Genomic DNA, 72,089 nt, shown 5'->3' on the forward strand with positions numbered 1-72,089 from the left:
TTCATTATTAGAAGGCCTGCCTGAGCAGCTCTGGGTGAAGACGTTGATATTGGCCCCTCAATTCGACTTTCTCCAAAGATAGGATGCCAGGAAAACAGAGTAAGTCACAGTCAATGCCCACTTCATGCCAAACACTTGGTCTCATCTCAACCTCCAGCTCTTTAGACAATAAAGGACAAAGTCTAAGACTTTTAGTCATGGACGCCAGACAAAATCAAATACAGTGCTTCATGGTGGCTCATTAACCAAAAGGGGACACCTTGATGGAGATTCCTTGTACTCTCAAGATGACATGTTGAATAGTGGTACATGTTGTATGACTAATTGAGGATAATTTTTAAGCAGTTCCTCTTCTGGGCCTTTAACTAAATGATTACAAACCAGGATACAGTAAAAGCCACCAGCACAGCCATGTTTATGGCAGCACTATTCACTATGGCCAAGGTAAGGAATCAGTCCAGATGCCCCTCAGTGGACAAATGGATCCAGAAAATGTGGTATATATACACACAACGGAATTTTATCCAACCATTAGAAAGAACGATATTGTACCATTTGTAAAGAAATGGAAAGACTTGGGGGAAAATTATCTTAGGTAAATTAGGCCCTGAGAGAAAAAGGATTCATGCTTGCCCTTTTATGTGAACGCTAGATTTAGCTTACAAACTCATAAGAGCAGGCATTGAGTGGTATGCAATTACATACAAACCTATTAACTGAAATATAATAGATTTGAGGGAGACCTCAAAAGGAAAACTTAGAAGTTCAGCAAAATAAAACACCAGAAAGCAGGTACTCAAAATGGGTGGGGTGGAATCAGGGAAGAAGGATAGATAGAAGAACGAAGAGGAGAAGATGGGGTGAATGCAGTCAAGAGTCGAATGGAACAATGGACAAAGGCCTCATATCTAAAATATATCAACAGCTCAAAAAATGGAATGACTCCAAAACTAATCTCCAAAGAAACAACCTTTCCATTAAAAAAATGGGCCAAAGACTTAAAGAGAGTCTTCTCTGAAGAAGAAATAAAAATGGCCTATAGACACATGAAGAAATGCTCAACACCTCTGGTCATAAAAGAAATGCAAATCAAAACAACTTTAAGATTCTACCTCACTCCACTTAGAATGGCCAGGATCAAGAAATCTAATAACAACAAATGCTGGAGGGGAGGTAGCCAGGAGGGATCACTACTACACTGTTGGTGGGAGTGCAAACTCCTTCAACCACTATGGAAAGCAGTATGGCAGTTCTTCAAAAGACATAGAGCTCTCCTATGACCCAGCAATTCCACTACTTGGCATTTATCCAACTGTCCAGAAACAAGGACATACTAAACCCACTAGCACAACAATGTTCATTGCAGCACTATTTACCATAGCAAAGATATGGAACCAACCCAGATGCCCCTCAGTTGATGAGTGGATCAACAAGATGTGGTATTTATACACAATGGAATTCTATGCTGCTGTCAGAAAGAACGACATCGCCCCATTTGTAAGGAAATGGAAAGACTTAGAAAAAAATCTTATTAAGTGAAGTAAGCCAGACTCAAAGGAACAATGGTTTCCCTCATTTGTCATAATCAGTAGAAACCTTGGGCTCTCCTAGCAGAGATTTACAATAGAAAAAAAAAATCTAGATACATAAGGTCATATAGTATGACACTAAATGTAAGGACCTCCAGGATATAGAAACAAAAGCCATATGAGTGATTGTTGTCCATAATGTACTATGTTATCTCTCATCTCTTTTGTCCCTTGGTTATCTCATATCGTTACAATATTTCACCTTGTTATCTGATATATTTCATATATGCTTAATTGGTTATTTGAAATTGGATAGGGAAGGGGGGAAATCAAGATGAGCGGTGGGGGGGAAGGGGGAGGGAAATGGGGACTGTGACATGAGAAAGGGTATCAATGTTTATGAAGTAATGCACCATCTATCTGGTGAATATAATGTAACCCTTCTATTAATTACAATTAAAATATATGGAAAAAAAGATTCTAATGGATATCCTACAAAATGAAGAGGGTAAGGATAGGAAAGGGGTGACACTGATCAAAATAATAGTGTATATTCATAAATTGCTGAGTTAAATGGCAACCTTTTTGTACAACTATCTAAAGATGAAACAACAACTAAATCTGGGTGTTTGTTGTCCTTCGGTGATATATTCCTATCAGAGGAAAAGCAGGCTTTGAAGCCCCATGTACCTGGCTTTAGATAATCAAGTGAGAAGTATGGCGTTCCATCCGATTTGGGGCCAAGTGTATCGCTCCTTAAACTCTGGCCATGGGGAATTTGTCCTCTGGAATGGATGAAGAGGAGTCCAGGGAGACTGTCTAGGGAAAGGCCAGCACCCTGTCCTGACTCTGCTCCAAGATGCATCTGGCAGTGAGGCCTGGCTAAGCAGGAGCTGAGGTGAGGGTGGAGGTGGGGAAGAGCCAAGATTCTCCCTGGAGCCTCTCAATCTGAAGCAGCTCTTTATCTCGAAAGAGTGTCAGCTGTTCACCTTGCTACACACCAAGTGTTTCAGACCTTCTGTTCCCATTAAACCCTGACTTAGAAAAAGATAATTAAATCGCTCCAAGATTAAGACGTCTATCTACAAAGCACTATCACTGTTGCCTTTGAGCTCAAAGCTAATTCAGGGCTGGTTTAGTTTCAAGCCATAGAATATTATTAAGCTTTCCATTCAATCAATAAAGAGTGTGTGGACCCAAGTTTGGAGTGCTTTTCATAAAGTCATAATGGGTCCCTTGATAACCTACAAAATGTTCTGAAATTGGCTTGGGAATTCTGCCATGTTGAGATGAACTAAGAGTTTCAGCCAAGATTCTCCGGCCATTGCAAATTGAATATTCAATGCTGACTGGGTTTCAGGGGATAACATAAGCAAAAATAGAATTCTCTCTCTGAGTGTATGAATCCCAGATCCCAGAAGTACCATGGCAGGTGAACTCTCCCAGGACACATGAGACTTCATACACTGGTGTTCATTGTTTACCTTCTACGCTATGTCCACCATTTAGGGTACAGCTGGAGAGGCAGAATCAGAGGAAAAACCCTAAGGTGAGTAAGCAAGACCCCATGCAAGCATCACAGCCCACTACAATTCCTGAAAGAAATGACTCCAGGCTTCTGTGTTCTGACACAGAATGTTCTCCAAGTTTATATCGCTAATGAAAAGAACAAGGTGAAGAACAAGAGAAGCACCATGCTATAATTTGGTTTACAAACAGTAAGAGATAAACAGAGATCGCCTACCTCTGAAGGACACCCAGCAAATTATTATATTATTCTATTTTATTGACAGTACTGAGATTTGGCATCAAGGCCTGGCACTTACTACCCAGATGCTCTACCACAAGATTCACTGTGCCAGCCTCAACATCCCCACTTTTTTTTATTATTACTATTATTGGTCTAGATTCTGCATTGGAGTAGAGATGCATAATATTTGTCTCTCTGAATCTGGCTTATCTCACCACGATGATTGGCAGCAACACCAATTTTCCAGTAAATGACAAATCCATTCTTCTTTATGAATGAATAATTCTCCGCTGTCTATGTACGCACAACCTCTTCTTTATCAACCGTCTGTGACTGGGCTCCCTAGTTTTGATTAGCCACCATATTCACAAATAGTGCTGCTTTCAACATGGTTGTGAAAGTATCTCATAGATACATAGGCAAGCCAGGCAGTGACTCACGCCTGTAATCCTAGCTACTCAGCTACTCAGGAGGCTGAGATCTGAGGATCAAGGTTCAAAGACAGCCCAGGCACAAAAGGGCCTGAGACTCTTATCTCCAGTTAACCTCTAGAAAATGGGAAGTGGGGCTGTGGCTCAAGGGTAGGACAGTAGCCTTGTGCTGAAGAGCTCAGGGACAGCACCCAGGCCCAGGGGAAGGGCAGTAGACTTCAGCTAAAGGACAGTGCCCAGGCTGAGTTCAAGCCCCATGACCCACAAAAAAAAGGAAAGGAAAAGATACATAGACAGATGTACATCCAAGAGTGGTATAGCAGAATCATATGGTAGATCTGTTTAGTGGTTGCACTATACATTTTCTCCCACCGACTGAGTTCCTTTTCCCTTTATTTTCTCTTTGACATTATGAAAAGAAGAAAGAAGAAGAAGAAGAAGAAGAAGAAGAAGAAGAAGAAGAAGAAGAAGAAGAAGAAGAAGAAGAAGAAGAAGAAGAAGAAGAAGAAGAAGAAGAAGAAGAAGAAGAAGAAGAAGAAGAAGAAGTAATCTTCCTTAAAATCTACTCATGGCTTTCCATTGACCCCTGCATAAATTCAAAATTTAAAAAGAATAGTAAGAGGCCTTGTATACCATCTCTGAGCCCTGTCTGTCCACCTTTCCCAACCATCCCTCCTCATCTTTATTGGACTAATGATTCTTCCTATTTAGGCTACTTCTTTCTACTGGAGAAGTTGCTCATGCTTTAGTGTGAGATTTTCTTCCCTTTGTTTTTTTTTCCTACAGTTCACTTCTGCCCTGTATTTAGATAACCCTCATGAAACACTCTGGCCATACGTAATCTTCCTATTTCAGCTTTGCACAAACCAATGGACTAAGTTTCTATAGCTCGTATGAATATTCAATTGGGAGACATATTTATGATTCTTTGTCTGACAGCTACCTGAGGACTTTTTGCTCCTTTAGGAGATGTTTTATCTGGTTTGCTTACTCCTGAATCTCTACTGCCTGGGACTGTTTTCCACACAGAAAGCACTCGATAAATGTTTGCTGAATAAATGGATTTTGGTTAATGAACATAAACAGCTTGAATTCAATGCTAAATTTCCCTCTGGCTTGCTTAAAACCCAAACAAAAGGAGAAAACGAATACATTATTTAACTCTCACTATCCATAGACAAAATTAAAAAAAATAAGTTATTTATTCATGAGGCAGCTCATTTCTGGTGTTGAAATAAGACAATGCCCACTACCCTATGTGCTGATGCAAAGGAGATTTTAATGCAACACTCTGAAAGCCATTCTCACAACAAATGAAATGGCACACATAAACTAGTTGTTTTTATCATTCTCCTAAAAAAATATTTATTATGCACTTATTATATTTCAAGAATGATGTTACACTCTAGAGAGCAAAACCAATGTTGAATAAGATTTTACCTTGCACAGACCGAAACAAAAAAAAAAGGCAAGAATGAGAGTGTAGCAGAGACATGAATGACAAAGATGACATGGACTAACTTGGGACTTATAGTTTGGGATGATATATCTCTAGAGAGTAAGTGTGTGTGTGTGTGTGTGTGTGTGTAAAAATGTGTTCAAGGTAGAAGGAGAAACCTGAAAATCTTCCCTAGATACTCAGGAAGGAGTCTGAGATGTATACGATCACAATTCAAATCACCAACTCTAGGCCAAACAAACTATATATATTATATATATATATATATCCAAAACAAATTTTTTTAAAAAATCCCTTAAATTACTGCAGAGTAAAGTTCCCTTTATGTGTATGCACTATCTGAAAATCTCCTCTGAGACACAAATCTCTCAGCGCCTTTTCAAAACCAAGAATTCATGTGAAATCATGTAAGCGTTCCTTGCCGTTATTAGTAACAACACATTCCAGTGCAGTTCTGCTTTCTTAACCAGGCCTAGGATAACTTGGACTTGTGCGTTTAAATATTAAACAGAGACAAAGAAACAAACAGGATAGATGTGCAGATAGATTAATAAAGGATAGAAATAGAGGCAACAGACAGATATGATAACAATAGATTAGATAGATGGACGGATGGATGGATGGATGGACAGATTGATAGAGATGTTAGGTAGAAATAGACAAAAACATGTGTGCCCTTACACTAGTGAAAACCCCACAGCAGAAGCATTTCTTTGGCAATCATCACAGGAATGGTGTATAGAACCTCCACTTTTACACCACTCCCACCCCTGCCCCCACCCCTATGCCTTTTACATGAGTAAATGAAGCTTAGGAATGCTAGTAACTTGTCCTCAGCTCTGAATGAAAGAGCCAGTGAAGAAGAGGTGGATAATGGTGATAGCGGTGGTGCTAGTAATAAATCACAACCATCACCTTTTCAAGCATGCTCTGTGTGTTAGATACTATATTTGGTATTTTGTGTGTATTATGTCACTTAGGCATAACACATCTTATCATTATCCCTTGTAAGGCCGGTCATCTTAACTACTCAGGAGGCTGAGATCTGAGGATCATGATTTGAAGCCAGCATGGGCCGGAAAAAGCCATCAGATCCTTACCACCAGCTAACCACAGAAAGCCTGAAGTAGAGTTGTGACTAAAGTTCACACTTACTGCCACTCGAACACACACAATAAGGTACCTAGGAACCAGCAAGACCCAAGCATCACACAGCAACACCCAAGCTATAAAGGTGTAATTGTTGCCCTCATAATTAAACCCTGATCTGTCTGGTATCATTCACCATCTTCCCTCCCATGCACTGAGTTCTGTCTCTACTTCGATAGTCCGTTGAAATTTTAATTAAGTATATTGTGCAAAGGCCAGTACCTTTTGCCTAGGCAGAGCTCAGAAGCCTGTTGGAAAGTGGGTGGAGCTCTGTGGTTTTGTCCGCCTGCCCTCCCTAGATGGCCTATGGCATAACAGGCATACAGCTTCAAAAGGCTCTGCTCAGAAATCCCTCTCCTGGGTATTTTTTTTTTGAGATTTGAGTAAAGAGCCTCTTTTAAGATGTAAATACCATCTGAAAAAATGTTAAGTCTATTAGAAAGTCACACCTCCGGTGTAACAGTTAGATAATCCAATTTCTACTTAGGAACATAGTGAATGGGTTTGGGAACAGGGTGGTATAATGAGTCATTTTCTCCCTTTCCATTCAGCTGAGACTCTGCAAAAGAAGAGCATTTTCTTTTAACTAGAAACTCTTCATTGTAAGACAAGTTTAAATTCACAGAAGAAGAAGAAGAAAAAAAAAGTCCTGGAAAGAAGACAGGGTCTCCATACAGCCTGGGCATGGGTCTTCTTATTTTTACTATCTTGCACTAGCACTCATCACAACTAATAAGCCCATAGTGACATGTTACTGAATTTTAGCTACCTCTGGGTTCACTGGACGTCCTTTCTCCATGCTGAGATTCCCATGTAGGGCCTGGAAAGTATATTTCGCCGTCAGGTCTCCACATCGCTGTTTCTCTGACTTGTTTGAGATCACCTTGACAGTTTGAATAGTGCTACTGGTCAAATAGGTTTTGGAAGGTTCCAAGCCTCCATGCATTTATTCTCCTGATGACACTGAGTCTTTTAGAGGAAAAGCACACTAAGGTACAGCGCTGTACTGTGCTATGTAGGGTCCATGTAGTCCACATGAAATTATGGCTGGTAGGGCTGGGTGTCGCTTAATGGCAAAGTATTCACCCAGCAAGGACAAGGTCCTGGGTTCAAGCACCAGACCCCCCCCCACAAAAAAAAGAAAAGAAATTATGGCTGGTGGTGGTAAACTTGGCTTTTCAGGTTTCCTCACACACTGAAGGCAGTCAGAACTAGCTATCTCCCTCCTTGAATAAAGAATGTCCAAGTAAATTATTTAAGATTTCTTCTTTATGGAAGATTTTTATTTAAATGATTTACCTAAACAGTATGCACTTGTAGATATTTTATCTTATACACTGGGCTACCATCCAACTCTACTTGATGTTTAGGTTGAACAATTCTTCTAGCCTCAGCCATCAGAAGTTTGTCCAGTCGACTTCTATATGCTTTTGACCTGCCTAGCCCCCCCCAACCCCCCTCAGAGTGGGGACTGGTCTTTGCTGCTTCTCTATTTTCTGGCATTTTAAGACTCCAGATTTTACCTAAAACCAGGATGCTGACTCTCCAGGAGGGCTTGTTATTACACTGTTATTTCTTCAGGGTCCTCTCAACTGACAGAGAACACACACACACACACACACACACACACACGCACACTTGTCTGTGAACACTTCTAACTGCAACCTTCATCATCTAGCAAACAATTGCCTGAGTACATTTTCAGTGATAGAAATGTCCATAGCCCAGTTCAGGTCGGTTGAATTAGAATCCATGTAACTTGGAAGTAGAGGTGTGGCCCAAGTGATAGAGATGATTTGGGGATGGACACTGGTCAGTAGGGGGGAAAAAAAGTCCAGATAACTAGAGGGCTTGGATTTTTTCAGCCACTGGGCCTCCAGGGAAGTGAAGGAGTCTGGAGGTTGAATTCAATCGACTGGCCATTGATTTGATTGGTGGGTCAATGGTGATTGTAATGAAACCTTCATAAACAGGGACCTCACTGATTGGAAGACATATCAATGGGTGGCAAGTTGGCCTGCCCCACGAGGACAGGCACTCCCACACTTGGGGCACTCCCCAACCTTTGTACCCTACTCTCCTCTGATTGTGTGTGTCCTATATAGTAAGGACATGACATTAAATTAACCACAGGACTTGGCTAAGTTCTGCCAAGTCCTTCTAACAGACCACTACACGTGAAGAGAGTGCAGGAATCCCCCCAAAAAGTCCTTCTAACAGACTACCACATAGGAAGAGAGTGCAGGAATCCCCCCAAAGGATCATCAACTAGACACAAGTGCCAGGGTGCTAGGGGATCCTATTACTGAGTAGAATCTGAGGTCAGGGAAGAACTGGGGTGGGGCAAGGTTCCTTATTAACTTTTAGACCAGCTGCTAACTTCAAGTACTTAACATCAGCACTGAAAGGCTGGAAGGATACAGGTGAAGGTTGTAGAGACAAAAAAAAGAGCATCTGACTTGTGTGTAAAATTACCAGCACAGGCCGGGAGTTTGGCCTAGTGGTTAAAGTGCTTGCCTAGCATGCATGAAGACCCGGGTTCGATTCCTTGGTACCACATACATAGAAAAAAGCCGGAAGTGGTGCTGAGGCTCAAGTGGTAGAGCTCCAGCCTTGAGAAAGTCCAAGGACAGTGCTCAGGCCCTGAGCTCAAGCCCATGACTGGCAAAAAAAACCAAAAACAAACAAAAAAAAATTACCAGCACAATCCTTCAGAGACCAAACTTGAGTGGTTTCCATGTAAATATTTGGATTCATATTCAGAGTGGGATGTATGCCAACAGGGGAAAAAAAACTTCAGTTATTTCTATTAATCTTTATGTTAATAACGGTGTTGTTATTTTTAGTTTTAAATTGTCCCTTCACACATATAAATAGATATCACACACATACAAGGCTTGTGTCACGTTGTACCTAAGTGAAAACACAAGCAAATAGAAAATCAAAACACATTTTTTTAAGGAGTAACTTTTATCTGAACCAAGAATATATCGGCCTGGATCCAGGACTTATGTTCTTTTTACTAAAACGGTGTGTGTTTCCAACATTGACTATTAGTGTCCCAGCCCATTCATAATGAATTGTTTCTATATGCAATTCCCTATGAAAAGTAAGTATGGCTACCTGGGAAGTGCTGGATTTTAGGGCTCATTAGGAGATGAGCAAGAGAAACTACAGGCACTTTTTTGTATCTTGAAAGCAGGGAGCTTTAAAAAAAATCAGAGGTTATAAGCTAGGGATTTAGTTTGCCTACCACATGAAAGCCTTCCTCAATGCAGGATGTTTACCTAACATGTGTGAGACCTGAGATCCTCTCATCTCAGCCTTCTGAGTAGCTAGGGTTACAGGTATGAGCCACCGGCACCCAGCATCAAATGTTTTTGTTTTTTGTTTTGCCAGACCTAGGGCTTGAATTCAGGGCCTGAGCATTGTCCTTGGGCATTCCTCAAGGCTAGAGCTCTACCACTTGAGCACAGCACAGCTGTTTTCCATATATATGATACTGAGGAATCGAACCTGGGTCTTCATGAATGCTAGGCAAGCACTCTACCATGCTACTAGCCCCTCAAATGGTTTTTAATAGGAGAACACCTATGAATAAATAACTTGAAATGTGCATCCTTTGGTAATCACTATTTTCAACCACAAGAAGACAAGTAATGCCTCTGGCTGTATGTAAAGGACACATATAGTTTGAAATAAAGGGCACAGAGTATGATGTTGGGAAGAAATATGATTATCATCAGTCAAATCCAGAATATGGGGCATCTGTAAGACAAATAAGCATGTAGAGAAAAGGATATTCGCTATTGTAACTGATGGTCCTAAACCATTACTATAGTTACAATGTAAGGAATTTGAATCTTGCTCTGAAAAAAAAGCCATAACTATATTTCTAAGGCAAATATAGAATGTTGAACACTCACTAAGCAACAGATGAGACATAAGAAATTATTGTCAAATGTCGATGTGGCCTTTAAATGTCTTTATCTGTTATTGATGCATACTAATGTACTTGTGAGTAAAATGCTAGAATATCTTATTTGCTTTAAATTATTATAGAAATAAAAGCTTGGGAGAAGATCTGGACCCAGACCTGTAAATGTTAATGACTGTGGAAGCCACGGGATTAGTGCCTGGAAGTTTATTATATAATTGTCCTACTTTTTGTACACGTTGGAAATTTTCCTATGAAATACTTTAAAAATTAAAAAGCAGGGCCGGGAGTTTGGCCTAGTGGTTAAAGTGCTTGCCTAGCATGCATGAAGACCCGGGTTCGATTCCTCAGTACCACATACATAGAAAAAAGCCGGAAATGGTGCTGAGGCTCAAGTGGTAGAGCTCTAGCCTTGAGAAAATCCAAGGACAGTGCTCAGGCCCTGAGCTCAAACCCAGGGCTGGCAAAAAAAAAGCCAGGTACCAGTGGTTCATATCTGTCATCCTAGCTACTCAGGAAGATAAAATCTGAGGATCACAGTTCAAAGCCAGCCCAGACAGAAATGGCCCAGACAGAAACGTCCTCAAGACTCTCATCTTCAATTAATTACAGAAAAAGCCACAAGTGGTGCTGTAGCTCAAGTGGTAGAGTGCCAGCCTTGAATGAAAGGAGCTAAGGGACAACACCTAGGTCCAGGACTAGCAAAGTAGCTATTCAGAGGCAGAATGAATGAACTCCCACTGAGCTGTGTCCTGTGTTGGGTCTGATGCTAGGATGAGACATACAAAGATACACAATGCATTCATGTCCACTCGATCGTATTACATGTGTTTCAGTTCATAAGTCTGAGAGGCCTCTTAGGAGATTCCCATGTTGGGGACCATCCGTGACAGAACCTGCAGGGAGGACTTCTGCAAATTGTTCATTCTGTCATCTCGTTTAACCACTGTCCTGCCCATCATCCAAGAATCTGAGCCGTTTCTCCTACCATCCTGGTAGGACACCTAGTCTGAAATCCCAAAGGAAGACAAGGCCCTGGAGCTCAACCATGGGCCCCAATCCAGCACCCCACTCCCCACCCCCAGGCCAGGCATCACCACTTCCCAGCCCATCGCCTACAGGAGGAGCAGTTCCTTCAAAGGACATCTGGAGGTCATGTGGCTGCAGTGCCCACTGCGGCTATTGAATTCTGAAGTGGAATGAAAAAGCCATCAACATTGCTTCTCGGTTCATCAGACTGGAAAGCGACGCCCTGCCATTAGAGACTAAAGTCAAAGACTCACGAGGCGCTGAGTTACGCAGTGTGCACGACCATACATACTTGGCAATCTCTCATTTAGGGCTCACTGAAACAGCATTAACTTTCATTTTTCAGGTTATAAGGGGGGGTAGGGAGAGAGAGGGAGAGGGAGAGAGAGAGAGAGAGAAAGACAGAGACAGAGACAGAGACAGACAGACAGAGAGAGAGAGAGACAGAGGAGATGTAACTTACCCAAGATCAAACACCATTTAGGATTTTTTTATTCATTAATTGAGTTTAAAACAATGTAGGAGTTACACAAAGCACACACCTGCCGGCTAGTTGAAACTGCTGACTACTAGTGTGAGGCCTTTCTTCTATGCCATGCTAGTGCACCAGTTGCCTCAGATTAAAGCCTTTCTCTCAGATCACTACAATTGCACGTTCTAGAGCCTTGGGCTCTAGAATAAGGAACCCAGGCATCTCGGTTCTGTCTTTCATACGGTGTGGAGTAGCCAACTTAATGGTGGAAACGTACATTCCTTGGGCAAGTACTGTATGCATCAATGCACACACTCATGTCATGTATGTAAGTGTAGACAGAGATGGATGAATAGATCATGACAGGTGCATGGATGGTGTATGCGTTGTGTATGTTTGTACCTAGCTATTTGTAAATACATGTAACAAGTTGAGAAAAGCATCACCAAGCCAATACAGCTTTTTTTCTACCTTAGGAAGGGGGAAAAAAAGTCAAACACTACCAGAAGTTAGAAGACATATACTAATGTTTCTTTTAAATAAGCTTCCAAAAATACAAACAAAACAGATGGCATAATTTAAATATGTATGTATATATATATATATATATCATGTGTAACATCCGTGTACCAATAGCAGTTAATAATCATTAAGCACAAATTCTGTACCCAGGGATTCTTCTCCATGTTTAATTAAGTTTAATTCTCTGCTCGCTACACCCCTGCAGGCACATTCTCCTAACACCACCTTTGAACAGCAGACAGGAAAGGGGCATAGTTTTTAGGCAGCTGCCCTCATCTCACAAAGCACAAATAAATGTCCCACCACCTCTGACCCCCACTCCTCTTCCCCAAACAAGCACTGAGGCCATTTTCTTTTCTGTTTTCTAACAGCATTCTGTGCATAACCAAGCGTGGTTTTAAATGAGAAAAAAATTATATAGAAAGGTATACAGCATAATAAACCCAACACCTACATATCCACCCTCTGCAATTAAAAGTTAATGTTTATTTACATCCGTTAGGGTGTATTTAACATCTAGAATAACACTCAGTAACACTGGAATTTTCCTCGTTGCCTCTCCCAAGTTCACTCAGGCTTTATAGACAGCTTGCTCTTTATCAGCTGAGCAATCTTCTTATTCATGTGTTTGCTGGAGAGATTACTAAAGCCATGTGTAAATCCCATAAACAACATGCAACAACATATAGAACTGTGGTATAGTTTCATCTATTCCCTGCAGCATTTGTTTATCCTTGACATTATTTTCAAAGACCCATTTGGGCTGGCACATACCCATTCATCCATTATCATAGCTCTATGACACAGAATCATGTTCATGTAAATTTTTGTCAATATAAACTCATTTATTGGTCAGAGTATGGATTAATATATACTAGTATGTAATGTATTGATATATAATGTACTAATATATAGCTAGCATGTTTAATATATTTGTAATATACACTCTTATTATAGTATATTATATTATTAGAAAATATGTTTATAGATTATATTTATTTTTTTTCCCAATCTTGGGGCTTAAACTCAGGGCCTGAGCACTGTCCTTGGGCTTTACTCAAGGCTAGTTTTCTACCACTTCCAGCTTTCCTGTGTATGTGATATGGAAGAATAGAGCCCAGGTCTTTGTGCATTCTAGGCAAGTACTTTACCACTGAGTCAAACTCCCAGCCCCTATATTTATAAATGTATTATATTATATACTTACAACACATTATAAAAACATTTAGAATATGGTATAATTATATTATTAAATATAATATATAGTAGTATAGTATATATAGTATATAAATAGTATAGTGTATATTACTGGATTGTATATGCTGTAATATATACACTAAATATATTATATATAAATGCATGTACTGTGTATAGATTATACTTCTGTAGACAGATTTATAGATTTATATCTGTAGATTAGTAAATACATTAATTGATTAACATATTAATACATAAATCTAGACCCTAATAGATTAATTTGGTTGATTACTACATTTTAAAATTGAAGTTCATATAACATAAAATATACCATTACATCAACTTTGTAGGATATGTTTTTCAAAAGAACTAATTTCAAAGTAAATTGAGGATTCCCTAACTTAAATATGCCAAAACCAGTAAGGGAGACAGCACTCTCCAGACATGCCTGTCCTTTCAAGTTATATTTCCCAAACCACCTAAACTCAAACGGCTCACAGCCACCTCCATTCAGTTTAGGCTTCATTCTGCTGGAGTTGCTAACTGCCCATCTACATTAGCAAACTCAAAGTGGATCCAGCAATCTAGATTGGCTTCTCTGGACAAAGAGCAATCTATCTTCATTTGTCCTTGAACAAAATGCCATACGGTGAAAAGTAACAAACATCTCTCTCTTACATTCAGAGGAGCTGAAAGTCTGGCACCCAGGTTATCCAGCTTGGCTGCCCTCTGGTGAGAGCTCTTTCTGTATGGAGTCCTTGGTGCTTTCTCGTTATCTCTTTCTTCACAGGTAGAGGAAAGGGGAAGTCTAATCTCCCTTTCTCTTTTTACAGGTCACTGATCTGTCAGGAGGGTCCCCACCCTTGTAATTTCATTATCCTGTCATGACTCCAGCAAAGTCTGATCTCTCAACACCACCACACAGTGGGTTAGTGTTTCGATATATTAATAGGTGGTGCAGGGGAGGGAAAGCATTGGGTCTCCCCGAGGCCGAGCCGAGCCTGGGTGTAAATACACGGCCCATTTGTGCAGTGGGTGCAAAATACGGCGATGAGCTAAATGTCCCCACCCAGTGTCCAGATTCTGGCCCTGGTCTCAGGTGCGGGTACAGAGCAGTCAAGCCATGGCTGCCTGCCTCCTGCTCCAGAAGTGAGGCAAACATTTGCTGCTGGAATGGAAAGGCCTGCTTCTCTGTTTTGTCTGTGAAAACTGCCTCTCATAAATAAGAGATCAAACCAGGAACGCATATCAAAGCAGATGCAGCCAGAGCCGGGCTAGCCAGGAAGGAAGACAGAGAATTATAACATGAGTCTACAGCCCTTGAGCTGAGCATGACAAGGAAGGAAGAAGCAAAATCACCCCAGAACCTGAGGAATGTGCTACCCAGAGACTGTTCCACTACTAACAGGAATGGATCACCCAACTAATTCATCTGTCTAACCACCCAACGTGGAAAACTGCACCTCTTAGGACACAGAGACCCTGGGAATGGATCAGTTGTATAACCAAACCACCTGGCTACCTTCCCACTCAGCCATGTCAGCAATTTAAGTGTTCAGATCAGTAGAGACTGGAGTTGGAATCCCATTTCCATCATTTACACATTAAAATCACTTCTGGGTTAGGAACTTGAGCCCCACCAATCTACTTTCCAGACCTGTAAAACTGGGATAACGGATTGGGTGCTGATGGGCTCGTGCCAGTCCTCCTAGCTACTCAGGAGGCTGAGATCTGAGGATCACAGTTCAAAGCCAGCCCAGAAAGGAATATCCCTGAGATTCACCAATTAACTACTGCCCCCTCTAAAAGACCAAAAGGAGCGCTGTGGCTCAGTTGACATTGATGCTAGCCTTGAGCAAAAAAAGCTCAGGGACAGCACCCAGGCCCTGAGCTCGAGTGGTGGCATGCACTCACAGGCATACCGGTTTCCTCTGAGTCACGAGACACCTGAGTAGTGAGGTTGACCACACTTGAGGGCCCATGGCTTCAGAGATACCTGCCAACATTTCCTATCCCAGGCCTCACAGAGCTGCAGTGAGAAGGAAAAGCTACATGCTGGGAAATGACCCCCTGGCCTACAGGATATGGTGGGCTCCCTTGGCTTTGCCCTAAGACAGAAAAGGCTCACAAGGCCTTCTTCACCCAAAGCCCTCAGGTCCCATCTGGATCTTAGGAGAACTGATAGAAATCCTGAGCATTCATTCCTGTGGAAGAGCTCTTTCTCTCCTGCATCTAAGCGCAAGACAGCTCTAAGCTGACCTTGGAGTCCCTGGAGTCTAGGACAGCTTCAAAACAGTACATAGAAGAAAGCATGTCCGTTAGGGACCCGCTATTCTGGGTTGGAAAACTGGCTCCATCAGTTGGCCACTTGTTCATGTTACTGAACCCCCAGATTCTCATCAGTAATGAAAATGATGATCCATTGTTTTAAAGCAGACTGTCCGAAACATCTAAGTGAGAAATGGGAAAAGTGAATTTCCTGCACTCAACTGGGGAGAATGCTATGCATGATGAACCTACCAACAGTCGTTGTGATAAAACTGTGGATGAACATTTGCTAACTGTGTTGACTGCTGTTGGCGTCCCCTGCACCCCTGACTATCAACCCATTTTATCTTCTAAAGAACCCTGAGAGAAACCGATAGCTCTCATCCCAGCCACTCAGGAGGCTGTGGTCTGAGGATCATGGTTCAAAGCCAGCCCAGGTAGGAAAGTCTGTGAGACTCTTATCTCCAATTAGCCATAATAAGAAAAAAAAGCCAGAAGAGGAGATGTGGCTCAAGTGCTAGCCTTGAGTAAAAAAGCTCAAGGACAGCACCCAAACCGTGAGTTCAAGCCCAGGACACACACACACACACACACACACACACACACACACACACACACAGAGGAGGGGGGGAGAGGATGGAGAAGGGGGAGGGAGGGGGAGGGAGGGAGAAGGAGGGAGAGGGAGGGAGAGGGAGGGAGAGGGAGGGAGAGGGAGGGGGGAGGGAGAGAGGGAGAGAGGGAGAGAGGGAGAGAGAGAAGCACAGCAGAGGCAGTGTGATGGTTAGTCTTGAATGGCATCCTGATTGGCTTGGGGGAAACCTAGGAAGTTAGGAAAGGCCACCTTGGGGTGTGTCTGAGTCCTTTCCTGAGAGCAATAACTGAAGGGAAGACCCAATGAAGGGGTAGAAATCTCTCTGAAAGTGAGCAGAATCCTCCCAGGGCCTAATCAGGGTAAGAGGAAAAAGGGAAAGGAAGCCACCTCAAGCAAACTTTCTCCTTCTCCCTCCCTTCTCTTCCTCATCCTCTCAATCCCTCCCCTCTCCTCTTTGGCCACCAGGACATAACTTGCTTTGATCTTTCCTGCACCATTCCTACCAGAATGACCTTAAGCACAGAGCAAATGCCTTTTCTCTTAGGTAGTTTTCTCTGTTGTTTGTCCCAGCAATGAGAACTTAATCAACAGGGAACATGCTTGGGTATCTCTGCTTTGTAGGAAACTGAGGCACAGGGAAGCGGCAAGCCTGTGGTCAAGGGCAAGGGCAAGGTCACAAGATGATAGGAGCCCGCATCAGAATTCAAGAAAGCCATCTAGCCTGGAGCCATGCTTCTTAGTCCCTCTGTTGTTCTTCTTTCACCTGCTCTTCAGCCAGAGGTGGCCTTAGACGTGGCAAAGCCCCACATTAACTCGGGCACGCTGCCACTTTTGTCTTTGCATCACTTGGTTCAAATATTCTGCCCCTGGCAGAACATTTCCCTACCTCACAGGCATCTTGGCAACAATTATAAACTTCTTATTAAATTCTTATTAACTCATTAGAGAATTTAAAAAAAAAGCACTGCTCAAATTAACCACATCAACCATTAGTCTTCTCTCAGTTTGTGAATCCCATTTGCTCTCAGGAATAACAAGGAATGAGATCAGATGATAAATGATAGTATTTATGGGCTGTTTGGGTTGCAATTTCTCCCAGTGTGAGGGTTTAAAATCATTGGTCCTGAGCTGATCAGATTAAATCATGTTAGGTATGGCTCAAGCCTTCACATGGCTTCTTCTGAGCATTATTTGTTCTAAGTAAATATTATTTGATAATATGCAGATTCCCAATCCTACAAATAAATTTCCCCAAAGCAGTGTCTTCCATACTTACCGTGACTCTTGGGTTGCAAGAAACATAACTAGAACTGATTTGAACCAAAAGTAAGGAAGGGAAAGATTGATTGTGCTGTGTAAGAGCAGGAAGATGGCTGGGGGCTCAGATATGTAATCTGAGCTACAGAGAGGCTGAGACCTGAGGATCTTGGTTTGAAGCCAGCCCAAGCAGGAAAAGTCTATGAGACTCATCTCCAATTAACTATTCAAAAAGCCACAAGTGGAGCTGTGATTTAAGTGGTAGAATGCCAGCCTTGAGTGAAAAATCTCAGGGACAGTGCCCAGGCCTTGAGTTCAAGCCCTTGTGCCAGCACAGAAGAAAGACAGAAAGAGAGAGGAGAAAGGTGGAAGGGAAGGAAGAGAGGGAGAGGGAGGAAGGGAAGAGAAAACAAAGTGAGGCAAAGAGAGGGAGAAAGAAATCAAGAGAAAAATAGAGGAAGAGAGAGAAATAAAAGGAGACAGAGAGAAAGGCAACAGACAAGAAAATGGCTTAGTAGTTTCTTTAAAAGCATACATTTGCCATGTAACCAGCTTTCCCATGCCCTTGTACTTTTAAGAGAAAGACTATGAAAGTCTATGTCCACAAAAAGATATATAGCCAAATGTACAAGACACTATTACTCATCATTTTCAGTCAGAAATTGAAAGTTGGGGGGGGAGAAACCACCCAACAACAGACAAATGGATCAATCATGAACTACTGGACTATTGATGTGAGGATCAACAGAAACATATCTTCAAATTATTATGCTGAATTAAACAAGCCAGACCAAAACACAGAATACATATTGTAGAGTTCCCTGGACACAAAATACTAGAAAATAAAAATTACTTGTGACGGAAACAGATCGGTGGTTGCCTGGGGTTTAGAGGGCAATGAAGAGAAAGGCCTCAAAGGGGCTCCAGTACACGCTGGGATGCTGTGGATCTATTCACGGTATTGGTGGTGACTCAAGGAACATCCTCTAATGACACACGTGAAAACGTACACAAGCTATTACATCAACCGCATCTCCTTAAAGCTGAAGAACGAAAGAAAATAGTGGGTCACACCACCAACAGCCTTCATTTCAAACAGCAGATAGGATACACGGAAAGACTGTAAACCCCACCCCGCTCATCTCTTTCTCAATTCTCCATGACGGCCTGGGCACCTCTGCAAGGTAACCTTGTCCCAACTACTGCACATGTGAGGACCTTGGGTGCTGGCAACACTAGGAGCTCAACAATCAAGAAGGCCCCCACTCTGCTTTGGTCTGTCTGCACAAGACCACAGATAGACTCTACATGCCTGTGTTTCCCTTCAGGCCACTACTTAGAAATGGGAGGAGGGAGGAGGAAAGGGAGGAGGAGGGAGGAGGAAGAAGGAGGGAAGAGGAAGAAGGAGGAAGAAGGAGGGAGGAGGAGGAAGGAGGGAGGGGGAGGGGAGGGAGGGGGAGAGGAGGAAAGAGGGAGGGGGAGGAAGGAGGGAGGGGGAGGAAAGAGGGAGGGGGAGGGGGGAGGAGGAGGGAGGGGAGGGGGAGGAAGGGGGAGGGGGAGGAGGAGGGAGGGGGAGGAGGAGGGGAGAGGAGGAGGAGGACAAGGACCATGACAACAACAACAAAGAAGGAAGGAGAGATAGGTAGAGGGAGAAGAAAGAGAAGGAAGATGAGTTGGATGGTGGGAGAGAAAGAATTGGCCCTATTTGAGATGTGTATTCACCCCTGTCGTTGGGAGGTAGGTCTAGTTCCAGAAGAAATAGATACCCAAACACAGTCTCAAAAGGGATTCATCGTAAGCCAAAACTATATTGCAATTTTTTTTTATCTCTTCTACTGAGAACGATGAAAGGACTGACGCTGATCAAGATGCATGTGCTCATAAACTGACATGTGGAAGTGAAACTCCTTTGTACAACGAGTGAAAGATTATAATAAAGTTACAATAAAAATATAACGGCTACAAATATGTATTTAAATCACGCAATTTTTTTAGTGTAGGCAAATCAACTGTTGACTGAAATATTAGGTGGTAAATGGCTGACATTAAGTGTGAGCTCTGACACGGCCAATGCTACTAAACAGTAAATTCTATCTGACGCCGAGTGACTCCAGGTTGTGCCTTTTGCCTCAATCCAAGTGTTTTCTATGAGTTGGGCATGATCTTGCACACCTGTAAGCCCAGAACTTGAGAGGCTGAGGCAGAGAACCTCAAATTCACTCAAAAGACACAAAAGGACAGCAAGCAAACATTATTTTCTGTACCACACTCTGTTCTCAATTTCTCAAATTCTTGATCTAAATTTAAAACATTTGCCTAGGTCTTGAGTTGAGCTCTCAACACCAAAAAAAATGAAAACAAGAAGAAAACCCTGATAATCATTCCATATTTTTAAAAAATCTATCTTTGTGGCCTTCAAGTCCCTGAGGTCAGCCTTGTACAGAAAACAGCAGAGGAATGGGTAGCAAAAGACTGAAGGTTACCCCAAAACTACTTCCCAGGATGCTCTTTACAGGCAGGGGATGGCATTGCTTTTCAGTTGCCAAAGCACATTTCCAACATACCAGACACTGGTGAGTCACCTCATAGTTCCTGTGGTTTAGGCCCAGCTTACCTGGTCTGCAGCTTGTGGACCCCGTGTCCAGACAGCCGCGTGACTGGAGAAGAGTCTGCTGCTGCAGAGACATCATCCCCTTGATGGCTGGCTGATGGAGTTCACTTTGAGGCTGCATGACGAAGGGAAAGGCCAGAGACGTGAGGTACCCCCAACCCTTCAGCCACTCTTCTTCCATCTAGAAATGCAAGGGCGTTGTCATGTAAAAGGGCAGGGCTTACAGACTGCCTTGCAGCTGTGAAAAAAAAAATCAACATGAGGGCGAAAGGCTTTGAAACCCAGCCATCAAACAGCAACTTCCCTGTTCCTGGAGATCTGTAGGAGAGCTCTTTCTTGGGGTGCACCTGTAGAACCTTCGAGTCTAATCTAAAATACCCTGTCAAGAAGAAGCTGAGGAGCAAGCACAGCCCAGGTAGAAGAGAAGAAGCATGCCGCCATCAGCGGGCTTCGCAGTGGATCAGAACTCTTTAACCCTTGCACCTGGACTGGGACCAGGTGGGGTTGATTCTACCAAGACTCTGCTTGTAAACAACCCACACCTCTAGTTCCCCTGCCCTGGCCAATCAGATGAAAAAGCCATCACTCCTGGCCAATGGACAGACAGGTCTTTTGGTATGCTCTTGTCTCCAACCTTCAATAAAGCCATTGTTTTTCCTTTCAAAGAGCATGTGGGGCCTGTGACCTTCACATGGTCACGAATTCCATCCTTGCACCCTTCCGTTACTTGAAGCTTCTCTCCCTCCCTCTCTCTTCTTCCTCTCTCTCGCCCCCGTCCTGTTCCCCCTCCATTTTTCTATTTCATTCTCTCTCTACTGAAGTTATCCTGTGTCGTCTCTCCCCTCTGTAGTAAATCTCTCTCTACTTCCTACTATACTCTTTTAAGGACCCCTTGGTTGGCTACATAGGAGCTAGTTTTTGTTTGGAGAGTAAGCTTAAGGAATTATCTAATATTCTCCTGTGTGTGTTGTGTTGTGTGTTGAGACTTGAACTCAGGCTTGGGCACTGTCCCTAAGCTTTTTCCTTTTTTTATTTTTTTTGCTCAAGGCTAATGCTCTACCACTTGAGCCACAGATCTACTTTTGGCTTTTTTTTCAGTAGTTAATTGGAAATAAGAGTGTCAGGTACGGGGCCGGGAGTTTGGCCTACCGGTAGAGTGCTTGCCTAGCATGCATGAAGACCCAGGTTCGATTCCTCAGTAATACATACATAGAAAAAAGCTGGAAGTGGTGCTGTAACTCAAGTGGTAGAGCACTAGCCTTGAGAAAAAGACTAAGGATGGGCCAGGAGTTTGGCCTAGTGGTTAAAGTGCTTGCCTAGCATGCATGAAGACCCGGGTTCAGTTCCTCGGTACCACATATAGAAAAAAGCCGAAGTGGTGCTGAGGCTCAAGTGGTAGAGCTCTAGCCTTGAGAAAGTCCAAGGACAGTGCTCAGGCCCTGAGCTCAAACCCAGGACTGGCAAAAAAAAGAGAAAAAGACTAAGGACTGTGCTCAGGCCCTGAGTTCAAGCCCCATGACTGGCAAAAAAAAAAGTCTCAGGTACTTCCTGCCCAGGATGGTTTTGAACCATAAGCTACCTGCTGAATTACAGAATGCATACCTGTCCAACGGGCCCGTTAGACTACCTTCTTTCTACATCAGAAAGAAATGTCCCACAAACATCCTTGGAATGGAAGTGATGGTTTCTGGGTCCATCTTGAGTCTTGGTACAGGACACCAGTAAAGAGAGGAAAATAGGAAAAGACTCTTGTTCCACATCACTGAACCTAAATAGAGTTCATGCTGTAGGGACATTAAAATTCTTGTCCTTTTCTTTTCCCCCTCAAGCCTTTTATGACTTCTGATTTCCCATCTGAGCGAGATGATGAAGAAGAAGCCTCCTATAAAGACAAGAGCGGGCAGAGACAAAGCAAGCCCTGAAACTTCTGGGATACACATAAATGCCGGGTGCCTAAGGATGTTTAAATTTCAGACAACCAACGATTCTTTTTTTTTTCTTTGAGGGCAAGTAGGATCTAAATATTGCATGAAACAGACTTCTTTTGGCAAAATGATTCACAGTCTATCTACAGTTCAGATCTAACCGGGTATCTTGCACCTTACCTGACATCTCTGCTCTTTTCCTCCATTCGCACCCAGCTGCCAGGTGTGCCAGGGTCTAGACAGCATCTCAGCTGATGCTGACTCGACTGCAGAGACCATGCCCCGAACCACAGGCCAGACCACGGTGGTTCCGTTGACACTGCGTCCTGACACGCAATCACCTTGGGTTGTCCATTTCTCAGTGTGTGAAGAGCAGGCATCGAGGGGAACCATCAACCAGCAATCCACCTCATAGACATTGTAGCCCTCCTCTTCCTGGGGACCCTGGAGAAAGCAGTGATCTGAATGAGTTCTGAGCAGACTCCCACAGGGGACAGGGACCTGCTTGGATGGTAGAAGGCAACCCTAGGGTCCTTATGAGAATACTAATGTCCTCAGACCCCTGCCAAATGCAATCACATGGTGGAGGGTGGGGGACAGGGGCTGGGTGTCTGGCTGGCCTCAACACCTGTGCGGAAATAGCAGCAATTCTTCAGGACCTGGAATCCAACTGGAGAGTATGATGAGAGATTGCCTTCAGCAATATAGTGGATTCTAAGACACTGGACCAGCAGCGACATCTCCGGCTACTTGATTCCCCAAGCATGGCCTTGCTTCCTCTGTTCCTCACCTTTAGATTTCTTTTCTGCCTAATGCCATCAGCCACCTTTTCTGTCGTCTCTTGTGCCACAGAAACTCCGGCTGCTACACTTCTGCAGGGAAAGAATGAATTAAATTATATTACATTGGAGTTTTAGAGAACTTTTGTTTTGTCACAAGTCTAGCTTTGTTGGTTTTTTTTTGTTTGTGTGTGTGTGTGTTGTTGTTGTTTTTAAAATGAAGTCTAGAGAAACATTACCAACCCACATAAGTTTCTTGTTCTCCAGAGCTGACGACACAGATAATGAAGCCTAATGTTGATAATGATTGTTCTAGACAAAAGATAGCAGGGAGGATGGAGGGAGGGAGGAAGAGAGAGAGAGAGAGAAAGAGAGAGAGAATCATAATATTTTTAAAAAGTATGTCATGGGTTGCATTCATTTGGACACAAATAAGAAACCAGGCAGATACCAGGAGACCAGACTGAGTATTTTAAGTTTGTCATGCTTGAATAATGGATTATTGTGTGCAGGCTGATGATGGAATAATTCCACCAATCCCAACACTCTCCCCACCACCACCAGAAAAAAAAAATCATGCACTTTTCCCCTGCTGCCAAATACACAAAGAAAGCAGGACACCAGAATGAAATCTGTGCCGTAGGGAAGGAGTCCATTTCCTTCTCCTCTTGGGACTTCTCAGCAGGTAAATATTGATTACATTTTCCCAGTACCTCGAGCCATTATTTCTGATATGGCCACCTGCTCCCAGATATGAATTCCACATACCCACCCTCTGCCCCTCCCCCAAGGTCTCCATAAGGATAGCACATCAACTGAGGAGAAAATTCTTTTTTTCTCCTGAAGAAGCTTGGCAAGAAAGACCTCTAATTAGGAGCATTTAATCCCTGTCTCTAATACTTGTTTCCTCAGAAAATGACAACACGTGTCCACCCCGCAGATCGTTCTTCACCTCACACCACACCTGACGTTTGAGAAGACAGGGACACCAGGCGAGGCCCAGAAGGTAGGACCAGGCTGGAAGACAACAGTGTCAGAGGCCTGGAACTTTTTGGTTCTCAGATGAATTATTGATGTCGCCTCAGGGATTTGTGGAGCGGTAGCGGTGGCAGGGGTGAGGAGACGGCTGGTGGTTTGTCCTGGAATTGGCACAAGGGCTGGTAATTAAGCCTGCTGACACTTCCAGGGTACCAATACTACTGCCAGCTGGCTGTCAAGTGCCCACCGTCTGATCCTGCCATCCACAGGAATACATTGTGGGCAAGATTTATGCACGGCCGTCTGTGGACGTCTGTCTCCTGACACTAGCTCTGTGGTCATGAGGGGGTGGGAGTGTTGGCTGTGTATGGCCTCAGCGAACCCTCCAGCTGCTGAGTCTAAGTGCTAGCCCAGCTTCCAAGAGCATGTAGTAAAATTCCACTGCAGAAGGCAGGCCATGGAAGGAATGGTTCTGCTCTAGGTTGGGTTCCACTCAGCACCATAGAGCCAGCACCCTAGAATTACTCCACACCTGCAAGGCTGCATTTATCCACTAGCTCCATCTGCTGCTGGGTGACTTCCAGGGACGTTCACTCTGGACGCTGCCAGCTCGTCCTTCACCCTGAGCATCTGCCTGCAGGACAGAAGAGCCCTCAAGAAGACAGCCGCCTAGTGGTAGAGTGCTTGCCTAGCATGCATGAAGCCCTGGGTTTGATTCCACATACATAGAAAAGGCCAGAAATGGTGCTATGACTCAAGTGGTAGAGCATTAGCCTTGAGAAAGCTCAAGGACAATGCCCAGGCCCAGGACTGGCCAAAAAAAAAGAAAACTAAAAAAGGAACCAATAGCCAACACTAGGTGACTGTGATTAGTTAAGCATGCTCTATGCATCCATCCAATGAAATACAACTCAGTCAAGAAGACTGAGTATATATGTGCAAGCATTGAAGAAAAGTTATTGATTTGAAAAAATAGATCACAAAGTTGTATATTCCATACTATGATTATGTCCAGTGGGGTTTCAAATATATTGAGGGGGATGCTATTCCTGTGTCATTTCATTTTCTCACCTCTAATTTTATAAAAGGTTCAATTCTGGGGTTTAAGAAACTCAATAACACAATGAATTCTCTTTTCAGTACCATGAATTACCTTTTCACTTGGATTGCAAGAAAGACACTCATATAACTGAGATTGACCTCAGGAGAGCAGAGAGAAAGGGAGAATTGATGACTGGTTTTTCCTCCCCTGCCCTTGCCTATTTGTTTACTTTGTTATTTGTTTCTTTATTTAGAACCAGGGTTTAAACTCAGGGCCTTGGACTCACTTCACTTGCTTGTTTGACTGACACTCCAACTCAAGCTAAGCCTCCAGCCTGACTTCTTCCTGAATATTTTGAAGATGGAGTCTCACGGGCTTTTTAGTCTGGATTGGGCTCATAACACAATCCTCTGAGTTCAGCCTCCTGAGTAAGCGCGAGCTGCCAGTAGCCAACTGGTTCTTTCTTTGCACTGTTTCTCCCCTCTGACCTTGGCTTTTTTTGTTTGGATGGACCCCTCCATCTTGCCACCCTCCACCACGCTCACCCCCAATTCTGTGTAATTTCCAATTTCATTCAGAAAGGAAAGCCAGGATGTCAAACTTCAAACTAAGAGGTGCTCTATGTTTCACACTCATTGATAATCTTTCCCAGTGTACAGTTCATTTGAGGCACCCCAATTCCTTTCCTCTGGTCTGCTGTCAGCTCTGTCCTGAAGAGTTAACGCTCTTTTTGAAATAGAGTCCAAGATAGTTGGGCCCAAAAGAAGATAAGCATATGTTTGTGCAAGCTGGAAAATTGTCCTATATGGAACAGAGTCAAAATAAATCAATAAAAGCAGTTTCGGGCAGGCACGACAGAGAAAAAAACTGTTAATTACTAGTATTACCATTGATAGCTATTCATTTGAGACTTTTGTTCAGTAAAGGCAATTGTTTGCTCCTGTTATATAACCAAAATCAAGAGAATTTACAAAGAACGAGAGAGGGGGAAAAAATCTTCTCAGCTGAAACTCAGACAAAAGGCTTGAAGGGAAAATGAGACAAGCGATATTTTCTGGGGATTTACTGAGACAAATCAGCTCAGAAAAGACACAAACCTGTTCGTTTCATCCCAACACCATCCATTCTCGTCTGGTTTTATTCCTTGCATATAAATTTCAAGTTTGAAAGGACCCAGATATAGAACCTTTTAAGATACTTCTCCACATTGAAAAGATTTCCTCCTTCTCAAAAGGGATTTTTGTTCTTAGCCGAATCCTTTGAAAAAAATTATATATATATATACATATATATAATTACACATACACATACACAGCCAAATCCTGAAGATCTCTGTAGTCCCAAAGACCTGAGTTCAATATCTATTTCTACTCCAACAAGGCTCCATGACAGTTGACAGTTTGCAAAGGGTTGTCTGAACATCTCTGCTCCTGTGTAAAGTGAAGATAATACCCACCCACAGAACCATGCCCATCTAATCCTGCTTGAGGCCCTCCAGCTCTCAGCGTCCAGTCAGAGACAGGAAGTGACTTGAGCATGTCAAACAGAACTATAATGTAGGGGAACTGTTACATAAATAATAAAAGACCTAAGCCCCGAACAGAACCATGAGGCAACTCCGTGTTGGTGAAATAGCTCTGCAAGTCTAGTTAGAGGTTGTAAAGATTCCATGGGAAAGCATAGCAATTCTTTTTTTTTTGCATTTTTTTATTGTAATTAGTAAAAGGGTTACATGATATTTGCCAGATAGAAGGTGCATTAATTCACGTACATTGATACCCTTTCACATGTCTTGGTACCCATTTCCCTACCCCCCACCTGTCTTGGTTTTCCCCCCTTCCCTATCAAATAACCAAATACAAATAAATTCAATATATCAGATAACAAAGTGAGATACTATAACAATATGAGATAACCAAGGGACAGCAAAGGAGATGAGAGACAACATAGTACATTAAGGACAACAATTATTCGTTATATGGCTTTTGTTTCAATATCCTGGAGGTCCTTTCAATTAGCTTCATACTATATGGCCTTATGTATCAAGGTTTTGCTCTATTGCAAATCTCAAAGCATAGTAATTCTAAATAAAGACTGGGGATGTCACTCCAGTAGAGTGTTTGCATAACAACTGCAGGGTCCTGAGTTCAAGCCCCAAACTCAATTTTGAGTTCAATTTTGCTGGTTCTGGGGCTTGAACTCAGGGCCTGGGCTCTGTCCCTGAGCCTCTTTGTGCTCAAGGATAGTGCTCTACCACTTGAGCCACAGCACCACTCCCTCGAGGGATATTCTTATATAGTTTCAGCACCCAGAAGAGCCATAGAGCTTTTCCTTCTAGAAACCAGAAAGACAGTGGGGTCATATTGGCCATCTTTGATCACATGACCTCCCTGGACCAATCCCATAGATGCAGAGAAATGGACTGGATTGGTATATCTATCTGCCTGTGGATCAGATTGATCTCTATCCAAACCACCTGGACTAAAATAATAGTAATAATAACAACAGCAGCAACTATCACCATCATCAAAGTAGTATTAACCGAAAGGGAAGGAAAGAGATCCTAAGAGGTAAACTAAGAGGTGTCAACCTTCACCAAGACAAAAAACAAGTAACTCTTTTTGATCATAATTTACTTGAATATTTAATATTTTACTACTTTTCAGAGAATAGTATCTCTAGTGCACAAATGAGAATAGCAAAGTTGCAAGAGTTTAAGGAAGTTACCCAAGGTCCCAGAGTTGGAAAATGGTTGTGCTTAGGCTTGAACCCACCACATGTCTCTACTATTAAAACTCATGTCTCTTCTTCTACACCATGCTGGTATCTTACTGAGTAGCAAGCATGGAGCATGAAATAATCCAAAGTGATTGCTTGGGGGCCAGTGAATGTCTTAATCTTCACTGTTAAATACTAAAATCTGCATGTGCACGTGTGCTCATTTCCTGGGGTCATAAATTGAATATTCACTCCCTTCCATTTCCCATTAAAACATAGCATGAATTAAAGGGTTTCATTTTCATCACTCAAATAGAGACCTTAAGCCCCATGCTGGAGGCTTACCCCTGTAATCCTAGCTACTCAGGAAGCTGAGATATGAGGATCATGGTTCAAAGCCAGCCTGAGATATGAGGATCATGGTCTGGAAAGTCCATGAAGCTCTTATCTCCAATTAACCAACAAAAACCTGGAAGTGGAGCTGTGACTCAAGTGGTAGAATGCTAGCCTTCAACAATTTAAAAAAAAAAAAGCAGCTCAGGAACAGTGCCCAGGCCCTGAGTTCAAGGCCCAGTACTGGCACAAATAATAATAAAATAATAATAATAATAATAATAATAATAATAATAATAATAGTTTATCCTTTACCGATTGATGGATCTCACACATACTTAGAACTCCAACTACCTGGTCCTCACCCCAATGAAGTTACAGGGTTTGCTCTAAGAGTGTAAAACTTGAGTCATGGCATCTCTGGTCATAAAAGAAATGCAAATCAAAACAACTTTAAGATTCCACCTCACTCCATTTAGAATGGCTAGGATCAAGAAATCTAATAATAACAGATGCTGGAGGGGAGGTGGACAGGAGGGATCACTACTACACTGTTGGTGGGAGTGCAAACTTGTTCAACCTCTATGGAAAGCAGTATGGCAGTTCCTCAAAAGACTAAATATAGAGCTCCCCTATGACCCAGCAATTCCACTACTTGGCATTTACCAATCGTCCAGAAACAAGGACCTACTAAATCCACTAGCACAACAATGTTCATTGCAGCACTATTCACCATAGCAAAGATATGGAACCAACCCAGATGTCCCTCAGTTGATGAGTGGATCAACAAGATGTGGTATTTATACACAATGGAATTCTATGGTGCTCTCAGAAAGAATGACATCACCCATTTGTAAGGAAATGGAAAGACTTAGAAAAAAATCATATTAAGTGAAGGAAGCCAGACTCAAAGGAACATAGGCTCAATGGTTTCCCTCATTTACAATAATCAGTAGAAACCTTGGGCTCTCCTAGGAGAGGTTCACAATAGAGCAAAACCTAGATACATAAGGCCATACAGTATGATGCTAAATGAAAGGATCTCTAGGATATAGAAACAGAAGCCATATAATGAGTGATTGTTGTCCTTTTGCTGTCCCTTTATCTCATATTGTTACAATATTTCACCTTGTTATCTGATATATTTTATATACGCTTAATTGAAATAGGAGAGGGAAGGGGGAAAATCAAGATGTATGGGGAGAGGGGGAGGGAAATGGGAACCATGACATGAGAAAGGGTATCAACATTTATGAAGTAATGTACCTTCTATCTGATGAATATAATGTAACCCTTCTATTAATTACAATAAAAATATATGAAAAAAATTGAGTCATGGCCAGGCTTCCTCCAGGTCCTTCAGAAGTGAAACTCCAGTTGTTCAGGTCTATCACCTTTCTTGAGTACATTTCCCCTCAGTCATTTACTGTGATCCGATACCCCAAGGACCCTTGTTCAGAAATGGCAGGGCGCTGTCACTGCCAACTGCAGGGAGAGCTCCTTCCTATAGCTGTTACAGGCCCCCTTGTCTCCTTCCTGCATCTGCACTTGGGACCACAAGAGGCAACGTGCACAATGGCAATCTCTTAATAGGATTATATCTTTTTCTGCACATCCCATCTCTAGGGATTATTGTCATTTGTCTCCTGCAAATGACAATCCAGCTTCTCCGGGCTCCCTGGTTGCTGGGGGAGAAATGTTACCGCACAGCTTGTGTCGGATGATGTTTTATAATCATAGCAGAAATCCAATATTAATAGAACTGTCTGGGTAAAAAGGTGCGTGCGCTGTTTGTGGAGCCACACGGGTATCCCTGATGTCTGGAAACACCCCTCCCCCGCGATTTCTTTACTCTGGCATTTCTCCTGTAGACATAAAATTTTAAATCAAGTTGGACCACAGGCACATATGGGACTATTATGAGGACATCCTGCTTACTCTCCCACAGTCCGACAGACACTTTGCACTGCCAACCCTTCATAATGCTCAATGGTGTTTACCATTTTTCCTAAGATACCCTTCTTTTTAATCCCTGCTTGTCCAAACACATCCTCCTCCGATTGCCTTCTGAGAGCACCTCACTCCGCAATGGTGTTTGACTTCCTGGTGGCAATGAGTCTCCAACTCCTTTGTGACCATTGCCTGTATTTTTCGCCTGAACCTCTTTTAACCGCTCACAATTATGGGGGCAGGGGGAGTCAAGGTCCTGGCCCTTGATCTAAACTTCATCCTAACTTAGAAAAGAATGGGGGCTGAGAAGGATGAAAATGTTCCCCTCTCTCTATTAGTCCCCTCAAGCACCCCTCACCCCCAACCACCCAGCTGGGGGGACTATGACACTCCTCCCAAAAGAGTGGCCCACACAGCCACGGTTATAGCAAGAGCTCTTGAGAGTAGTAGTGGGGCTGGCCCACAGATCTCACACTAAGAGAATGGGGTTTGTTGTTCTGTTTCCCTGAAAAGAAAGAGAGGGTCAGAGAGGTTACTGGTTTGCCCAAGGTCACTGAAAGGGAAAACCACCATTAGAAATCCTAGCTTGTCTAAACCCAGCAGCATCTCAGGGATATGATTCGTACAGAGCCTCTGATGGTGGGTGGAGGGGTCCGTTACAAAAATCTCTTTTCCAATTTGACACAAGATGTCCAAGAGAAAGCCTTCCTTCACAGAGTTAAAAAAAAAATCAGTGATGTGAGCCCATCCTGGAGTCCCAGCTGGGCTTGAGATCTCAGCACTGCCCTTCTTACTCCATGTCTCCTGACCCCAGTGAACAATTTGGAACCAAGTTACAATTTCCTTTTCATTCTCATTAAGCAGAATACTCCTCTTTAACAACCCTCCCTAAACCACCCCCCATCTACAACCCTCCCTGAGCTTTGCTTGACTATAAAGCGCTCTATTTCTCTGTGATCTTTATGTCCTTAGAAATTACAACATGCTGGCATAGGTATTTAATTATTGAAAGGAGATGTGCCTTGTAAAATATTGTACCTGCAGGTTTGCTCATGCAAAGTAAGGATGGATCCCACTTGGCCAGACAAAACCTTTGCTATGCTAGAGCTTTGTTCTGGAATAAATCTTGGTTTGTGAAATATGCATCCTATAAGAGCACTTCTGGGTTCTGCCTAGAACTGGCCAAACTAAAACACCTTTCCCTTTTTTAAATGAAACTAAACCTTGCTTTTACATAATACTGAGCTGACCCCCTCCTAGGCTGGGAATTTAAAGAACACTTTTAGGGGTAGGGAAAAAAAAAAACAGATGTCAGATGATCCATCACAGAGTTTCTTTTCCAAGGCTGGAAAGAGCTCCACCACCACACTAAGGATAAAAGACAACAGATAAACGTCAAAGTTTGAACTCTGCTCAAAGACATACAAAAGCTTAGGTTGCAGGGAAAGCTCTCTGTGCTGTCCAATATGATAGACATGCTGGTACCATCCAATATTATTGGTTTTGACTTCTAATCCATGGATTTGACTTCAGATGTGTCTGGAATATCCAAAGCAGTGGAATTTCAATTTTACATCATAATGTAATCCATTTAGATTTAGTTGCATGGAGCATCATGTAATCCAGGCTTATCCTATTGGACAGTGAATGCAATTACTGATCAATATTCCTAAAGAACATAGAAGTAAACATGCTCAAAAATATTTGCCAGTGGAATCTGGTAATTTAGAAGAAGGATGAAAGAGCATGATTGAATCAGATTTGTCCTGGGGAATTCAAGGTTGGTTTAGCAGAAGAAGGAAGGGAAGGGAAGGGGAAGGGAGGGGAGGGAAGGGGAGGGGGAGAGAGAGGAGAGGGGAGGGGGAGGGAAGGGGAGGGGAGGGGAAGGAAGAGGAGAAAGAAAGAAAAAATAAAAAAAGAAAGAGGGAAGGAGGGAGGGAGGGGAAAGGAAAGGAAAGGAAATCAATGTCAGCGATTTAGTGGCACAAATTCATGGAATCCCAGTACTCACAAAGAGGAAGCAGGAGGATCACAAATTCAAGGTCAGACTGGGATATAGACCGAGAACCTGGCTCAAAGAAAAAAAATCAGGTATGGTAGCGCATACATGTAACCCCAGCTGTGTAGGAGGATTCAAATTAAAACCCTATCTGAAAAATAATCAACCCCAAAAGAGGGCTGGGGGCATTGCTTAAGCAGAAGAGTGCTTGCTGAGTAGACATGAGGCCCTGAGTTCAAATTCCAGCAAAAAAGGAGAGAGAATACTTACCTGACTTGAAAAGTAACCTCGTATGTGGTAAGAGTTCTATTAATACTAATTAGAATCAGCTCTATTAACCTTAGCTCATGAATATATTGCTATACTATGTCATTAATGTTATTAATATATCATTCATAGTATATTAATAGGAATACACTCATACTAACTTATTCCTGTTAAATACTGTTTAGGATTTCACTGTTCCCTTTTCTTAGGCTGTGAGTGTTACACCTCCCTGAGATTTTTTTTTTGTGTAACAAGAGGCTCCCCTGACACTGAGCCTCATGTGTTCTGAGAGTCCGGGGATCCCCAGATCTGGGCCCCCCGCCATGCCCCACATGGGCTGGCTTCTCCAACACATGCAGCTGCTCTGTTGGCTGACCCAATCCAGGCCAGTGACTCTGCTTCTCTCCTGCTTGCCTCAGCAGTTTTGCTTCCCAGCCGTCCACACTCCCAATGGCTCCAATACGTCCAAAGATGAGCACTTCCAAACCCTGAATTATTTACATCTGAGAGGCTCCATGGGTCCTTTCTCCCTCCAATTCTGCCAGCCCCTCCCCCCTTCCAATGAATCATAGCAAATTTGAATCTTGGCCATACACACACAAAGTGAAGTTTTGTTTTTTACTTAGAAGGTTCCTCTGGTACACCCAGGAGAAAAAGGGCAGAAAAAGATGGAGGTGGACAGTGGCTTGCAAAGGAAAAGGGAAAGAAAAGCAAACAACAACAATAACAATAAAGCAACTCTTGCTGAATCAGTAACTAGCAGTAATAGATTTTTTTTTAAATTCACTTCCAGGCTCAGTTGGGGAAAACAAGATACATTTCCTTGCAATAATTTAAAGAGTGGAATGTTTCATTCCCAGAGAAACTACAGCTGTTTTGACCTATTCCTGGCTTTAGGTTGGACTATTATTTGCGTTCTCTGAATTATTATTGTTGTTATTTCTTTTCCTTTTTTAACATGGTAGCATTTAGGAATGGAGCCAAGTTATAGCCTGATTAAAGTCTTTCACTCTGAATTAAAGGTTTTGAATCCAGCCTTAGGCTTCAGCCTCAGATTTTTGTTGCTGTAGCTGCTGTTTTCCATCCACACCTCCCCATCTCCAGGGGAGAAGAATAGAACTAGAAATCAGTCCGCTGCAGGCACACCCCTCTGAGGTTACACCAATTGGTTCCAAGGAGGGTGCCACTGCTGTTTTGGATGTTATAAGGCCACTGTGGCTGCAACCAGGCCAGTAAGGGGACAAAGGACATCTCCCTGAGGGAAAGGCCAAGGGAAGAGAAGGACCCTTCCCAAGCATTCTCATGTTCTAGAAAAGTCACTCTCCTTGCAATTCCTTTTTTCATCTCAAGAGTTCTGATAACTCACACCTGTAATCTCAGCTACTCAGAAGTCTAAGATCTAAGGATGGCGGTTCAAAGCCAGTCCTGGCAGAAAAGTCCCTGAGACTCTTACCTCCAATAAACTATCAAAAAGCCAGAAGTTAGGGGTGTGGCAAGTGGTAGAGCACCAGCCATGCAGCTGGGGATAGCAGGCAGGAATATGAGTGTGAGGCCTTGAGTTCAAGCACCGGTAGTGACAAGTTCATTCATCAATTCACTTCAGTCACCTGTAACATGAGATCATAAGAGCACCTAGGTCAAAGTGTTGGGTCTGAGATATTTACAGATGCACTGATCAGTAATCAATCAATGCTGGCTGGTGTGTACTGCTCCTCTTTAAGGTGCTTTCTCTACCTGATCATCTAGCATGTCATCTTCCCATGTCTGCCAAGATCGCACTTGCCGATAATGGAAAAAGCACAAACCATACACGTGTGTGCGTACAGGCTTGCACACACACACACACACACACACACACACACACACACACACACACACACCACTTGTCTGTCGAAATAGGCTCTTTTCTGCCCAGGAGGGCCTTAGACTGCCATCTTCCCAATCATTGCCTGCTGAGCAGCAGAAATTATAGATGTCAGCCACCAAGGCCTGGCTGATAGAAAGATCTCTCTAGAAGACAGCTCAGTGGGCCCTTGGACCATAATCCTCCTCTGTCTATGCTTCAACATGGAGCTGGGATTTCAGGTGTGCACTACTGTTGGTTTGTTGGTTGAAATGGGGATAGGGGGAAACTCGAGCCCTGTGCAATGTCAGAGCCCACGTCCCATGTCTGTTACTTGCCTGTTGAAGGGAGGGAGGGAAAGCGGGCAATCTATCCCTACTGGGTGAAGGCTGAGAGAAGAGAAGGGGGGAGGTAAGATGGTAAGGGCTGGGAGTTTGGCCTAGTGGTAGAGTGCTTGCCTGGCATGCACAAAGACCTGGGTTCGATTCCTCAGTACCACATACACAGAAACGGTGCTGTGGCTCAAGAGGTAGAGCACTAGCCTTGAGAAAGCCCAAGGACAGCGCTCAGGCCCTGAGTTCAAGCCTCATGCCTCCGGACTGGCAAAAAAAAATTTTTTTTTTAAAAAAAGGTAATCAATGCCCTTTTTGGCCACAGGCTGCTGGGTACCAGGCCATGGAGAAAAAGACAGAAGAATGTGAAAGAGCAGAAGGAGAAATGAAGCAGTCATGGACCCCGCTGCCAGGAAAGCCTGCACTGTTCTGGCTGCTGCCAGTGCCAACAGGAATGGCAGGCAGCCTGGAGCTCTTGACAGAGGATGGGGAGGAAAGCCAGGAGCGAGAGTGAGCCAGAAGGAGATGCTGGAGGGGCTTCCCCAACTGAGCAGGTGCCTGGGGAAGGAAGACCCTACCCAAGAACAGCCTTGGGAGCCACAAACAACCCCCCTCCCCAACCTGTGCCCTGGACCTCCTACTCTCCCAGATCTCAAAGCAGCTAGCCCCAGCTCTCCTTCAGCCAGGCCAGCTGCCCGGCAGGCAAGCAGATGGTGACATCTTCACTAGAGCCAAAATCACCTTTCCAGGAAAATGTCTCAACCTTCTCTGGAGGACACAGAAAGGAGCGTGCACCATGGAGAATTTCAAACTTTCTCAAGAAGCTACAGCTTCTTAAAAGTATTTGAGTGAAACAAAAATGTATTTTGACTATAGATTGTTCAGTGCCTCCGATTTAAAAAGAAAAGAAAGGTTGTTGAAAGTTGCCTATAATCTCAACCACCTGGGAGGCAGAGGTAGGAAGATGACAGTTCAAGGCTGAACTGGGAGAAAATACAAGACCTATCTGAAAACCAAACTAAAAGCCAAGGGACTGGGAACAGGGCTCAAGTAATAGAGCACCTACCTAGAAAGCACAAGGCCCTGAATTTAATCCCAGTACAAAAAAATAAATAATAATAATAATAATAATAATAATAATAATAATAATAATAAAACAGGTGCTGGTGGCTCATACCTGCATTCCTAGCTACTCAAGAAGCTGAGATCTGAGGATCAAGGTTCAAAGCCAGTAGGGGCAGAAAAGTCTATGAAACTCTTATCTCCAATTAACCACCTAAAAACCAGAAGTGGCACTGTGGCTCAGAATGGCAGTGTGCTAGCCTGAAAAGAAAAAGAGCTCAAGGACAGTGCCCAGGACCAGACTTCAAGTCCCATGACCAACAGAAAATTAACTAACTAACTAACAGTCAGGTAGTTTCCAGAACTTTAGCTCCTTACTCCCCAACCCTGTCATCCCTTGTGAGCAGCTAGTCATGGACTAAAAATCACTGAATTAAACTATTCTATCTGTCTCTGTCTCATCCCCTCCCTCTCAAATCTCAACATCTGGCTCCCAGATGTATGCTTACCACTGCACTTACTGCTTGCATAACAGACAGGTTCCATTATCAATGCTAATCTGTTTACCTAATTCTAGAACTCTGAGGGGCTGTGCTGGGAAATATTGCACGCTCCATTCCACATCAAGTAGGGACATGTTCGGTGAGTGATTAGCAATGTCTGCATGGAAACAGGAAGCTGGATGCATGGGTCCAGTACTCACACAGAGGGCCGCATCTTCATCACTCTGCTTCTGGACAATGTTTGACTCTAAAAAGCTCCCTTCTGACTGGAGAAAACATTTATGCTGACTATGAGACACAAATGAATGATTGAAGGCCTCCAGAGGAAAGGATTTTGAAGCAAACAAGGAATTTCTCTAGCATCTCTATCCTCAAAACTCATATGACTCCCCTGTTAGACTTCATGTCTGCATGTACTGTTGTCAAAACTACTTTTTCCTACTTCACAAGAATGAGAAGATGGGTCCCCTGGACCTCGTCACTCCTAAACTGGCCCCATCATGTCCACTGCAGATAAGCATCAACTTGCAAATCCTAGCCTGATAGAACTATCCTAAGATGTGTAGACCTCACTGGTCAGGGACTCAAATCTCAGCTGACCAAGTGGATGGCTTTGGGGGGGAAAATTATTTGCCCTTGCCAGCCTCAGTTTCCTCCTATGCATGAGAAAAAGGAAAGAATTCGGAGCTCATGTAAGAATTAAGGAAATTACAGGTGTTCTGCTCCTAAAATCTACAGGATATTTAAGATACACTGCTTTCTTTTCCCCTCTTTTCATACCCTCAAGGCTATTTCAAGCTTTCTCCACAGGCAGTGAGTAAGGCATCAGAAATGTCTCTGTGCTGAATTAATGTAGCTGAGAGATGAGAAACCCCTCCCTGTGCCCCCAACTTGAGCCCTCCTCCTCTCTGTTTAGATTCAACTCAAAATAGCTGAACTTAGATGGAACCAGTTGGGGTCTGTCTTTGTATCTGGAGGCTTAAAAAAAAAGATTCAAACCTTAAGCCCAACAGCTGCAGGTTAGTCAAGGACCTGATTCTGCCTGGTTAATTAACTTTAACCTCCAACCCAAGTCACTGTACATTTGTGCAGCTGACTCCTTTGATGCTAAAAGAATAAGCTTTTATCCAATGATTTATAATTTTTTAAAAGAAACTGTTTTAAGTAGCATAGGTGTATAGTTGTGTTTTTTTAATTAAATAGAACCAAAGCATTTCAAATGAAGAACTGTTCCTCAAAATACTAGTCTTACAAATCTTGCCAGAAATGCATTTATTAAAAGTAGGCTTCTCAATGTAGTTTAGGTACATTTAATAAATGTAAGTGTACATATAAAAGCAGATAACGGGGCTGGGAGTGTGGCCTAGTAGTAGAGTGCTTATCTAGCATGTACAACGCTCTGGGTTCAATCCCTTGGTACCACATGCACAGAGAAAACAGAAAGTGGTGGTGCTGTGACTCAAGGGGTAGAGTGCTAGCCTTGAGAAAGCCCAAGGACAATGCCCAGGCCCTGAGTTGAAGCCCCAGGACTGGCAAAACAAAACAAAACAAAACAAACAAAAAACAGATAAAAAAGAGATACGTAGATAGAGACTCATACTCAGACAAATGTGTGTTTGGCGGAGTGGTTACTGGGTCTTGAACTCAGAGCCTAGGCTCTGTCCTGCAACTTCTTCCTCTCCAGACTGAGGCTCTGTCCCTCAGCTTCCTCCTCTCCAGCTGAGCCTAGGCTCTACTTCTGGAGTTTTGGTGGATCTGAGCCTTACAGGCATGAGATGTCAGTCTCATACAAGCATGTTACATATGGATCTCTTTATAATAGATCCTAAAATTTACTTCATTCTGGTATACCTACATCTATGCTTTCAATGGCTCCATTGTTAAAAGAAATTACCATTATTCCAATATTTAGGCGGGCCATCATTTCCCCCTCATTTTCCACTAACAGACAAATAGGAGATATTTTATATTTCCCATGATGATGTTGGAGCAACAGGCCTGCACATGAGTCTCTGTGTAAAGATTTCTTTTTTTTTACACTTCATATTTAGAGTGTATAATGGTTTCTAAAAGCCTACGCACTCAGAATTCAGTTAGCATTTAAGAACGTAAAACATACTTGCATAGGCAGCTCCGGGAGCTCCCACTGCAAAGGGTACATGTTGCCTGATTCCAAAAGAACTACTTACTTCCACAGCCATATACAATGTAATCCCAGCACTTGGGAGGTGGGGGAAGGAAGACCACTGGACAGTAAGAGACTTGTGGAGAAGAGCTAGGAGGCCCCAGCTGCACAAACCAAAGCCAGACAAGATTTTCCAACAGCCATCAAGCCCCCAGACACAGGATCAAGGCTAGCTACCAGGTCAAGGGCTTGCTACCAACCCTATCTATTGTTGGCTACATGTGAACCCATCCAACAATGGGGATTCCTATCTCAAGACTGCACCTCTTAGGACACAGAGACCCTGGGAATGGATCAGTTGTATAACCAAACCACCTGGCTACCTTCCCACTCAGCCATGTCAGCAATTTAAGTGTTCAGATCAGTAGAGACCGGAGTTGGAATCCCATTTCCATCATTTACACATTAAAATCACTTCTGGGTTAGGAACTTGAGCCCCACCAATCTACTTTCCAGACCTGTAAAACTGGGATAACGGATTGGGTGCTGATGGGCTCGTGCCAGTCCTCCTAGCTACTCAGGAGGCTGAGATCTGAGGATCACAGTTCAAAGCCAGCCCAGAAAGGAATATCCCTGAGATTCACCAATTAACTACTGCCCCCTCTAAAAGACCAAAAGGAGCGCTGTGGCTCAGTTGACATTGATGCTAGCCTTGAGCAAAAAAAGCTCAGGGACAGCACCCAGGCCCTGAGCTCGAGTGGTGGCATGCACTCACAGGCATACACACAAATGGGAAAACTGAACAGCTCTCCTTGGATCAATGGAAAAACACTGTATTTGAGGTGTCAGGCATGTTGCAAAAGCAAAATAGCTCTCTCAGTCATCAGTGAGGTTCGTACAATGTTAACCGCCCCCCCCCCACCGTTACAAGCAAGGAAATTGAGTCCTGGAGAAGTTAAGGAACAGGTGTCATCATGGCAACCTGGACCAGCAGATACGATTATGTGACTCGTGGCTGTTCCGAAGCATTTGGGAGGCTCTCTACAAACCCTTCCTCCTCACCCTGCAGTACCCTCAACCCACACTGTGGAACTTTGGGTTTCGACAGCCAAGATCTTTTTTCAAGAGTAAATATTTTAACTAGAACAAATAGCACATCAAAGCATATCAGCCATGAAATCCAATTAGCTGAGCAGCTTGGGTTTTTTGTGTGTTGCTTTTTTTCCCCCCCACTAAAGTTCCCTGAAGATGAAATCACCAGGGAGTCATTCACCCTGCAGACAGAGCCGGTGGGAGTTTGTAGTGTTTTTAACAGGAGCTTTCCTTGACGCTAGGATGAAGAGAAGCTAGAGAACCCGCATATTTGCCCCAGCCAAGAGGGGGAAGACACCCCTATGTTCATTCAAACAGCACTATCAGAGATAAAATAATCATCATCAATCATAATAGACTTTGTTTAGCCATATCCCTTCATTTCTTAATGATGGGGAAACAGAGTCCCGATGTTTGAAGTGGATTTACTCAGGATCACAGGGCCAGAGGGAGGGCAGAATTGGGCCTAGAATGAGCATTTCCTAATTGTCATTGTACCTTCTTTTCTACTCATCTCTTCAATGATTGGAGAGAGGGGTACAGAAGCGGAAGCCACTGAGAACGCTGGGAAACCCAAGTGTGGTCAGTCCAGCATGGTGACGACAGTCGATGACATCGGCTTACATACTTGAAACCTTCCAAGAGAGAAGGACTGAAGTGCTGCCACCAAAAGATAGTGATATATTCGTAAGGTGATGCACAAGTGAACTAGGTGGGTCTGACAAATAGCCATATATCTGCACATCATGCTGCTTCTCCAGTTCTACACATCTCCCTGCAAGTGGCCAAACTTCACTCCTCTTTCTGGCAGAATGATATTCCACAGGGAATATCAACCCCATTTCAGCAGCCATTCCTAAGTTGATGGGCCCCTCAGCTGGTTCTGACTTGACTGTGATGAATAGTTATTGCCCAAAAAATGGACGTGCGGTTTTGTCTGAGCCGGAATCCTTTGTCACATGAAATGGTGCTAATCAGAACCATTTCAGAGAGGCGATGCCAGGATCAGATGAAATGATGTGCCTTAAAGCCCTGAGAAAAGTGGCTAGAATTTAATGTGCTGGTGCCATCTACTATTATAAACATCTGATTGGACTGCGTTATTAAAAATTCATTCCATTGCTTTGCAATCGGAGGCGGGGCGGGGGGTTGTGTTTGGGGAGTCGGGGGATAAAAGTTCCAAATAATGGACTATATAATCAATAATGATTCCTCACAGCCATCTGCCCACACATGAAAGCCACAGTATGGCCATAAAATACAGGCACACAAAGAGACCAGGATTATAGTGTGATCATTTTTAATGCCCTAGCAAAATGATTTGGGTTAAATGTTCTAAATCTATAAGAGGGCCGACTTGTCCTCTTCATTATATTTGATTGCAGTTCATGGTAAACTGGATTTTACCCCTTGTCACTGTTGGGGTAGCTTAGATTGACGGTGAGTTTCACAGAGAAATGAAACCAGCATAAACCCTCAAACTAAGAAATGGATAGAAGACATTCATTCCTACATCCAACCACTGACAAAGTGGTAGAGTCAGACTGACCTAGATGAGAATTCTGTTTATGGGGTTGTTTATGCTACTTTGAAAGCCATTTGGGGACAATTATCTCAAACTTTCTCAGCCCTACAATGAAGACAATGGAAATGATAGTGTTTTTCCTAGTTTTTGCAGAGATTAACTAAGACCCACATAAATACTGTTCTTTAACATCCTTTTTCTGCCACTTTCCTGTCACTTCCTCCAAACCCCCCAACTCTCTCCATCTCTGTCTCTCTGTCTCTCCATCTCTCTGGCTCTGGCTCTCTCTCTCTCTCTCTCTCTCTCAACTCTCAATTTCTGCTTGTTTGTGGGCTTCAGAAGGACAGGGGACTTTTCTAACCACTGGATCTCAGTGAATGTCACATTAGGTAGTTGACAGATATTCATAGAACAGACTGAATAGCCAGCAGCTTCCTAAAGAAACCAGTCCCACCCCTCACCTGACTCCACTCTACAACCTCCCTGAGCTTGTAGCCATGAGAATGATATACCCCGTGACAGGAGATATTCTGGGATGAAGATGGCAGGTGCTGGGTTCTTTCTCTCCACCTGCCTTTATTCCTGAGCTACCAATAGCTTTGTGGGTTCTTTTCCCTGTTCCACTGGATGAATGGCAGTGACTGTCTAAGAGCATCTTCAGCAGTGGCCCTGGTGGTAAGAAGTTATTTTAAGCCTATATGATCTCATCTATGGATCAGTCAAATGACTTCCATATTTGAAATGCATTGGGGTGACTGCCACACATGAATGAGCCTTCCCAGCCTTCCCACATGTATAGGACAAAGTCAGGGAGGAAAGGTATCATGGTCAGATGGAGTGGTTAGGCTTAAAGCACAGCTAGCACTGATCTCCACCCCAAAGATGGAGAGGCTCCCTGTCTTGATTAACCTCTCGATTCCACCTGTGTCATGCCTTCAATCATCTTCAAAAGGTCTTGGGCTCCAGCATTTAAATCTCATTACTCTGTATCTCATGCCCACTGTGCCTCGAGTCTTCATCTTACTAATCTGATTTTTTTTCCTTTTTGTGGGTCATAGGGCTTGAATTTAGAGCCTGGGTGCTGTCCTTGAGCTCTTTTGCTCAAGGCTAGCACCCTACCACTTTCAGCCATAACTCCACTTCTGGGTTTCTGGTGGCTCATTGGAGATAAGAGTCTCCAAGCCTTTGTTACCCAGGTGGAGCATGGAGCCATCATTCTCAGATCCCAGCTTCCTGAGTGGCTAGAATTACAAGCCTAAACCTGTAATCACAGATTTATCATACATATATATATATATATACTTACTTATTGGTTTAAGAAGTAGTATTATTTACCATTGGACATTCCCACTGAATGCATAGCTATCACCCTATCTTTTTTTAAAAAAAAGTTTGTGGAAAGAATAGAATAATGGAATGTTCTGTGGGGAATAAAAGGATTTGCATTGGCTTTGACTAACAGAACCTAGAATATCAATGCTTTAAACTAAAATAGTTTCTTCTTTTCTCCTGTAAATGTGGAGAAGTCAGTAGATCAAGGCTTGATGGACTGGGTCTACCTCAGACTATAATGGAGGAGGAGAGAAAAGAGGAGGAAGGAGAGGTAGAGGAAAGAAGGACACATGAAAATATCCCAATTCCACAACTTCCAAGGGAAAATTCTGAACCCCGCCCCCCCTCTACCTAGCCATCGGCACTTTGGTCTCTCTCTTCCATGCCAATGCCGCCTCTTTCCTCCCTTCATTCAGAATACCTGGCAAAGATCATGGAGTTGGGAAAAGAAAACAACAACAACAAAAGCAGAGGAACATAAGGCTGGAGGAGTAATTCTCTCATCTGCTCCTCGAATGGGTGGTGTTGATTACATTCATTTCTACAGAGGGGGAACAAAAAGGCTTTGTTAGGGTTACGTCTTCAGATTTAAATCCGGCATAATCCAAAATCCACTAATTTCATCCTCAGGAGTGTGACTCCTTGATCTTCTTTAATACCTTTAAATGGAGACGGAATGTTTCTAATTCTTGTGCAGTTAACGGCTTCGGAGTTACAGATCTCCAGATTGGACAGTTCACTTGGAGTCTGCAGAGGCAGAAGTCTGAAATTATGGTCACGTTTTTAGTTCCCCGGCCTTTGGTTTCCCAATTTGTACTATGTCAGCCAGCTTCAGAATTCTTGATCTACGCACAATTTTGTCATCTCCAGCAAAGGAGAGAAAGAGAGGACAAAGGACACAGGAGAGAAGCACTGAAAGTGGGCTGTTTTCTTTTCCCCAATTACTTAAAGACAGTCCTCCAGTTTTCCTTGCCTATGTTATTATCTTTGATTCTCAAAGCTTCCTTACCCTAGAAATCCCTTTCATCAGCCAGACAGTCCCTTTGCCTCTCTCCCTGAATGGGAGGTTTTTATTTCCAAAGCTCTGAGTCTTACTTTTTCTTTTGTCGGCCTCAAGACTTCTTTTCTGCCACCAGGCTTTCACAGATTGAGATTTTTAGATAGGAAACTGAAATCTTTTTCCTTTGTGATTTATTTTTTAGGACTTTTTTTTTCTTTGCCAGTCCTGGACCATGAACTCAGGGCCTGAGCACTGTCCTTGGACTTTCTCAAGGCTAGAGCTCTACCACTTGGGCCACAGCACCACTTCTGGCTTTTTTCTATGTATGTGGTACCAAGGAATCAAACCCGGGTCTTCATGCATGGTAGGCAAGCACTCTACCACTAGGCCAAACTCCCAGCCCTCCATTGTGATTTTGAACACACCGTACCTTCCAGTATTTCCTCTCTCAAATCTTGATACCATTTCACTTCATACCACACAATTAGGATCATTTTTTTAAAGCTAGAATAAGCCCCTGACCTTCTCTTTATCACTTATTTGCTCTAAAATTTAACCATGAACTGGTTTAAAGCCAGCACTCAGTGAGCTTTTCTTTTGAAAAATGTACCCCACACCCCAGGTAAGTCAGTTCTAGTCATGATATGACTAGGAAAAGGGATGGACAGGGTTAACTTAGCTGTTTCTAAGATGTAAAGCATCTGAGGCAGGGATTCGATATGGAAAGACTATAAAAATGCTCAATCCAGAGGCCCTAGGTTCAATCTTCAGTAAACAAAGAAGAAAATACACACACAATAAAAGAAATGAAGCCAGGAACCAGTGGCTCATGCCTGTAATCTTAGCTACTCAGAAGGCTAAGATCTGAGGATCATGATTCAAATCCTAGCAAGAAAGGCTCTGAGACTCTTACCTCCCAACAAATTATCAAAAAAAAAATGCTTGAAACAGAACAATGGTTCAAGTGCTAGAGTAGCCGTAAGCAAAAGAAGTTTAGAGAGAGTGCCTAAGCCCTGGATCTTACACACACACAAAAAGAAAAGAAATAATGATAACAAATAATACATGTCACAGTAACTAATATAATATACTTTGTTAATAATGATTAAAATAATTATAATATGAATGTAGTTATTATAATGACAATAAAGAATAAATGACAGGTGGGTAGATGAAATTCACTGAGCCCAGAGAAAGATATGTTTGAGTTAAATACTAGCTCTGCCATACACTGTTTGTCCTTAAAGTAGTGTCTTAATTGATCTAAGCATCTGTTTCTTTAAATAGGACAATACAGCTATTTGCAGGGTAAGATTATCCTAAGAATTAAATAAGATAGTTTGTGTAAAACAGTTAACATAGAGATCTGTCTGTCATTTCCGTTAGCTTGTACATTTACTGAGATGATGAGCTGTAGCTGCTATGCCAGTGTCCTACAACTGGAAAATCCAGGAACACAGAAAGCTTTGAAACACTTCTCAATGACCCTTGGTCGTTGCAGTATTTCCCAAGCTATTGCATGGACAGCACTCCTCTCTGAAGTGCTCTTCTTCAGAGACATATATTTAATTATGTTTCCTCACAGACCAACAGGCTTTGAGCTGATAACCAAGATTAAAACATAATAATAAATCCATCCATCCATACACACCCCATGCCACAAGTTGCCATTTAAGCCTGTTGATTTAACACTGACAAGTTTAAGACACTTCATTTCTCACTGGCTCTGTCTGTGTTAACGTAACTTACAGCTATTTAAAAGAAAAAAACAAACAAAACAATTATCTCGAGCCTGTAGATTAATAGGCACCAATCATTTAGTCTGGTGCTTATGCAAATGTTTCTGTCTGCCTCAGGACAGTGCTTCTGCAGGGCAGAGGGGGGCAGGCAGTGGGGAAGTTTGTTTTTACAATCATTGGAATAGCTCTGTGGGTCATGTTAGCCTTCAAACCTAATTTACAAATGGGAGAATTGAATTCGCAAATGACGCCCCCCCCCAAAAAAAATCTATGCTAGAGTCCTTTGCTCCTTGCCTGCTTCCCTTGGTTATTACGCCATGGTGTGTTCACAAGATGAATCCCAGCCCGAATCTAGAATTCCATGCTGGGTGCTTTTACAAATGACCCTGGGAAGAGTGATTCTTCTCTTCTGGGGTCTTGGTGAGGCGCTGGTTGAGTTCTCCATGCTGGATTCACCCTGGCCTATCACCAAGTATCGCCACAGTTGGGTTTGCCATGAAGAAATCACTGTGCCATGTTTACTGAGCAACTCCCCCCACACACCCCCACGAGCTAGCTATAGCCCTCAAACTGTTACAAGAAAAAACATGCATGCTTGCAGTGATTTTTATGCCCCCCAGTCATTTCTGGTTTTTTCTTTTTCTTATGACCATCAGCACATTTTTAAATGTTTATTTAATATATTCTGGCCCTGGGGCCAGGAGTTTGGCCTAGTGGTGGAGTGCTTGCCTAGCATGCACAAAGACCCAGGTTCCATTCCTTGGTACCACATACATAGAAAAAAGCCAGAAGTGGCGCTGTGGCTCAAGTGGTAGAGCTCTAGCCTTGAGAAAGTCCAAGGACAGTGCTCAGGCCCTGAGCTCAAGCCCAGGACTGGCAAATAAATAAATAAATAATATATATATATATGAATATATATATATATATATATATATTCTGGCCCTTTCAGCAAATGTGCAATCAGGAGAGAGTCTTGGGATGTTTTGCTTAGCATGTAGACAAATGTCTACCATCATGCCTGCTGTGGTACTCATCCCGCATAGCCCCTGACCAGAGGCAGGATTTCAGTGTTAGGATGGAGTTTAACTTCCAGGACATTGTGAAGATGTCATTAAGGTAGAGACTTCGAGTTCCTCATCTAGGGGCCTTACCCACACAGAAGTGTTGCCTCCTTCAACGTTGTCAGAGAAGCGACAATGCAGCAGACACCTGCCTTGAGTTTTAAAGAAGCTATCTGGCAAGGATCTGGGAGTTAAGGCACTTTCAAATAACCAGGACACCCACCCAACCACAGCTAAATTAAACGAATTCTGCAGACAACTCCTGAGCTTGAGAGAACACACTGAGAAGCAGGTTAAGTAAGATGGAAGCCTGCTTAGAACCTAGATTCCAGTATAAGGAGATGCAATGATGAGACACCGATAGAGAAGTAACTGTCGACGCTGTCCCTGAACTCCTGGCCCACGGGAAAACATGGGGCAACAATTATGTGTTGCTTGTACCACTTCATTTGTGCTCGTTTGCTACACAGCAATAGATAATAGTTCATGAGTGCCCATAGAAAAATGTTATTGACTGGACACATTTCCAATTTCCATTCTCTTATGCAATCCTAGAGAAAGAGGCTGGGTTTAGATATAGAAAAGGAGAGAAATGTAAGATAAGTCAGTATTGGGTATGTGAATAAAAAAAGAATAGGCAAATATTTCACAAAGTTATTCAAGGCTGACCTTAACTCTGAACATAAATGGTTTATGACTTAACCAGCCAAATGCCTGAAGTATGTAGAAGAGGTAAAAACAAAACAAAACAAAATAACTATTGGAAGGCAGACAGGAAAAGATGAGTTTTTCTCATCAGAAATTAATGAAGGCTATCTTCAGAAGAAACCAGAAAAAGAATTGCAATAAGACTTCCAAGCAAGAATGGGGGTGGGGGCTGAAATGCAAATTCTCCTCCTGGTATCTCCAGACTCAAAAACAAAACAAAGCAGAGCCTTCCATTCCCATGTTCCCATAAGCACTGGCATGATTTGCATACCTTGAGCTAAGGGAGAATCTCAGAGGTATATGTTTGTTTGTTTTGTCTTCTTCTCTTCTCTCTCCCCCAGAAGACCACAAACCTATTCTGCACACCTAAATTTACAGCAAGAAAGCATGACCTCCTCAAATTTCCTAAGATGCTTACAGAGCTGCCAGGGTCCCAGCCTAGGTGAGAAGCCAGATAGAGAAACATTTGATATCTGTTTCCCCCCCCCCTCAGCTCCTTGGCTTCAAGACAAGCGACAAATCCCTTTAGTTCCAGATTCTAGATGTGGTACAAGAGAAATAAGAAGACGTGGATCAAGATGTATTCATATACCACTTTGCTGCATGACAACTCTTTGGTACAACTACTTGAAGTTAATAAAAATTATATATATATGTATTTATCTATAGATGAAAATGAGGAACAGTATTTCAAACTATCCATCACCGCTCTGTGATTCCTGTGAGGTCACTTGAACAGACTTAACTATAGGATGCACTGTAAATGTGCACCTTCCTAAAAAATACTGTTCTCATAGGGAGTCAGTAACCCATTTTCTGGCATAGGTCCCATTCTTCCCTTTGTCTTCTGTCCAGTAATTGGAGTCCAGCCACAATCCGTCATCCCGATCTATTCGTGAAGGACTTGCTCGGTGGCAGACCCCACAGCATTTGCTTGAGGACAATGCAGTGGATAGCCATGGCATGGCCTCCCACAATGCACCACGATGTTCTGGTAGGATGTGGATGCATCATCGAAAGCCCCTTTGTCTTCATGAAGGCTGGCATGTTTTCCAGAGATCAATCTTTGTCTCTCTTACCCTTCCATGGCTTTAGCATGCTAATCGTGTGCCAGCAGGCTGGTTCATGACCTTCTGTGTTGGCGGAAGCCTGGGTTATTCTTGTATGGAGTCGCCCTGTGAGGTTCCACCCTTTCCCAGCGATTTGAGAGGCTTGGGCAAGAGGCTGACAAAGGTGAGGCTGGCTTGGGCAAAGTCAGTGTGATCCTAGCTTAAAAAAAATCACATCCTCAAAGGGCTAGGAGCATAACCTCAAGTGGTAGAACACTGATGCAGGGCACTTAAACCCCTGGATTCAATCCAAGTACCACCAAAAAAAAATACTGTCTCTTACACAGGCCAATGCATGAAGCCAGGAGCGTAGCCTAGGTAGTGCGCTTGCATGAAGCCCTGAGTTCAATTCCTTGGTACCACATACATAGAAAAAGCCAGAAGTGGTGCTGTGGCAGAGCACTAGCTTTGACCAAAGACAGTGCCCTGAGTTCAAGCCCTAGGACAGGGGGGGGCAGAGGCTAATACAGCCTTCCTCAAACCAGTGCCCATCCTCCATTCATTTCCTCTTGTAGGACATGGATATTTTCTTCTGTTTGTTAACTGAGACATTTTAGACATTTTATTAGACCATGGAGACAATTAAATGCCCCTTTTATATTAAAATGATGTTGCAATAGATATCCCTATACAAGCAGGTTTGTGTACCAGAGATTGAGGAAAAGATAAAATTCTTAAAATGCTACTAGGTCCTGGTGCCAGTGGCTCATGCCTACAATCACAGAGAGAAAGAGGATCATGGTTCAAAGCCAGCCAGGCAGTCCCTATGAGAGACTCATCTCCAATTAACCACTCAAACGCTGGAATTGACTTTGTGGCTCAAAGCAGTAGAGTGATAGCCTTGAACAAACAAGGTCAGAAATAGTACCTAGGCCCTGAGGTCAAGCCCCAGGACCACAAAAAAAAGGAGAAAGAAGAAGGAAGAAGGAAGCAGAAAGAGGCAAGAGGGAAGAGGAGGAAAAAGAGGAAGGGAAGAGGAAGAAGAGGAAGAGGAGAGTGAGTAGATACCACATATTAAAGTAGAGAAACCCAGCACAAAGGTTATATTTACTGATAGCATTCTTTTCCGCTGACTTTCTGGAGATTATGATTCATGATCTGGGACAATTGAAATCTTCAAGTCTGAAGGATGGAGACTGACATAGAAATAGTAAGAGTTTTCTCATTACTCTCCCCCTGTGAGCCCTCATCTTTTACTTAGACCCAGCCAGTGACATACTTAGCTCTGTTCCATGTTATGTAGATGTTGAATGGCATGAGAGCCTTTGTGATTACTTTCTCTCTACAGGCTTCAAGTCCAAAGTAAAATCGGAGGAAGGAGACGGGTCATACAACCCTTTCCATTTCCTCTCCTGCAGTGGCCACTAAGGTAGGCAAAGTATGCAGGTATCCTCCCGTTTCCCCATCACTGCTGTATACGTGGGAAACTTCACATTCCATAGCCTTTATCTGTGTGATCATTCTTCTTCACAAGCCACTGGGGTCACCACTTGGCTTGAACCTACAAAAACGAGCAACGAACCACAAAATGGTCATCAGCTCCTGTCAACTCAGAGGCCTTTGGCCCACAGAGAGACCCATGCAAGGGGCAGAGAGGAGGTGCACAGCCCACAGCCCTCCGGAAGCCTGCTGTTCTGTAGAGCCACCCATGGAGTCTAGCCCAGGGTTCACACACAGTGTGTTTTCAGATCTGCCTGCCAGGGGCTGAATCGTTTGAGGAAAAGACTCTTTCGTTCCCAGCTATAGTTGACCTACATCAAGATAGAGGAAGCAGGCAAATCTCATCCTCAGCCCTTAACTGCTCCATGTGGGATGACTCTGAAACAACAGCTCAGGTGAGAAGAGAATGACGTGTCAAACTACTGCAAAAAGGGGACAAATGAGACTGGAGATCCCACCATGTAAAACAAAAATAATCTATCGCATTAACCCATAACAAAGACATCTATACAAAAATAAATGGGCTGGGATGATTCCAATGGTATTAAGTCCTTTGAGGAACAAACTCACAGTCTAACAAAAATGAAGACCAGGAAGGTGACACGTGTTGTCAGGAGAGGTGGGAGGAAACAGGAAGGACAGACCAATGATGAGAGGACAGATGAGCAAGGGCAAGCATAATATTCAGTGTTCCCATGTGAACATGGAAACCAGATCTAATTGAGGGGATGGGTGAGGTTGGAAGAGCTGGAAGAGAATGATGTAGAGAGGTGACATTGATTCCGGTGCACTGTACTCATAAAACTAACATGGTGAACTGAAACCCCTTTTGTATAACAACTTAAAGATAACTGTTTAAAAGAAAAATCTCATCAACCCATAATGCATGCTTCCAACCACAGCCATCAAGGTAGTAGCCCGTTGTATTGTTAAAAGTGAAGGGAAAATATTAACTTTCATCTGCGTCAGCTGAGAAGGATGTGTAACAGGGTTACACAGGAAGTGGCTCAGTAGGGGACCCTTTTCAGCTTGGACATGTTAAAAGTTGTTTTTTTTTTTCCTTTCTTGACTATAAGGAATAGAAATGAAAAGCCCGCCTCCTTTCAGCAAAGCTCAAAACAGAATATAGAAGCAGCAGTAGGTGAGGCCCAGAAGATTCCATAGAAATAGAAAAGTTATTTCTGGATAATTGGCAGCAGACACGTAACGGAGCACATGGAGGAAGGGTCTCCATAGCAACTCAGTGGATGACGGTTCCGTGTTTAAATTAAATGTTAAGCTTTCATATTTCCCAGAGACCAAATTTTCTGTCATTTTTGGTATCGCGTTCTCTTTAACTCAGAGAAGCAAGCATTCCAGCAGAGGTCCACATAAGGCAAGAAGGATGTGAAAGAAGGCAAAAAAAAATAGTTCACAGATCGCAGGTACTTTGCAAAAGGAAGGTCAATTCAGGAGAGCTTCCAGTAATTCTTCTCAAGAAGAACGATTACTGGTTATCCGCTGCAGATCCTACTGCAGTGTGTATAGTCTGATCACTAATCATGCTGTGCCAAGTGCATGGTGGAAGTGTGCATAATATTCCATAATATTGTTTATCCATTTGCTGTGAAGCCTCCCTTGCCCTTCATGCCTGGTTTTCAAAGCCCATCTTGTTTAAGAGTATGGTACTCGTGGTTAGTTTGGGCTTATGGTGGCCCATGCAGAAGGTGCTCTATGACATGGGGCAGTTAACAGTCAACAACTCCCTCCTCTCCCTGCCAAGGCTGTCAGGAATGAACAGTCCTGTTCCTGATGCTTGCTTTGATTTTTTTTTGTCGGTCATGGGGCTTGAACTCTGGGCTTGGGAGCTGTCCCTGAGCTCTTCAGTTCAAAGCTACCGCCCTACCCCTTGAGCCACAGCGCCACTTCCTGTTTTCTAGTGATTCATTGGAGATAAGAGTCTCATGGTCTTTTACTGCTGGGGTTGGCTTTGAACTGCAATCCTCAGATCTCAGCCTCTTGAGTAGCTAGGATTACAGGATTGAGCCACCATGCCCGGTTTGCTTTTTCACCTTGGTGTCTGTTGGGTCGTATGTTGCAATGGGTTTCATCGTGACATGCCAGTCATGTACTTTGACCACATTCTCCCCTTTCTTATCCTTCCTCCTCATCCTCTCTGCCCTTTCCCATCAGCCTTCCTTTTACTCCGGTTACGTTCACCATCTTGGTTGTTTCTGTCTTCTTACCCCATGAATCAATTCTTGCCAAAGATCTAAGAAAATAAAATGTTCTTTTGGCTGGATACTTTCTCAAGTTTTAATAACTGTTTAATAGGAGAATAAAGCCCTTAGCCAGAGAAATTCAGACAGCAACAAGCTAACAGGGACAGACACTGGTGACTCACCAGTGTAACCTTAGCTACTCAGAAAGCTGAGATCTGAGGATCCTAGTTCAAAGAACCAGCCCAGGAAGAAAAGTCCATGAGACACTCATTTCCAATTAGCCCACACAAAGTCAGAAGTAGAGGTATGGCTCAAGTGGTAGCACTGTCAGATTTAAGTGGAAAAAAAGCAAAGCAAGAGCATGAGTTCCAGAGTTCAAGCCTCAGTACCAGGATATACACTACACAATAAAACCTACCAGGAAATCTCTTAGTCAACACTAAGAATATTACGAGTAAACATGTGGAAATATTTTTAAGAATCTGACCCTGGTCTTATGCTTGAAATTTTGCTACCTGATAGAGCAGGATAGTTTATATCTAACCCAGGAAAGGAAACTCTTAAAGTACTGTCCATTAACATTTTGCATGCCTTCCTTATTTTGTATTATTTGATCGGGAATTTCTAATTCTGGTCATTTATCTGAAGTCATCCAAATTATAGAAGGGTTTTTAGCCATGTTAATCACAATGTCATTTTAATAACTAAAAACTGGAAGTATTCTAAATGTCCAGTGATTGAAGAGTGATTAAGTAAATTATGATACATTCATTTATGATGAGATAATATCCTGAAATATTAATCTTTGTGATTTTTTTCCTCTACTCCATTATACATACTCTATCTCCTAGTTAATCAGAGGCATTCAAAAGGAATTGGGATTGTTCTGATGAGAATGGAAATAGTCAATATTCACTCTTTTTAACTTCCTAAATAAGCCTTGATAATCACCCCCCCCCAAAAAAAAGAGAATAGCTTTTCAGACAATTTGGCTGATGAGGTTTATGGTCATGAATTATATGTACATTATATATATATATATAAATGAACTTGATTAAAATATTTTGAATAAGTGATTATGATGCCTTAAGCATGGGGCTCAGGGCATTACGGAGCTTAACCTCTCAGAATCTGGACAACCATCTCATGGCTCTCTGAACTCCAAGGAATCTGGGAGTATTTATCTGAGTATTATCAAATATTAGATCTTGGATGGGTTCCAGCATCCAGCAAATGGTCAACAAAATAAGTTGGAAAGAAGAAATGGTCTATCTACAGACTGACTCTGTTGAGAGTGCCATTATACCCTCTATTAGACACTGATCTGGGGCCTGGGGTCCCAGTAAGCACAGCAGGCCTAAATCCATGCTCTGTGTTTTGGAATTCAGATCCAGCGGGGGTGGGAATTAGGAATTCATTATTAGAAGGCCTGCCTGAGCAGCTCTGGGTGAAGACGTTGATATTGGCCCCTCAATTCGACTTTCTCCAAAGATAGGATGCCAGGAAAACAGAGTAAGTCACAGTCAATGCCCACTTCATGCCAAACACTTGGTCTCATCTCAACCTCCAGCTCTTTAGACAATAAAGGACAAAGTCTAAGACTTTTAGTCATGGACGCCAGACAAAATCAAATACAGTGCTTCATGGTGGCTCATTAACCAAAAGGGGACACCTTGATGGAGATTCCTTGTACTCTCAAGATGACATGTTGAATAGTGGTACATGTTGTATGACTAATTGAGGATAATTTTTAAGCAGTTCCTCTTCTGGGCCTTTAACTAAATGATTACAAACCAGGATACAGTAAAAGCCACCAGCACAGCCATGTTTATGGCAGCACTATTCACTATGGCCAAGGTAAGGAATCAGTCCAGATGCCCCTCAGTGGACAAATGGATCCAGAAAATGTGGTATATATACACACAACGGAATTTTATCCAACCATTAGAAAGAACGATATTGTACCATTTGTAAAGAAATGGAAAGACTTGGGGGAAAATTATCTTAGGTAAATTAGGCCCTGAGAGAAAAAGGATTCATGCTTGCCCTTTTATGTGAACGCTAGATTTAGCTTACAAACTCATAAGAGCAGGCATTGAGTGGTATGCAATTACATACAAACCTATTAACTGAAATATAATAGATTTGAGGGAGACCTCAAAAGGAAAACTTAGAAGTTCAGCAAAATAAAACACCAGAAAGCAGGTACTCAAAATGGGTGGGGTGGAATCAGGGAAGAAGGATAGATAGAAGAACGAAGAGGAGAAGATGGGGTGAATGCAGTCAAGAGTCGAATGGAACAATGGACAAAGGCCTCATATCTAAAATATATCAACAGCTCAAAAAATGGAATGACTCCAAAACTAATCTCCAAAGAAACAACCTTTCCATTAAAAAAATGGGCCAAAGACTTAAAGAGAGTCTTCTCTGAAGAAGAAATAAAAATGGCCTATAGACACATGAAGAAATGCTCAACACCTCTGGTCATAAAAGAAATGCAAATCAAAACAACTTTAAGATTCTACCTCACTCCACTTAGAATGGCCAGGATCAAGAAATCTAATAACAACAAATGCTGGAGGGGAGGTAGCCAGGAGGGATCACTACTACACTGTTGGTGGGAGTGCAAACTCCTTCAACCACTATGGAAAGCAGTATGGCAGTTCTTCAAAAGACATAGAGCTCTCCTATGACCCAGCAATTCCACTACTTGGCATTTATCCAACTGTCCAGAAACAAGGACATACTAAACCCACTAGCACAACAATGTTCATTGCAGCACTATTTACCATAGCAAAGATATGGAACCAACCCAGATGCCCCTCAGTTGATGAGTGGATCAACAAGATGTGGTATTTATACACAATGGAATTCTATGCTGCTGTCAGAAAGAACGACATCGCCCCATTTGTAAGGAAATGGAAAGACTTAGAAAAAAATCTTATTAAGTGAAGTAAGCCAGACTCAAAGGAACAATGGTTTCCCTCATTTGTCATAATCAGTAGAAACCTTGGGCTCTCCTAGCAGAGATTTACAATAGAAAAAAAAAATCTAGATACATAAGGTCATATAGTATGACACTAAATGTAAGGACCTCCAGGATATAGAAACAAAAGCCATATGAGTGATTGTTGTCCATAATGTACTATGTTATCTCTCATCTCTTTTGTCCCTTGGTTATCTCATATCGTTACAATATTTCACCTTGTTATCTGATATATTTCATATATGCTTAATTGGTTATTTGAAATTGGATAGGGAAGGGGGGAAATCAAGATGAGCGGTGGGGGGGAAGGGGGAGGGAAATGGGGACTGTGACATGAGAAAGGGTATCAATGTTTATGAAGTAATGCACCATCTATCTGGTGAATATAATGTAACCCTTCTATTAATTACAATTAAAATATATGGAAAAAAAGATTCTAATGGATATCCTACAAAATGAAGAGGGTAAGGATAGGAAAGGGGTGACACTGATCAAAATAATAGTGTATATTCATAAATTGCTGAGTTAAATGGCAACCTTTTTGTACAACTATCTAAAGATGAAACAACAACTAAATCTGGGTGTTTGTTGTCCTTCGGTGATATATTCCTATCAGAGGAAAAGCAGGCTTTGAAGCCCCATGTACCTGGCTTTAGATAATCAAGTGAGAAGTATGGCGTTCCATCCGATTTGGGGCCAAGTGTATCGCTCCTTAAACTCTGGCCATGGGGAATTTGTCCTCTGGAATGGATGAAGAGGAGTCCAGGGAGACTGTCTAGGGAAAGGCCAGCACCCTGTCCTGACTCTGCTCCAAGATGCATCTGGCAGTGAGGCCTGGCTAAGCAGGAGCTGAGGTGAGGGTGGAGGTGGGGAAGAGCCAAGATTCTCCCTGGAGCCTCTCAATCTGAAGCAGCTCTTTATCTCGAAAGAGTGTCAGCTGTTCACCTTGCTACACACCAAGTGTTTCAGACCTTCTGTTCCCATTAAACCCTGACTTAGAAAAAGATAATTAAATCGCTCCAAGATTAAGACGTCTATCTACAAAGCACTATCACTGTTGCCTTTGAGCTCAAAGCTAATTCAGGGCTGGTTTAGTTTCAAGCCATAGAATATTATTAAGCTTTCCATTCAATCAATAAAGAGTGTGTGGACCCAAGTTTGGAGTGCTTTTCATAAAGTCATAATGGGTCCCTTGATAACCTACAAAATGTTCTGAAATTGGCTTGGGAATTCTGCCATGTTGAGATGAACTAAGAGTTTCAGCCAAGATTCTCCGGCCATTGCAAATTGAATATTCAATGCTGACTGGGTTTCAGGGGATAACATAAGCAAAAATAGAATTCTCTCTCTGAGTGTATGAATCCCAGATCCCAGAAGTACCATGGCAGGTGAACTCTCCCAGGACACATGAGACTTCATACACTGGTGTTCATTGTTTACCTTCTACGCTATGTCCACCATTTAGGGTACAGCTGGAGAGGCAGAATCAGAGGAAAAACCCTAAGGTGAGTAAGCAAGACCCCATGCAAGCATCACAGCCCACTACAATTCCTGAAAGAAATGACTCCAGGCTTCTGTGTTCTGACACAGAATGTTCTCCAAGTTTATATCGCTAATGAAAAGAACAAGGTGAAGAACAAGAGAAGCACCATGCTATAATTTGGTTTACAAACAGTAAGAGATAAACAGAGATCGCCTACCTCTGAAGGACACCCAGCAAATTATTATATTATTCTATTTTATTGACAGTACTGAGATTTGGCATCAAGGCCTGGCACTTACTACCCAGATGCTCTACCACAAGATTCACTGTGCCAGCCTCAACATCCCCACTTTTTTTTATTATTACTATTATTGGTCTAGATTCTGCATTGGAGTAGAGATGCATAATATTTGTCTCTCTGAATCTGGCTTATCTCACCACGATGATTGGCAGCAACACCAATTTTCCAGTAAATGACAAATCCATTCTTCTTTATGAATGAATAATTCTCCGCTGTCTATGTACGCACAACCTCTTCTTTATCAACCGTCTGTGACTGGGCTCCCTAGTTTTGATTAGCCACCATATTCACAAATAGTGCTGCTTTCAACATGGTTGTGAAAGTATCTCATAGATACATAGGCAAGCCAGGCAGTGACTCACGCCTGTAATCCTAGCTACTCAGCTACTCAGGAGGCTGAGATCTGAGGATCAAGGTTCAAAGACAGCCCAGGCACAAAAGGGCCTGAGACTCTTATCTCCAGTTAACCTCTAGAAAATGGGAAGTGGGGCTGTGGCTCAAGGGTAGGACAGTAGCCTTGTGCTGAAGAGCTCAGGGACAGCACCCAGGCCCAGGGGAAGGGCAGTAGACTTCAGCTAAAGGACAGTGCCCAGGCTGAGTTCAAGCCCCATGACCCACAAAAAAAAGGAAAGGAAAAGATACATAGACAGATGTACATCCAAGAGTGGTATAGCAGAATCATATGGTAGATCTGTTTAGTGGTTGCACTATACATTTTCTCCCACCGACTGAGTTCCTTTTCCCTTTATTTTCTCTTTGACATTATGAAAAGAAGAAGAAGAAGAAGAAGAAGAAGAAGAAGAAGAAGAAGAAGAAGAAGAAGAAGAAGAAGAAGAAGAAGAAGAAGAAGAAGAAGAAGAAGAAGAAGAAGAAGAAGAAGAAGAAGAAGAAGAAGAAAAGTAATCTTCCTTAAAATCTACTCATGGCTTTCCATTGACCCCTGCATAAATTCAAAATTTAAAAAGAATAGTAAGAGGCCTTGTATACCATCTCTGAGCCCTGTCTGTCCACCTTTCCCAACCATCCCTCCTCATCTTTATTGGACTAATGATTCTTCCTATTTAGGCTACTTCTTTCTACTGGAGAAGTTGCTCATGCTTTAGTGTGAGATTTTCTTCCCTTTGTTTTTTTTTTCCTACAGTTCACTTCTGCCCTGTATTTAGATAACCCTCATGAAACACTCTGGCCATACGTAATCTTCCTATTTCAGCTTTGCACAAACCAATGGACTAAGTTTCTATAGCTCGTATGAATATTCAATTGGGAGACATATTTATGATTCTTTGTCTGACAGCTACCTGAGGACTTTTTGCTCCTTTAGGAGATGTTTTATCTGGTTTGCTTACTCCTGAATCTCTACTGCCTGGGACTGTTTTCCACACAGAAAGCACTCGATAAATGTTTGCTGAATAAATGGATTTTGGTTAATGAACATAAACAGCTTGAATTCAATGCTAAATTTCCCTCTGGCTTGCTTAAAACCCAAACAAAAGGAGAAAACGAATACATTATTTAACTCTCACTATCCATAGACAAAATTAAAAAAAATAAGTTATTTATTCATGAGGCAGCTCATTTCTGGTGTTGAAATAAGACAATGCCCACTACCCTATGTGCTGATGCAAAGGAGATTTTAATGCAACACTCTGAAAGCCATTCTCACAACAAATGAAATGGCACACATAAACTAGTTGTTTTTATCATTCTCCTAAAAAAATATTTATTATGCACTTATTATATTTCAAGAATGATGTTACACTCTAGAGAGCAAAACCAATGTTGAATAAGATTTTACCTTGCACAGACCGAAACAAAAAAAAAAGGCAAGAATGAGAGTGTAGCAGAGACATGAATGACAAAGATGACATGGACTAACTTGGGACTTATAGTTTGGGATGATATATCTCTAGAGAGTAAGTGTGTGTGTGTGTGTGTGTGTGTAAAAATGTGTTCAAGGTAGAAGGAGAAACCTGAAAATCTTCCCTAGATACTCAGGAAGGAGTCTGAGATGTATACGATCACAATTCAAATCACCAACTCTAGGCCAAACAAACTATATATATTATATATATATATATCCAAAACAAATTTTTTTTAAAAAATCCCTTAAATTACTGCAGAGTAAAGTTCCCTTTATGTGTATGCACTATCTGAAAATCTCCTCTGAGACACAAATCTCTCAGCGCCTTTTCAAAACCAAGAATTCATGTGAAATCATGTAAGCGTTCCTTGCCGTTATTAGTAACAACACATTCCAGTGCAGTTCTGCTTTCTTAACCAGGCCTAGGATAACTTGGACTTGTGCGTTTAAATATTAAACAGAGACAAAGAAACAAACAGGATAGATGTGCAGATAGATTAATAAAGGATAGAAATAGAGGCAACAGACAGATATGATAACAATAGATTAGATAGATGGACGGATGGATGGATGGATGGACAGATTGATAGAGATGTTAGGTAGAAATAGACAAAAACATGTGTGCCCTTACACTAGTGAAAACCCCACAGCAGAAGCATTTCTTTGGCAATCATCACAGGAATGGTGTATAGAACCTCCACTTTTACACCACTCCCACCCCTGCCCCCACCCCTATGCCTTTTACATGAGTAAATGAAGCTTAGGAATGCTAGTAACTTGTCCTCAGCTCTGAATGAAAGAGCCAGTGAAGAAGAGGTGGATAATGGTGATAGCGGTGGTGCTAGTAATAAATCACAACCATCACCTTTTCAAGCATGCTCTGTGTGTTAGATACTATATTTGGTATTTTGTGTGTATTATGTCACTTAGGCATAATACATCTTATCATTATCCCTTGTAAGGCCGGTCATCTTAACTACTCAGGAGGCTGAGATCTGAGGATCATGATTTGAAGCCAGCATGGGCCGGAAAAAGCCATCAGATCCTTACCACCAGCTAACCACAGAAAGCCTGAAGTAGAGTTGTGACTAAAGTTCACACTTACTGCCACTCGAACACACACAATAAGGTACCTAGGAACCAGCAAGACCCAAGCATCACACAGCAACACCCAAGCTATAAAGGTGTAATTGTTGCCCTCATAATTAAACCCTGATCTGTCTGGTATCATTCACCATCTTCCCTCCCATGCACTGAGTTCTGTCTCTACTTCGATAGTCCGTTGAAATTTTAATTAAGTATATTGTGCAAAGGCCAGTACCTTTTGCCTAGGCAGAGCTCAGAAGCCTGTTGGAAAGTGGGTGGAGCTCTGTGGTTTTGTCCGCCTGCCCTCCCTAGATGGCCTATGGCATCACAGGCATACAGCTTCAAAAGGCTCTGCTCAGAAATCCCTCTCCTGGGTATTTTTTTTTTGAGATTTGAGTAAAGAGCCTCTTTTAAGATGTAAATACCATCTGAAAAAATGTTAAGTCTATTAGAAAGTCACACCTCCGGTGTAACAGTTAGATAATCCAATTTCTACTTAGGAACATAGTGAATGGGTTTGGGAACAGGGTGGTATAATGAGTCATTTTCTCCCTTTCCATTCAGCTGAGACTCTGCAAAAGAAGAGCATTTTCTTTTAACTAGAAACTCTTCATTGTAAGACAAGTTTAAATTCACAGAAGAAGAAGAAGAAAAAAAAAGTCCTGGAAAGAAGACAGGGTCTCCATACAGCCTGGGCATGGGTCTTCTTATTTTTACTATCTTGCACTAGCACTCATCACAACTAATAAGCCCATAGTGACATGTTACTGAATTTTAGCTACCTCTGGGTTCACTGGACGTCCTTTCTCCATGCTGAGATTCCCATGTAGGGCCTGGAAAGTATATTTCGCCGTCAGGTCTCCACATCGCTGTTTCTCTGACTTGTTTGAGATCACCTTGACAGTTTGAATAGTGCTACTGGTCAAATAGGTTTTGGAAGGTTCCAAGCCTCCATGCATTTATTCTCCTGATGACACTGAGTCTTTTAGAGGAAAAGCACACTAAGGTACAGCGCTGTACTGTGCTATGTAGGGTCCATGTAGTCCACATGAAATTATGGCTGGTAGGGCTGGGTGTCGCTTAATGGCAAAGTATTCACCCAGCAAGGACAAGGTCCTGGGTTCAAGCACCAGACCCCCCCCACAAAAAAAAGAAAAGAAATTATGGCTGGTGGTGGTAAACTTGGCTTTTCAGGTTTCCTCACACACTGAAGGCAGTCAGAACTAGCTATCTCCCTCCTTGAATAAAGAATGTCCAAGTAAATTATTTAAGATTTCTTCTTTATGGAAGATTTTTATTTAAATGATTTACCTAAACAGTATGCACTTGTAGATATTTTATCTTATACACTGGGCTACCATCCAACTCTACTTGATGTTTAGGTTGAACAATTCTTCTAGCCTCAGCCATCAGAAGTTTGTCCAGTCGACTTCTATATGCTTTTGACCTGCCTAGCCCCCCCCAACCCCCCTCAGAGTGGGGACTGGTCTTTGCTGCTTCTCTATTTTCTGGCATTTTAAGACTCCAGATTTTACCTAAAACCAGGATGCTGACTCTCCAGGAGGGCTTGTTATTACACTGTTATTTCTTCAGGGTCCTCTCAACTGACAGAGAACACACACACACACACACACACACACACACGCACACTTGTCTGTGAACACTTCTAACTGCAACCTTCATCATCTAGCAAACAATTGCCTGAGTACATTTTCAGTGATAGAAATGTCCATAGCCCAGTTCAGGTCGGTTGAATTAGAATCCATGTAACTTGGAAGTAGAGGTGTGGCCCAAGTGATAGAGATGATTTGGGGATGGACACTGGTCAGTAGGGGGGAAAAAAAGTCCAGATAACTAGAGGGCTTGGATTTTTTCAGCCACTGGGCCTCCAGGGAAGTGAAGGAGTCTGGAGGTTGAATTCAATCGACTGGCCATTGATTTGATTGGTGGGTCAATGGTGATTGTAATGAAACCTTCATAAACAGGGACCTCACTGATTGGAAGACATATCAATGGGTGGCAAGTTGGCCTGCCCCACGAGGACAGGCACTCCCACACTTGGGGCACTCCCCAACCTTTGTACCCTACTCTCCTCTGATTGTGTGTGTCCTATATAGTAAGGACATGACATTAAATTAACCACAGGACTTGGCTAAGTTCTGCCAAGTCCTTCTAACAGACCACTACACGTGAAGAGAGTGCAGGAATCCCCCCAAAAAGTCCTTCTAACAGACTACCACATAGGAAGAGAGTGCAGGAATCCCCCCAAAGGATCATCAACTAGACACAAGTGCCAGGGTGCTAGGGGATCCTATTACTGAGTAGAATCTGAGGTCAGGGAAGAACTGGGGTGGGGCAAGGTTCCTTATTAACTTTTAGACCAGCTGCTAACTTCAAGTACTTAACATCAGCACTGAAAGGCTGGAAGGATACAGGTGAAGGTTGTAGAGACAAAAAAAGAGCATCTGACTTGTGTGTAAAATTACCAGCACAGGCCGGGAGTTTGGCCTAGTGGTTAAAGTGCTTGCCTAGCATGCATGAAGACCCGGGTTCGATTCCTTGGTACCACATACATAGAAAAAAGCCGGAAGTGGTGCTGAGGTTCAAGTGGTAGAGCTCCAGCCTTGAGAAAGTCCAAGGACAGTGCTCAGGCCCTGAGCTCAAGCCCATGACTGGCAAAAAAAACCAAAAACAAACAAAAAAAAATTACCAGCACAATCCTTCAGAGACCAAACTTGAGTGGTTTCCATGTAAATATTTGGATTCATATTCAGAGTGGGATGTATGCCAACAGGGGAAAAAAAACTTCAGTTATTTCTATTAATCTTTATGTTAATAACGGTGTTGTTATTTTTAGTTTTAAATTGTCCCTTCACACATATAAATAGATATCACACACATACAAGGCTTGTGTCACGTTGTACCTAAGTGAAAACACAAGCAAATAGAAAATCAAAACACATTTTTTTAAGGAGTAACTTTTATCTGAACCAAGAATATATCGGCCTGGATCCAGGACTTATGTTCTTTTTACTAAAACGGTGTGTGTTTCCAAACATTGACTATTAGTGTCCCAGCCCATTCATAATGAATTGTTTCTATATGCAATTCCCTATGAAAAGTAAGTATGGCTACCTGGGAAGTGCTGGATTTTAGGGCTCATTAGGAGATGAGCAAGAGAAACTACAGGCACTTTTTTGTATCTTGAAAGCAGGGAGCTTTAAAAAAAATCAGAGGTTATAAGCTAGGGATTTAGTTTGCCTACCACATGAAAGCCTTCCTCAATGCAGGATGTTTACCTAACATGTGTGAGACCTGAGATCCTCTCATCTCAGCCTTCTGAGTAGCTAGGGTTACAGGTATGAGCCACCGGCACCCAGCATCAAATGTTTTTGTTTTTTGTTTTGCCAGACCTAGGGCTTGAATTCAGGGCCTGAGCATTGTCCTTGGGCATTCCTCAAGGCTAGAGCTCTACCACTTGAGCACAGCACAGCTGTTTTCCATATATATGATACTGAGGAATCGAACCTGGGTCTTCATGAATGCTAGGCAAGCACTCTACCATGCTACTAGCCCCTCAAATGGTTTTTAATAGGAGAACACCTATGAATAAATAACTTGAAATGTGCATCCTTTGGTAATCACTATTTTCAACCACAAGAAGACAAGTAATGCCTCTGGCTGTATGTAAAGGACACATATAGTTTGAAATAAAGGGCACAGAGTATGATGTTGGGAAGAAATATGATTATCATCAGTCAAATCCAGAATATGGGGCATCTGTAAGACAAATAAGCATGTAGAGAAAAGGATATTCGCTATTGTAACTGATGGTCCTAAACCATTACTATAGTTACAATGTAAGGAATTTGAATCTTGCTCTGAAAAAAAAGCCATAACTATATTTCTAAGGCAAATATAGAATGTTGAACACTCACTAAGCAACAGATGAGACATAAGAAATTATTGTCAAATGTCGATGTGGCCTTTAAATGTCTTTATCTGTTATTGATGCATACTAATGTACTTGTGAGTAAAATGCTAGAATATCTTATTTGCTTTAAATTATTATAGAAATAAAAGCTTGGGAGAAGATCTGGACCCAGACCTGTAAATGTTAATGACTGTGGAAGCCACGGGATTAGTGCCTGGAAGTTTATTATATAATTGTCCTACTTTTTGTACACGTTGGAAATTTTCCTATGAAATACTTTAAAAATTAAAAAGCAGGGCCGGGAGTTTGGCCTAGTGGTTAAAGTGCTTGCCTAGCATGCATGAAGACCCGGGTTCGATTCCTCAGTACCACATACATAGAAAAAAGCCGGAAATGGTGCTGAGGCTCAAGTGGTAGAGCTCTAGCCTTGAGAAAATCCAAGGACAGTGCTCAGGCCCTGAGCTCAAACCCAGGGCTGGCAAAAAAAAAGCCAGGTACCAGTGGTTCATATCTGTCATCCTAGCTACTCAGGAAGATAAAATCTGAGGATCACAGTTCAAAGCCAGCCCAGACAGAAATGGCCCAGACAGAAACGTCCTCAAGACTCTCATCTTCAATTAATTACAGAAAAAGCCACAAGTGGTGCTGTAGCTCAAGTGGTAGAGTGCCAGCCTTGAATGAAAGGAGCTAAGGGACAACACCTAGGTCCAGGACTAGCAAAGTAGCTATTCAGAGGCAGAATGAATGAACTCCCACTGAGCTGTGTCCTGTGTTGGGTCTGATGCTAGGATGAGACATACAAAGATACACAATGCATTCATGTCCACTCGATCGTATTACATGTGTTTCAGTTCATAAGTCTGAGAGGCCTCTTAGGAGATTCCCATGTTGGGGACCATCCGTGACAGAACCTGCAGGGAGGACTTCTGCAAATTGTTCATTCTGTCATCTCGTTTAACCACTGTCCTGCCCATCATCCAAGAATCTGAGCCGTTTCTCCTACCATCCTGGTAGGACACCTAGTCTGAAATCCCAAAGGAAGACAAGGCCCTGGAGCTCAACCATGGGCCCCAATCCAGCACCCCACTCCCCACCCCCAGGCCAGGCATCACCACTTCCCAGCCCATCGCCTACAGGAGGAGCAGTTCCTTCAAAGGACATCTGGAGGTCATGTGGCTGCAGTGCCCACTGCGGCTATTGAATTCTGAAGTGGAATGAAAAAGCCATCAACATTGCTTCTCGGTTCATCAGACTGGAAAGCGACGCCCTGCCATTAGAGACTAAAGTCAAAGACTCACGAGGCGCTGAGTTACGCAGTGTGCACGACCATACATACTTGGCAATCTCTCATTTAGGGCTCACTGAAACAGCATTAACTTTCATTTTTCAGGTTATAAGGGGGGGTAGGGAGAGAGAGGGAGAGGGAGAGAGAGAGAGAGAGAGAAAGACAGAGACAGAGACAGAGACAGACAGACAGAGGAGATGTAACTTACCCAAGATCAAACACCATTTAGGATTTTTTTATTCATTAATTGAGTTTAAAACAATGTAGGAGTTACACAAAGCACACACCTGCCGGCTAGTTGAAACTGCTGACTACTAGTGTGAGGCCTTTCTTCTATGCCATGCTAGTGCACCAGTTGCCTCAGATTAAAGCCTTTCTCTCAGATCACTACAATTGCACGTTCTAGAGCCTTGGGCTCTAGAATAAGGAACCCAGGCATCTCGGTTCTGTCTTTCATACGGTGTGGAGTAGCCAACTTAATGGTGGAAACGTACATTCCTTGGGCAAGTACTGTATGCATCAATGCACACACTCATGTCATGTATGTAAGTGTAGACAGAGATGGATGAATAGATCATGACAGGTGCATGGATGGTGTATGCGTTGTGTATGTTTGTACCTAGCTATTTGTAAATACATGTAACAAGTTGAGAAAAGCATCACCAAGCCAATACAGCTTTTTTTCTACCTTAGGAAGGGGAAAAAAAAGTCAAACACTACCAGAAGTTAGAAGACATATACTAATGTTTCTTTTAAATAAGCTTCCAAAAATACAAACAAAACAGATGGCATAATTTAAATATGTATGTATATATATATATATATATATCATGTGTAACATCCGTGTACCAATAGCAGTTAATAATCATTAAGCACAAATTCTGTACCCAGGGATTCTTCTCCATGTTTAATTAAGTTTAATTCTCTGCTCGCTACACCCCTGCAGGCACATTCTCCTAACACCACCTTTGAACAGCAGACAGGAAAGGGGCATAGTTTTTAGGCAGCTGCCCTCATCTCACAAAGCACAAATAAATGTCCCACCACCTCTGACCCCCACTCCTCTTCCCCAAACAAGCACTGAGGCCATTTTCTTTTCTGTTTTCTAACAGCATTCTGTGCATAACCAAGCGTGGTTTTAAATGAGAAAAAAATTATATAGAAAGGTATACAGCATAATAAACCCAACACCTACATATCCACCCTCTGCAATTAAAAGTTAATGTTTATTTACATCCGTTAGGGTGTATTTAACATCTAGAATAACACTCAGTAACACTGGAATTTTCCTCGTTGCCTCTCCCAAGTTCACTCAGGCTTTATAGACAGCTTGCTCTTTATCAGCTGAGCAATCTTCTTATTCATGTGTTTGCTGGAGAGATTACTAAAGCCATGTGTAAATCCCATAAACAACATGCAACAACATATAGAACTGTGGTATAGTTTCATCTATTCCCTGCAGCATTTGTTTATCCTTGACATTATTTTCAAAGACCCATTTGGGCTGGCACATACCCATTCATCCATTATCATAGCTCTATGACACAGAATCATGTTCATGTAAATTTTTGTCAATATAAACTCATTTATTGGTCAGAGTATGGATTAATATATACTAGTATGTAATGTATTGATATATAATGTACTAATATATAGCTAGCATGTTTAATATATTTGTAATATACACTCTTATTATAGTATATTATATTATTAGAAAATATGTTTATAGATTATATTTATTTTTTTTCCCAATCTTGGGGCTTAAACTCAGGGCCTGAGCACTGTCCTTGGGCTTTACTCAAGGCTAGTTTTCTACCACTTCCAGCTTTCCTGTGTATGTGATATGGAAGAATAGAGCCCAGGTCTTTGTGCATTCTAGGCAAGTACTTTACCACTGAGTCAAACTCCCAGCCCCTATATTTATAAATGTATTATATTATATACTTACAACACATTATAAAAACATTTAGAATATGGTATAATTATATTATTAAATATAATATATAGTAGTATAGTATATATAGTATATAAATAGTATAGTGTATATTACTGGATTGTATATGCTGTAATATATACACTAAATATATTATATATAAATGCATGTACTGTGTATAGATTATACTTCTGTAGACAGATTTATAGATTTATATCTGTAGATTAGTAAATACATTAATTGATTAACATATTAATACATAAATCTAGACCCTAATAGATTAATTTGGTTGATTACTACATTTTAAAATTGAAGTTCATATAACATAAAATATACCATTACATCAACTTTGTAGGATATGTTTTTCAAAAGAACTAATTTCAAAGTAAATTGAGGATTCCCTAACTTAAATATGCCAAAACCAGTAAGGGAGACAGCACTCTCCAGACATGCCTGTCCTTTCAAGTTATATTTCCCAAACCACCTAAACTCAAACGGCTCACAGCCACCTCCATTCAGTTTAGGCTTCATTCTGCTGGAGTTGCTAACTGCCCATCTACATTAGCAAACTCAAAGTGGATCCAGCAATCTAGATTGGCTTCTCTGGACAAAGAGCAATCTATCTTCATTTGTCCTTGAACAAAATGCCATACGGTGAAAAGTAACAAACATCTCTCTCTTACATTCAGAGGAGCTGAAAGTCTGGCACCCAGGTTATCCAGCTTGGCTGCCCTCTGGTGAGAGCTCTTTCTGTATGGAGTCCTTGGTGCTTTCTCGTTATCTCTTTCTTCACAGGTAGAGGAAAGGGGAAGTCTAATCTCCCTTTCTCTTTTTACAGGTCACTGATCTGTCAGGAGGGTCCCCACCCTTGTAATTTCATTATCCTGTCATGACTCCAGCAAAGTCTGATCTCTCAACACCACCACACAGTGGGTTAGTGTTTCGATATATTAATAGGTGGTGCAGGGGAGGGAAAGCATTGGGTCTCCCCGAGGCCGAGCCGAGCCTGGGTGTAAATACACGGCCCATTTGTGCAGTGGGTGCAAAATACGGCGATGAGCTAAATGTCCCCACCCAGTGTCCAGATTCTGGCCCTGGTCTCAGGTGCGGGTACAGAGCAGTCAAGCCATGGCTGCCTGCCTCCTGCTCCAGAAGTGAGGCAAACATTTGCTGCTGGAATGGAAAGGCCTGCTTCTCTGTTTTGTCTGTGAAAACTGCCTCTCATAAATAAGAGATCAAACCAGGAACGCATATCAAAGCAGATGCAGCCAGAGCCGGGCTAGCCAGGAAGGAAGACAGAGAATTATAACATGAGTCTACAGCCCTTGAGCTGAGCATGACAAGGAAGGAAGAAGCAAAATCACCCCAGAACCTGAGGAATGTGCTACCCAGAGACTGTTCCACTACTAACAGGAATGGATCACCCAACTAATTCATCTGTCTAACCACCCAACGTGGAAAACTGCACCTCTTAGGACACAGAGACCCTGGGAATGGATCAGTTGTATAACCAAACCACCTGGCTACCTTCCCACTCAGCCATGTCAGCAATTTAAGTGTTCAGATCAGTAGAGACTGGAGTTGGAATCCCATTTCCATCATTTACACATTAAAATCACTTCTGGGTTAGGAACTTGAGCCCCACCAATCTACTTTCCAGACCTGTAAAACTGGGATAACGGATTGGGTGCTGATGGGCTCGTGCCAGTCCTCCTAGCTACTCAGGAGGCTGAGATCTGAGGATCACAGTTCAAAGCCAGCCCAGAAAGGAATATCCCTGAGATTCACCAATTAACTACTGCCCCCTCTAAAAGACCAAAAGGAGCGCTGTGGCTCAGTTGACATTGATGCTAGCCTTGAGCAAAAAAAGCTCAGGGACAGCACCCAGGCCCTGAGCTCGAGTGGTGGCATGCACTCACAGGCATACCGGTTTCCTCTGAGTCACGAGACACCTGAGTAGTGAGGTTGACCACACTTGAGGGCCCATGGCTTCAGAGATACCTGCCAACATTTCCTATCCCAGGCCTCACAGAGCTGCAGTGAGAAGGAAAAGCTACATGCTGGGAAATGACCCCCTGGCCTACAGGATATGGTGGGCTCCCTTGGCTTTGCCCTAAGACAGAAAAGGCTCACAAGGCCTTCTTCACCCAAAGCCCTCAGGTCCCATCTGGATCTTAGGAGAACTGATAGAAATCCTGAGCATTCATTCCTGTGGAAGAGCTCTTTCTCTCCTGCATCTAAGCGCAAGACAGCTCTAAGCTGACCTTGGAGTCCCTGGAGTCTAGGACAGCTTCAAAACAGTACATAGAAGAAAGCATGTCCGTTAGGGACCCGCTATTCTGGGTTGGAAAACTGGCTCCATCAGTTGGCCACTTGTTCATGTTACTGAACCCCCAGATTCTCATCAGTAATGAAAATGATGATCCATTGTTTTAAAGCAGACTGTCCGAAACATCTAAGTGAGAAATGGGAAAAGTGAATTTCCTGCACTCAACTGGGGAGAATGCTATGCATGATGAACCTACCAACAGTCGTTGTGATAAAACTGTGGATGAACATTTGCTAACTGTGTTGACTGCTGTTGGCGTCCCCTGCACCCCTGACTATCAACCCATTTTATCTTCTAAAGAACCCTGAGAGAAACCGATAGCTCTCATCCCAGCCACTCAGGAGGCTGTGGTCTGAGGATCATGGTTCAAAGCCAGCCCAGGTAGGAAAGTCTGTGAGACTCTTATCTCCAATTAGCCATAATAAGAAAAAAAAGCCAGAAGAGGAGATGTGGCTCAAGTGCTAGCCTTGAGTAAAAAAGCTCAAGGACAGCACCCAAACCGTGAGTTCAAGCCCAGGACACACACACACACACACACACACACACACACACACACACACAGAGGAGGGGGGGAGAGGATGGAGAAGGGGGAGGGAGGGGGAGGGAGGGAGAAGGAGGGAGAGGGAGGGAGAGGGAGGGAGAGGGAGGGAGAGGGAGGGGGGAGGGAGAGAGGGAGAGAGGGAGAGAGGGAGAGAGAGAAGCACAGCAGAGGCAGTGTGATGGTTAGTCTTGAATGGCATCCTGATTGGCTTGGGGGAAACCTAGGAAGTTAGGAAAGGCCACCTTGGGGTGTGTCTGAGTCCTTTCCTGAGAGCAATAACTGAAGGGAAGACCCAATGAAGGGGTAGAAATCTCTCTGAAAGTGAGCAGAATCCTCCCAGGGCCTAATCAGGGTAAGAGGAAAAAGGGAAAGGAAGCCACCTCAAGCAAACTTTCTCCTTCTCCCTCCCTTCTCTTCCTCATCTTCTCAATCCCTCCCCTCTCCTCTTTGGCCACCAGGACATAACTTGCTTTGATCTTTCCTGCACCATTCCTACCAGAATGACCTTAAGCACAGAGCAAATGCCTTTTCTCTTAGGTAGTTTTCTCTGTTGTTTGTCCCAGCAATGAGAACTTAATCAACAGGGAACATGCTTGGGTATCTCTGCTTTGTAGGAAACTGAGGCACAGGGAAGCGGCAAGCCTGTGGTCAAGGGCAAGGGCAAGGTCACAAGATGATAGGAGCCCGCATCAGAATTCAAGAAAGCCATCTAGCCTGGAGCCATGCTTCTTAGTCCCTCTGTTGTTCTTCTTTCACCTGCTCTTCAGCCAGAGGTGGCCTTAGACGTGGCAAAGCCCCACATTAACTCGGGCACGCTGCCACTTTTGTCTTTGCATCACTTGGTTCAAATATTCTGCCCCTGGCAGAACATTTCCCTACCTCACAGGCATCTTGGCAACAATTATAAACTTCTTATTAAATTCTTATTAACTCATTAGAGAATTTAAAAAAAAAGCACTGCTCAAATTAACCACATCAACCATTAGTCTTCTCTCAGTTTGTGAATCCCATTTGCTCTCAGGAATAACAAGGAATGAGATCAGATGATAAATGATAGTATTTATGGGCTGTTTGGGTTGCAATTTCTCCCAGTGTGAGGGTTTAAAATCATTGGTCCTGAGCTGATCAGATTAAATCATGTTAGGTATGGCTCAAGCCTTCACATGGCTTCTTCTGAGCATTATTTGTTCTAAGTAAATATTATTTGATAATATGCAGATTCCCAATCCTACAAATAAATTTCCCCAAAGCAGTGTCTTCCATACTTACCGTGACTCTTGGGTTGCAAGAAACATAACTAGAACTGATTTGAACCAAAAGTAAGGAAGGGAAAGATTGATTGTGCTGTGTAAGAGCAGGAAGATGGCTGGGGGCTCAGATATGTAATCTGAGCTACAGAGAGGCTGAGACCTGAGGATCTTGGTTTGAAGCCAGCCCAAGCAGGAAAAGTCTATGAGACTCATCTCCAATTAACTATTCAAAAAGCCACAAGTGGAGCTGTGATTTAAGTGGTAGAATGCCAGCCTTGAGTGAAAAATCTCAGGGACAGTGCCCAGGCCTTGAGTTCAAGCCCTTGTGCCAGCACAGAAGAAAGACAGAAAGAGAGAGGAGAAAGGTGGAAGGGAAGGAAGAGAGGGAGAGGGAGGAAGGGAAGAGAAAACAAAGTGAGGCAAAGAGAGGGAGAAAGAAATCAAGAGAAAAATAGAGGAAGAGAGAGAAATAAAAGGAGACAGAGAGAAAGGCAACAGACAAGAAAATGGCTTAGTAGTTTCTTTAAAAGCATACATTTGCCATGTAACCAGCTTTCCCATGCCCTTGTACTTTTAAGAGAAAGACTATGAAAGTCTATGTCCACAAAAAGATATATAGCCAAATGTACAAGACACTATTACTCATCATTTTCAGTCAGAAATTGAAAGTTGGGGGGGGAGAAACCACCCAACAACAGACAAATGGATCAATCATGAACTACTGGACTATTGATGTGAGGATCAACAGAAACATATCTTCAAATTATTATGCTGAATTAAACAAGCCAGACCAAAACACAGAATACATATTGTAGAGTTCCCTGGACACAAAATACTAGAAAATAAAAATTACTTGTGACGGAAACAGATCGGTGGTTGCCTGGGGTTTAGAGGGCAATGAAGAGAAAGGCCTCAAAGGGGCTCCAGTACACGCTGGGATGCTGTGGATCTATTCACGGTATTGGTGGTGACTCAAGGAACATCCTCTAATGACACACGTGAAAACGTACACAAGCTATTACATCAACCGCATCTCCTTAAAGCTGAAGAACGAAAGAAAATAGTGGGTCACACCACCAACAGCCTTCATTTCAAACAGCAGATAGGATACACGGAAAGACTGTAAACCCCACCCCGCTCATCTCTTTCTCAATTCTCCATGACGGCCTGGGCACCTCTGCAAGGTAACCTTGTCCCAACTACTGCACATGTGAGGACCTTGGGTGCTGGCAACACTAGGAGCTCAACAATCAAGAAGGCCCCCACTCTGCTTTGGTCTGTCTGCACAAGACCACAGATAGACTCTACATGCCTGTGTTTCCCTTCAGGCCACTACTTAGAAATGGGAGGAGGGAGGAGGAAAGGGAGGAGGAGGGAGGAGGAAGAAGGAGGGAAGAGGAAGAAGGAGGAAGAAGGAGGGAGGAGGAGGAAGGAGGGAGGGGGAGGGGAGGGAGGGGGAGAGGAGGAAAGAGGGAGGGGGAGGAAGGAGGGAGGGGGAGGAAAGAGGGAGGGGGAGGGGGGAGGAGGAGGGAGGGGAGGGGGAGGAAGGGGGAGGGGGAGGAGGAGGGAGGGGGAGGAGGAGGGGAGAGGAGGAGGAGGACAAGGACCATGACAACAACAACAAAGAAGGAAGGAGAGATAGGTAGAGGGAGAAGAAAGAGAAGGAAGATGAGTTGGATGGTGGGAGAGAAAGAATTGGCCCTATTTGAGATGTGTATTCACCCCTGTCGTTGGGAGGTAGGTCTAGTTCCAGAAGAAATAGATACCCAAACACAGTCTCAAAAGGGATTCATCGTAAGCCAAAACTATATTGCAATTTTTTTTTATCTCTTCT

At 42.7% G+C, this 72,089-nt stretch overlaps 1 protein-coding gene across 9 annotated transcripts; it reads right to left on the minus strand.

Moving 5' to 3' along the window:
• Nucleotides 1-19,577: 19,577 nt before the first annotated feature.
• On the minus strand, nt 19,578-35,993 carry LOC150039652 (uncharacterized). 9 transcript variants are annotated; one of them, XM_090327695.1, is made up of 6 exons: nt 35,941-35,993; nt 33,648-33,801; nt 22,919-23,000; nt 22,309-22,572; nt 20,207-20,318; nt 19,578-19,811 (listed from the first exon to the last, which is right to left on the minus strand). In XM_090327695.1, the coding sequence occupies exons 2-6, from the start codon at nt 33,707-33,709 to the stop codon at nt 19,738-19,740; spliced, it is 594 nt and encodes a 197-aa protein (XP_090183821.1). In that variant the 5' UTR covers nt 33,710-33,801; nt 35,941-35,993; the 3' UTR covers nt 19,578-19,737. The 9 variants fall into 9 exon arrangements, 6 of the variants coding, with proteins under 6 accessions (XP_090183821.1, XP_090183816.1, XP_090183817.1 ...); XR_016534294.1 differs by lacking the exon at nt 19,578-19,811 and adding an exon at nt 21,806-22,085 and having other exon boundaries at nt 19,827-20,318; XM_090327690.1 differs by lacking the exon at nt 19,578-19,811 and having other exon boundaries at nt 19,827-20,318.
• Between the last annotated feature and the right edge of the window lie 36,096 nt (nt 35,994-72,089).

Source organism: Megascapheus bottae, unplaced genomic scaffold (assembly GCF_031878675.1).
Source record: "Megascapheus bottae isolate mThoBot1 unplaced genomic scaffold, mThoBot2.hap1 HAP1_SCAFFOLD_53, whole genome shotgun sequence".
Lineage (NCBI taxonomy): Eukaryota > Metazoa > Chordata > Mammalia > Rodentia > Geomyidae > Megascapheus > Megascapheus bottae.

Coding starts and splice junctions, on each gene's coding strand:
- LOC150039652 (XM_090327690.1), bottom strand. CDS start 33,709: ATGGCTGGTGCTCTACCACTTGCCACACCCCTAACTTCTGGCTTTTTG. Junction 23,001..33,647: donor TTTTTGATAGTTTATTGGAG/GTAAGAGTCTCA, acceptor CTTTCCCTGCAG/AAGTGTAGCAGCCGGAGTTT. Junction 22,573..22,918: donor GGCAGAAAAGAAATCTAAAG/GTGAGGAACAGA, acceptor TGCTTTCTCCAG/GGTCCCCAGGAAGAGGAGGG.